The sequence below is a fragment of the Thermobia domestica genome, chromosome 15 (genome assembly GCF_964235325.1).
Source record: "Thermobia domestica chromosome 15, izTheDome1.hap1.1, whole genome shotgun sequence".
NCBI lineage: Eukaryota > Metazoa > Arthropoda > Insecta > Zygentoma > Lepismatidae > Thermobia > Thermobia domestica.
Genome location: NC_137468.1, coordinates 169,595,161 through 169,667,249, shown reverse-complemented (window position 1 = coordinate 169,667,249; position 72,089 = coordinate 169,595,161). Strand labels below are relative to the sequence as shown.

Here is a 72,089-nt window from a genome sequence, read left to right as displayed (position 1 = left end):
TTTTTTTTTTTTTGCATTATACAAAAAAATATTAGAACTAAATTAAGCATTTGTTGCAACTGAGACTTTCAGTGACTGTTTGCCATGGCGTTTTAAAGAAAATGTGGATCAAATTTAACCTTTCCGAACTTCTTAATTTTAGGTTGTGCAGTTATTTTTTGAGTTTTAGTGATATTAATGCCTATTTTTAAGGCTTTTAGTACGTAATCATCCGGTTTCTATTTTTGAAGTACAATATAACCCATTTAAGTAGATTAACCTATTTAGATATACGGCTTTGCGTCCAAACGTCTCGCTCCCAAACGTCCTGCTCCGGTATCACAGGGTGGTATAGAGGCAGAGGGCTGGTGTTATTTATCACTAGCCTTTAAGATATATATATATATATATATATATATATATATATATATATAAGTGAGCATAGTGAGAAGGACCACATATACTTCTACCTTATTAATTTATACAGTATGGCGCTAAATTCGGTGTACAAAAGCAGAGGGGTGATTCCTGAGAGTAAAAAAGGAAAAAAAGTTCCAATAAACATAGGGCGAAAACCCCATCGTTTATGTGTTATAGGCTGCTGAAATCATGAAAAAAATGAACTTTAAAGGTTCATAGCTCCAAAACTAAAAAAATGAACTTTAAAGGTTCATAGCTCCAAAACTTTGGGACCTACCTTGGTCCGGTCAAGACTTCACTTAGAACCTAGTATGTTCCCTATCCAAAAATGCGTGTTTCAGAATCCTGAGGTGCTTCCACAACAATGTTTATAGAGGGAGTTTGACTACGGGCCTATGATATAAAGTATTCTCCAACTACCTCCATAAAAATTGTTGCGTGAGTACCTTAGGATTCTAAAACATGTATTTTTGAATAGAGCACATATTAGTTCCTAAGTGAAGTCTTGACCCGACTTTGGTAGGTCCCATAGTTTTGGAGCTATGGACCTTTACAATTGATTTTTTCATGTTTTCGGCAGCCTATAACACGTGAACGATGGGCTTTTCGCCGTAAGTTTATTGGAACTTTTTTGTTTGTTTTACTCTCAGGAAACACTCCTCTGCTTTTGTACCACGAATTTAGCGCCATACTGTAGGTATCGTTAAAAAATGTAAATATTAAGCTAGGCTTAATTGCACTTTTTTAAAAAAGTTATCTCTATTACTTTATGGCAGGCATGCATATTGCGGAGTTGGGATTTGGGCGCCAGAGTCCAGCGGGCAAGCTCTGTGTCGGTTTTCTACATTATTTATTTGCAAATACTGAACAAAAATTCAGAATAAATTAAATCTTTTAAAAGTGTTTTTCTTTTTAACTCTTTTTAAAGCGAGCTTATCTTCTTTATCTTTTAAGTCGAAGCAGGAAATATAAACCACCGAACGATTTCTGTGTATGAACTGTCAAACTCGTAACCCAGCTGAGTTACTTTCCTTCCTTCGCTCAGTAATACTCATGCATCTACAATTTCCATTTTCATCCTAAATCAAGTTTATTGTGTTCTGTAATATCATTATTTTAAGTTTGGATCATAGTTTTAATTCTATATCTACACTATAACTTTATTCAGCGTACCAAATTTGAGTGATATTTATTAAGATATTTAGTACATAACTTCCAAAAGTATAGGAAACAATGTTTTAGTATTTTGGATAGCCTGAGGTAAGATAAAAAAAAACGCATAAAACGCTTTGTTTGACTTAACCTTGATTCTGAGATATCTTTCGTTTTTAAATTTTGCCACACATGCTACAAATAGTAATTTTACAATTGCTTTATTTTAGGAGTCCACTGTGTTCGGAGGCTATCAACCGAGATGATTTCAAGGTACGCCGCACACAGGTACTACATAGACGGTACCAAATTTGACCGTAAGTAAGGATGAATCCCAGAAAAAGGAAGGAAGTGTTGTGACTCACCTAGCATTTCAAAGTGTCTTCCTATGTGATGAACTATCATCAGCCTCCCATCATTAGCGCGCGGCTTGCTCAATTTGCAGATTCGACGAAAAACGTTGTATATATAGAGAGTTTGGCATAGAGACATTTAGTATAGGAAGCCCAAAATTCATAGCGTCAACATAACACCAATTTAAAAATATAGACTGAAGATCTAATTAATTCTTATTGACTGTGATTTTTTTTTATTATTGGCGTAGCTCGTTTCGTGTGATGTGTATGGTACTCATTTAAGCTAATTTGCGTGCATATTATGCTGTTTTAATTTATGGCAGTTAAATCACACTTCAGATTCTAAAGTAATGTATAATATACCTACTTCGTATCGTTAAATATATTCTTAGATGAAGGTGACAGAGAACTTTTCAAGAAATAGTTTAACTTATTTTGTGTGTGTTGAGGGGAGGGGGGACGTAAGTAAACGCATGATTCTGCTGCTTGGTTTTCGGTGATTGGTACAGTCATCTTCTGAACTACAATACTAGGGTGTGGGAAAGAGTTTGTAAGATGCAACTCTGTTCAAACTTTTCTTACAAAGTGTTTTTTTTTAATGTTAAATAAAACTTGTTAAAATTGATACACTGATGAGGTGTATATACATTTCAAACTATTATAATGTACTGTATGCAATTAGTAGACTTAAATTAATATAGACTTTTTGTTTATGTATTCACAGTAAATATATTGTGTACTACAAATGTATACTTAATGTAAAATTTAATAAATTATTACTGTAATTATTCTCAATAAATGTACAGGATTTTATTTTATGTATTGTCTTTTGAAGGTTCATTCCTTTATTTGGCTTTCGGTTTGTTATGTAATCATAAGGAATGTAGGATGGTGGAATTTAGATCATTTTAAGGATAATTTCTCTATTATATACGATAACTCAAAGAAATAATCGATTGTATATCGCATTAAATATTTACATGATATAAAATAAGTTATTTTCCCCATTTATCATGTATAAATCTTACCACCAGTGGGGTTCTGTAGTATAGACACTAGTTGCCCAAGTACTTCACAAGTTGCGGTATAGTCAATGCGGTCTGGTTGCTTGAGCACTGACTTCAGGAGTGGTAGAATGAATGACTATTCGGAAACAGTGAGTAGCCTAGTAGTTAATGCATCGATACGGTAAGTTGAAGTTACAGGTTCAAATCTTAGTCCAGTCTTGCATTTTCTTTCCTTTTGTAATTATGTACTTTAGCTTAGTAGACCTGATTTCTTTATACTCGAGTTATTCCATCATGACTTTCAACACAAGGACGACATGAACCACTCACATGTTGATAACTGGGATGTCTTCCTTGTGCTCTGTCATTTATTCTACGCACTACAATAGCTGTTTTAGTGTTGTGTAAAACATACAACGTAGAGCACAATTAAGACACCTCGACTGTGGACATCTGAGTGGTCCACGTCGTCCTTGTGTTAAGAGTCGTGGTGCAATAAAATGGTTTCATGATGATATGATCACGTTTTATAGTGATTCTTTATAAGAAAAACTCATTATATACACGTGTTTGTAAGTTTCGTATATTTTTAATACTTCTGTAAGAAACTGTACTATAGCATTTTTTTTTTAGTTCCATTAAGAATACTTTTCACAAAATGCATGTGATTTGTTCCGATTGTTATTGTTCCTCCATATTTTTAAATGAATATTGACATAGATATAGAATGTGTGTCCGAGATAATTTAGTTTTCTCCACTTGTACTGCACAGTGCCCCCTGTGGTGTCGCCTTGTAATATTAAGGGATCCCGGGTACATGACAAAATATTTAGAAAATATTTTCAGTACATGATAGAAAATATTCAGAGAATATAAGGTAGACAAATCAAAAACATTTTCAAATTACTTTTCTTGGTGTTCTGTAGCAGTAGCAAATGTTAAGAAAATATTAAACTAGTTTCAGACGAATTTGTGCTAACAAAGAAAATATTTACGATTTATTTTTCAAATAGCAATTGATATGTTTTTCATTTGTTATTGTATGTAGTTTCAGAACGTACTTAAAGTATTTTCTAACATTTTCTGGTTTTCGCAGAGAAATATTTTAAATTCTTTCTGAATATTTTTCCGTCATTACCACCATAACACCTACCGTTTGAAATACATTTCTTTCTTCAACCCATAAGTTAGAATACTAGAATTTATTTCAACAAATTTATGTGATGATAGAAGTTTCCGTGTGTTCTAAACCGGTTCCAACATACACAGACTTCTACCACCCCATCAATTTGTAAAAATGAAATCCAGATATTTTAACTTACAAGAGTTGGAAAACTGTTCAGTATGCATTTCCTTCAGTATTGAAGAAAGAAATGTATTTGAAACTGTAGGTGTTATCGTGGTAATTACGAAAAAATATTCAGAAAGAATTTAAAATACTCTATGTGAAAACCAGAATTCGTTAGAAAGTATTTTAAGTACGTTCTGAAACTACATGCAATAACAAATCAAAAACATATCAATTCCTATTGGAAAAATGAATCGTAAATATTTTCTTTCTTAGCACAAATTCATATCTGAAACTAGTTTAATATTTTCTAAACATTTTCTACTGTTACAAAACACCAAGGAAAATAATTTGAAAATGTTTTTGATATCTCTACCTTATATTCTCTGAATATTTTCTGTCATGTACAGAAAATGTTCATTAAATATTTTCTGTGATGTACGGAAAATATTCACTAAATATTTTTTGTCATGTATAGAAAATATTTTTTGGTATGAGTGGAAAATATTTTAAAATTGTTATTTTACAGAACATTAATTTTTGTTAAAAATGGATTAAAAATCTTCAGAAAACATTTCAACTAAGTACCCAATACATTGTAAAAATATTTAGAAAAAATTTATTTATTTTAGACAAATGATTTTCAGTGTTATTGGCAAATGATTTTAAAATATTCCATGCGAAACATTTTAAAAACCATTCCGTTAACATTGTATAAAACGTTTCAAATACATTTTCAGTAATGTGTGGAAATGATTCAGAAAACATTTTTCGGAAAACTTTTCTAACGGCGTATAAAATATTTCTACAACGTTTTTGAGTATATTGCGAAAATATTTTCAGTATTATTTGGAAAATGTTTTCAACAACATATGGAATATATTTCCTTAAGGGAAGTAGGATACATTTTCTGAAGGAAAATGATGGTACGTTTTAGAAACGTTTTGAAAATATTTCATTGCTGTGTGGGATGCTACTTATGTTTGAATTTTAAAAGATGTCACAAATTGTTTACGACATATAGCAGTGCTTAGTTTATTAACAAAGAATATTACTGAGTAATTTTATGTACCTACCTCATTTGGTGATTCCATTCTAGATATTTCGAGATAGTATCTATATAGGGCCTACTCCATTTCAGTCTTCATAACAAACTAGTGGTTGTAAATTACATGTCCCGCCCACGGTTTCATATTTATTGTGTTAAACAGACACAACCACACGCTCAGGTTCACTACATATACATCAAGCAGCAATTCCCTAATATCTACACAATTTACACATCGAACCGCACTAGTAAAAATACACATATAGAATTGTTCAAAGAACCATGTTAGTGCTACGCGATTGCCGACTCATCGCATCTAGGACTTCAATCGGTGACAAATTAATGTCCCGTTGCATTTACATCAGCGCAAGGCCCGTCAATCTTTCATCTTCCGTTCTGTAATGAACAAAAGACTTTACCCTCTTCAATGTAGATAAAGATCGTTCAACTGCAGCTGTCGATACAGATAAAGATGCGAGCACTTTCAACAACAAGTTAATTTTGAGATAGAATGCTATCTCACACGAAACAAATGTTTTAAGAGCTATTGTCGGTCTTAACTGTAATGGTATTGGAAACCACTTCAATTACCAAAGTTAATATTCATTTTCCAGAACTGATGAAGAAAAAAAAAATTGCAGATAGGATTCAAGATGTTTTAATATCTCTGCTATTTCTTTCACCAGTTTGCGAGACAAAATAATTTCAAAAGCAACAATCAGTTCAGCAGTTTCTTGAAATCTACTTTGTAGTTGTTTCACTAAATCATCTAAGCATGCAATAAAAATAGCTCTACGATATAATTCTTATGGAGTGCTTGTCGGGAGATACTTTCGTTTCACTTGCTGAAAGCAAATTCGTGAAATTTTAATCTCTTCATGGAAAGCTTCTTTGGTCATTATTAGAGACCGGATGTTAGGCAAAATGCCTATTCTTTAATATTAAAGATATGATCAAAAATAACGTTTTAAAGTTTATGTGGGGGGTTATAGTTTCGATTTAAGCCAATTTTATTTTGCCTATTTTGCCTATTTCGACCTTTACTGCCTAAATAATTGCTTTAGTGCCTAATGTTGCCTATTCTATGCATTTTCTTTAAAAATAAGCCTTCATTGGGAAAATGTATAATTTATACAATATAAATAATATACACGTATATACGTATAATAAATGTTTGTAATTACAAGCACGTGCTACGTTACAATGTACATACAGGGTGAACTTTAAAGATGTGCATATACTTCGGGAAGTGATTAATGACATCAAAAGAACAAAGAAAGTCCTCTTGTATTTTGTCGAATTCTGTGTCGTGTACGAGTGACAGTGGTGCCAACTTGGAATCGAAAATCGTGCACATACTTCGACAGACGATTCGTGACGTGTAAAGAAGACAAAAAGTTCTCTTGAATGTCAGGAAACACCTCCCGAAGTATGTGCACACTTTTATGTCTCGTTCCAATTCTCAGGATTCAATTTTCAATTCCAAGATGGCACCCCTGTTACTCGTACACTACGCGGAATTCCACAACATGCAGCAGGACTTTTTGTCTTCTTTTGATATGCATCATGCAACAGGTCTTCTTTTGATATCACGAATCACCTCCCGAAGTATGTGCAGATATTTTAGGTCCACCCACCATGTATGGAATGCATAACAATAAAAGAACATATTAACAAACATGTATGTTTCTATTTTCTTTGAACATTATCTATGACCTAAATTTATTTTTTAATGGTATTGAGTATTTATCTTCATTATTTCGAGTTACATTTTAGTGCCTATTTTACTGCCTATTTTTTAAATTTTTAGTGCCTATTTGCCTGCCTATTTTACAGGTTTTTAGTGCCTAAACATCCGGTCTCTAATCATTATACTAGCTTTCACAAATATTTCATGAAATTTTTGTTCCGTGTTGCTTCCCAAAATTATAAATTGAGAACTAATACCAGAAACAAAAGATATAGCAAAACTCCTCTCGGGAGGGGGCATACTTGAATATCAATTCCACTTTAAAAGATATTGTGACTATCGTACAGCACCAATTTTTACATCAAAGAGTTTTTTTTTAATTTTTCATAAATTACGCATGAGGATTCTACATTTACCCATATCATTTTGTTCAGCTTTTAAGATCTAGCAAATGATATATTTCTCATTTTTTGTCGCCACGAAATGCTAAATTGTTGAATTATTTTTGCTGAATGCATAATTACAAAACTAACATCAGAACATAAACACATGTTTCTTTTTGAGGGGGGGGGCGGGATTCCACTTCAAAAAGATGAAAGAAGACGAAAGCAATGCCGCACATGCATGAAGAAAGGAAGGCAAGAAAGCGTATCTTGACTCATAGAACAAACAGGAATAAAACTTGAGATGTGGGTAGTTTCTCTTAGTTTTTTTTTTTCTATTAATAACTCGTTTGTTGTACAGGTATTTGGTCTAGGAATTAATTCGTGCGGTTGGTATGCACACATTGAAGCTGTAGTACAAACACAAAATACATAAATACCTTAAGAAAAATATTGTCCATCGCTAGCCACCACTTTCGCCCATCTGTCAGGCAATGTACGGATTCCGTGGCGAAAGAAGTCCTCATCCTTGGAAGCGATCCAGTCAGAGACCCATGTTTCGATATCTTCTGAAGAAGTAAACCGCTGTCCAATCAAATCGTTGTTCATGCAATCGAACAAGTAGTAGTCCGAAGGAGCAACGTCTGGTGAATACGGCGGGTGGGGTAAAACTTCCCATCCGACATTTTCTAAATACGTTTTGACCGGTTTTGCGACATGTGGGCGAGCGTTATCATGTTGAACAATAAGTTTATCATGTCTGTTCTCCCATTCTGGTCGTGTTCTGGCCAGAGCTTGCTTCAAACGCATTAATTGTCGTCGATAACGTTCTCCATTCATAGTTTCACCCGGTTGCAGCCGCTCATAGTACACCACACCTTTCATATCCCACCATATGCACAGCATAACCTTTGCACAGTGAATATCTCGTTTTGGTTGTGATGGACCTGGTTCACCTGGTTTCACCCAGGCCTTTTTTCGTTTAGGGTTCTCGTAATGGATCCACTTCTCATCACCCGTAATAATTCGATGCAGAAACCCCTTTCTGCTCTGTCGTTGAAGCAGCAATTCGCAAATGGTTTTTCGTCTTTCAACGTCTCTGTCTTTCAATTCATGTGGAACCCAATGTGACATCTTTTGAATCATTCCCATGGCTTTCAAGCGTTTGGAGACTGTTGTTTGATCAACGCCTAATGCTGCTTCAAGTTGTTCCTGCGTTTGACACGAATCCTGCTCGAGCAATGCTGTCAATTCTTCGTCTTGAAATTTTTTTTGGCTGTCCAGCTCGCTCTTGGTCTGCCAAGCCGAAATCACCACTTCTAAACCGTGCAAACCACTTCTGACACGTTCGCTCAGCTAGAGCATGGTCACCATACACTTCCACCAAAATACGATGACTTTCAGTCGCACTTTTCTGCATGTTAAAGTAATCCAGCAGGACACCCCGCAAAAACACTATCAGGCACAAATTGCGCCATGTTCACTTAACTACAAACTGGTGTTGTTGACGCTTTAATCCACTGCCCTATACTACGAACGATACGCGATGACAGGGGTTTGCAACACATGTGTGGATACACGGAACTGTGGGACGCTCCGTTCGTTGCGCCATCTGTTTTCCACCCGCACGAATTAATTCCTAGACCAAATATAAATTATTGAAAGTACAGTTGAAAGGAGTGGAAAGCGAGCTCAGGGTGGTGGCCGTAGGTTACGAGAGGTAATCTTACTTGCTGCCTCGTTCGTATGGATATACATTATTTCTTTTTAATCATGGGATTAGTAGGCCCTATTTATGATTTTGAGATGGCAAAGTATCGGAACTTTGTTAATTTAAACTTATTTCAACGTCTTTGTCAAAGTAGAGATTGAAGGATCAAATTTAAGGAAACAAAAGTTGGTAAGGTGATATAAAAATACATAGGTAAAATATAATAACTTTTGTCATTACACTCATCATTAACTTAAGAAAAAATTCCTAAGATACACGTGCCACTCAAAGAACCACAAATTTTCGACAAAGAAATGCAAAATTTGATGAAAATGAATGAAAGTACGATTAAAATATGCTTTTCTGAAATAAGCTTGTGATTAATGTTAAAGTTTCATTATTTCGATTTTAGAAAAAAAAGAATTGAGATATACGAACATAATTTGTTACTTGCTAAATATTGATTTTCTACTTTTCACTGTAGAATAGCAAATTAAGTAAAATGACAGAAACAAAAAACATTCTAGATTATCAATAGAGCAACCCAAAGGCATATAAAGCATAACAGCAATTTACACATATGTTTGGTACCTAGAACATGGTTGTGGTTGTCTAAGGGTCCAGAAGCAACTAAGTTTAAAAGCACAATCAAGCATAATTTTAGAAAATAAATCAGGTAATAGTAGCCTATACATGAGAACCCCCTGATCGTTTCTTCTGTGTTCTATTACCACTTATACATGAAATAGGCCTACCATAAATTTTCTACGTAATACAATAGTAAGAAGTATCCATGTGCACAAGACATGCGATATGCGTGAATTCTCCCCTCCCCCCCCACACACACATAGTCATAGGTAAAGTACAAGGGCACTACAAATGCAGATATAAAGTACATGTACGTTCTTTTTTATTTTCATATCAGTCGATAAGTAAATAAAAGTCGCTTTGTTACCCCCTTTGTAAGTTCGTACATACTCAATGAATAATACCTAAAAGTACGAGCGTCCTGCTCCTTCGGGAACTGATGCAGCTTCATGTATACTATATCCATAAATCATAAAGAATAATTTAAAATATATGGCACTATTCTTGGAAAATTCTATTTAACTGCAAGTTTGACACTGTATTAATATTTTAAAAAACAATATTTACAATGCAAAATCTTTGACGGCATAGCAATGCGACAACGAAAAACATACAGGGTTTGTCCGGGAAGTAATAGAACTGATTTTATTCCGCCATGACTGTACTTCGGAGCGTGCGCGCACCGACTGGATCCGGTAGAGGGCGTTCCTAGCTAACGAACGAGCGGCTGGTCAGTTGTCTCCGAGCACACCGAGAGTCAGGAAAGACTTTTTCACGCGACGTGTTTCTGTGAGTGGTGCAAGCCGAAAATGCAGCGTTCGTTAGAGCAGAGGTACGCGATTAAATTCTGTGTTAAACTCGGTAAATCTGCGACAGAGACGTTTGATATCATCAAGCAGCCTTACCCACATGATGCTTTAGCAAGAAGTGGTGTGTTTCGGTGGCACAAGGCCATTTCGGAGGGCCTGGAAAAGGTCGCCGATGAAGACCGTGCTGGAAGACCTTCGACTTCGACAAACACCGACAATGTGACTCGTGTGCGCGAAGTTTTGAACTCAGACCGTCGACTAAGTATTCGTTTAATTGCCCAGATGTTAAATTTACCAAAAACTGTGGTTCATGAAATTGTGACGGAGCATTTGAACATGCGCAAGGTGTGCGCGAAGTTTGTCCCAAAAGTGCTCATTGACGACCAGAAATTGCGGCGAGTGGAATTGTGCCAAGAAAATTTGAACATGTGTGAAAGTGACCCCCAATTTTTGAATAACGTAATCACAGGTGACGAATCATGGATCTTTGAGTGTGATCCCGAGACAATGAGACTATCTTCCGAGTGGCACACGCCGGCGTCACCTCGCCCAAAAAAGGGAAGAATGAGCAAATTCAAAGTGAAAACGATGCTCATTGTCTTTTTTTAACATCAAAGGCATCGTCCACCATGAATTTGTCCCTCCTGGACAAACCGTCAACGCCAAGTTTTACGTGGAAGTGCTCAAGAGACTCAAACGAAGGGTCAATCGGGTCCGACCAGACATCGGAGCCGACTGGAAGCTGCACCACGACAACGCCCCGGCTCACACCGCCTTTCTTGTGAACAGCTACCTGACCAAGGCCGGCATCCCAACGCTTCCGCAGCCGCCCTACAGCCCAGATGTGGTTCCCCGGACTTCTTTTTGTTTCCTCGCCTGAAACGCCCGATGAAAGGCAAGCATTTTGAGACGACAGAGGGGATCCAAGCAGCTTGCACCGCGGCTCTCAAGGCTATTCCGGAGAATGACTTCCGTGACGCCTTCAATGCTTGGAAATAGCGCTGCATCGACGCAGAAGGAGCCTATTTTGAAAGTTTTTAAAGAATTGTAACGATTGGCTCAATATTTTTTTAATCGACTCAGTCCTATTACTTTCCGGACAAACCCTGTATTTTGGTTTCTGTAAATTTTTGGTGTAATCCTTTCAAATGGAGGGAAGAAAAAGGAAAAGAAGAAAAAACTTTCCGTCAACAATGAATGAACGGTAGTTTTCTTCTAACAAGGCAGGGTACCCAGGTGTAACACACCGATTGTGATAAGATTGCACAGATATAAAGAATATTGAAAAAGAAGCGACACGTATTTTTTTTATATCGGCCAACAAGCACATTGAAAGGGTCAAATAGGGGCATAAAAATGGGGTCAAAATGAGATTATGTGGAATATAGCGAGAACGAGAAGAGATATCAGAAAAGTTTGAATGTACGAAATACTACCCATGGTCGACGCAATTCAATGAGGTAGAACGCACCCATGAGAAGAGAGCAGAACATCCGGAAATGGACCAATCACGTGTACAACATTGTCACAATGTGTTACGGAAAAGAGCGAAAGGGGTGACAAGGAGCAGGAAGAAAGAAGAAACGAAAACAGAAAATACGTGTTTTTGCTTTGGGTGCATACATCACCCATATGCGAAAAAACAACAACAAAAAAAAAACACACAGATTTATCTCAATGCACGAAGATGGGATAACACGCAGAAAGGATGCAAACGCCGTTTGTATAGGCAGCCAGCGAAATAGTACCGCGCAGTGGGTTGCATTTATCGGAAAATGGGAACAAAAATTCATAGCACAGTAGAATGTAATAGCAGGTGGTCCACATACATAAGATAAACAGCAACATTAATATCAGTACCACACATGAGTATCAACATTATATCACTACGAAAATACGCGTAGAACATAACAGTAATAGTAACAATTTTGTTTTTGTGTTACTACTGCCTACATACATTTTTGTTTAGAACATCCATCTCATCGTTGTTCTCATTACGCGATATATGCAACCCACCGCGCAGTGCTGTCTCGCTGGCTGTCTATATGAACGGCGTTTGCATCCTTCCTGCGTGTTATCCCATCTTCGTGCATTGAGATAAATCTGTGTCTCTTTCGCATACGGTCAACATATGCACCCAAAGCAAAAACACGTATTTTCTGTTTTCGTTTCTTCTTTCTTCCTGCTCCTTATCACCCTTTTTGCTCATTTCCGTAACACATTGTGACAATGTTGTACACTTGATTGGTCCATTTTCGGATATTCTGCTCTCTTCTCATGGGTGCGTTCTACCTCATTGAATTGCGTCGACTATGGGTAGTATTTCGTACATTTAAACTTTTCCGATATCTCTTCTCGTTCTCGCTATATTCCACATAATCTCATTTTGACCCCATTTTTATGCCCCTATTTGACCCTTTCAATGTGTTTGTTGGCCGATATAAAAAAATACGTGTCGCTTCTTTTTCGATGTTCTTTATGTCTGTGCAATCTTATCACAATCGGGCTGTTACACCTGGGTACCCTGCCTTGTAAGTGTAACTGCGGAGTTCTGTGAGAAAAAGTTGAAGTAACGTTTAAAAATTATTTTAATAAAGTTAGGATGTGATACATCACAATACATACTACCAATTAATATTTAAAAAATAAAACGAAATGTAATTAAATGCCTTATAATTTCCTGTGTATAATAACCAACTACTTACCGGAGATGTGTTCCGTTCCGTTTGGCTGTATGTAGGCGTGCGTTGTTGTGCAGTAACAACACGCCCTCTCGGTGTGCCCTCTCCCCCCGCCGCACAGAGGTCTGAAAACGGAATTTACCCGGACAAAAATATTTGCTCTGGAACTGATGCTACAAGAGCATTGAAAATGTTACAAAAGCTTAACACTGTCGTGTAGTGGGGTTGCACTGGCCACACTAGCTGGGTTTAAAAATAGTAGTGTGTGTGTGTGTATTTTTTTTAACGTAGCCAGACACTGTCACTGGCAGTCACTTGTCAATTAATATTGGCAATTTTTAGTGATTAAATATCGAAAATAGGCATTTCTATTTGCAGCACTGTAATGCAAATGTAAAAAGCGTAAGGTAATATTTTATAATATTTATTCTGCTGCATATCTCATTAGAAGGGTTCCCTAGTCTAGTGATTGTAGTTTTGGTTTCATTTTAGCGTGGTCCTGGGTTCAATCCTCAGCCCGAACATCCCACTTTCGGCGTCTACTCAGGGTCAGGAGGCAGCAGGGGTAATGTATTCAGGGTTAGGCAAAAGTATCGGAACAGGCCAATAATTACGAGACAGCGTCGAATGCGGTGTCGTCATAATCGCCACATTATATGATACCATCCATTGATCAGAGAAATTTATTTTATGTAATCTTAATATATCTATATTACTTTGAGGAGCTGCTGAACCGATTATAGTAATATAAAAAGATTGCAAAAGTCAAAATATTTGTTTATAATTTGTGTACTTAATATTCTTGCATATTTGATAGATTTCGTATTAAATTTTCCATATATTGCTATTTTCGGTAGCATTGTTCTGTTCCATTGACCAGACTAACCCAATATAACGATTCACTGTATGGCCCAATATTTTTTTTTTTTTTTTTTTTTTTTTTTTTACGCAGGGCTCGAAATGGAAAGTTTCACGAAACAGAACGCTAGATACTTTCTGAAGTGTGCTTCAATTTGTATGAGTTTTTGTGTGGTTCATTGAATCTTCTCACGAGACGGAACGGAATGGTTCCCGCATTTCAAGAACCGAAACGCCGTCCGGTCCGCTCCGGGTCATTTCGAAAAAAAGAAAAGTGGTAATTTAACGTCCCACGTTTGTGCCAGCGATAGGGCTAAAGGGGACGATGAAGAAGAATAATGAAATGATGACGAAGAAAAAATTGGTGGAATGAGAAAGTGGGAGGAAACAGGAGAAACCCGAGAAAACCCACGAGCACGGTGTTGTTCACCGCAAGCTCACATGGCAATGCTTGGGATCGAACCTGGGACCCCGAGCATCAGAGATAGGCGCTCTACCACTGAGCCACCGTGTCCCCCGGTCCATTTCGAGCTCTGTTTTTACGTCGGTGTTTGAATTTCGTCCTTCAAATTGGCCTTAAAGTTTTCCCATCTTTATTAATTTTTGTTTGCAGATAAAGCAAATATCCATGGAGAAAAGAAGGAAACCTGTAAGCCAAGTTACAACTAGGCATAAAAGGCGGATGATTCAAAACTTAGCTGGACAGATGCTGAACAGTGCTCCGAGCGAATACGAAAAACCTAGCTGCGAGAAGGAAGAACAGGCTGCAGAAGAGCTGTCCTTCATGTCTGCAGACTTGACTGAGAAGAAATGATACCTTCGTCGGAAAGTTATTACGATAGTGCCAGTGTGTCACCGCTTTATGAATATTCAGAATGTAAGGATAAATCAATGGGCGGCGATGCGACTGTCGTTAAATCAGGTGGAAATGACCTCGCCAACCAGTTAGCTCAATGGGCTTTACGAAGAAACATATGCCACGACACTCTTGGCAATCTATTAAAAATTTTAAGAAACCATCCGTGTCATTCATATCTTCCAATGGATCCGCGAACTTTATTAAGTACGCCTTCAGTCTCTTCATTAGTTGAAATGCCACCCGGAAAATACATTCATTTTGGTTTAAGGAATGCATTGAGTTTGCTTACGTCGAATGATGAAACTTTTGTAGAACAAGCTGAAATTAACTTAGTGGTTGCCATTGATGGGCTTCCTTTGTCCAAATCTTTTCAGAGCACGTTTTGGCTTATTCTGTGTTCCACAACTACTTCAACATGTGTTGCAATAGTGGGGCTCTACCTTGGTGAAAATAAACCTTCCAACAGCAATGAATACCTAAAAGCTTTCATAACAGAAGCGAAAGACCTTATAAATAGTGGATATGAGATTAATGGCAAAACTTTGCCAGTACGATTAAGTGCCCTTACCTGTGATGCACCGGCAAAATCTTAAATTCTGTGCATAAAAGGACATACAGGGTATTCAAGCTGCACTAAATGCTTGGCGGATGGTGATTTTGTCAATGGTAGAGTGTGTTTTCTTGATAGTGATGCGCCTAAACGATGTAATAAAGATTTTAGAAAGCATACATATGAAGATTACCATACAGGGATCTCAATTATAGAAGAAATTCCAGACTTTGATATGGTAAAGTATGTGCCCTTAGATTACATGCATTTAGTATGCCTAGGTGTTATGCGCAAAATTATTTTCTTATGGTTGGATGGTCCGTTACAAGTACGATTACGTCACACTGAATGCTAGAAGTTGTCATCATATCTCATTTCTTTGGATAAGTACGTTCCAGAAGAGTTCCCTAGGAAGCCGAGATCATTGTGGTTCGTGTGCCAGTGGAAGGCCACCGAGTTTAGACAGTTCTTGCTGTATACTGGTGTTGTGTGCTTGAAAGGAGTAATTCGGGAGGATGTATATATACATTTTCTGATTCTTCATGTTGCGATGGCCATAATGGTTAGCAAAACACACGTACTTACACACTGGAAGTATGCATCCGAATTGTTACGTGCTTTTGTATTAAAAAAAAAAGTCCTGCTCTGTATGGAAGGGAACATGTGACGCATAACATACATGAACTTCTACACCTTGGTGACCATACTTTGCATTTTGGTAATTTTGATACGTTCAGTGCTTTGAAGTTCGAAAATTTTATGCAAACATTAAAGAAGTTAGTTCGCAAGGCAGATAAACCACTACAGCAAGTTCATCGAAGATACTCAGAATTATTTGCTTTAGAAAAGACGAATCAGAGCACTATAGTATGTGAAAATCGTAAAAATAACTTTTCCGCATCAAAGAAGCAATCTGCTCTTGAATCTTTTTCAGTTTTTCCATTACAATTGAAAGCAACACAACCGAATAACGTATGCATTACTCGTTCAAGTGAAATTGTGCAAGTTCATGATATACAAGTTGGTTCTTCTGTGAAAATACTTGGGAGAAAATACATCATGGATCAAAGAGATTTAAATGATGTGCCATGTAAGTCTTCCATGTTTGGGATTGTAGTTGTCACTTCGTTATCATCCGATGTAATCTCTCTCACATGTGACGATATAAAAGCAAAGTGCATCAAGATTCCAATTGACGAAAAATCTTGGGTTTTTCCATTATTACATTCTTTAACCTGCTGAAAATATAATGCCTTTTTCGTGAAATAATCAGTTCACCTTGAAGTGATTGGAGGTACTTGGGCTATCAAAACCGAGTTGCACTTCTGTGTTTGCTATGAAATATATGATTATATCTTGTAAACATTTCTTAGTTTAGGTAAGACCTGAAATGGTTTCAACTGATTCGTTAACAGTTTTCTGCGAGAAGCAAACTGAACTCATATACAAAAGTTGCTGATACGTTCAGCTGTACAGTTATGGGGAGGGGGGAGTTATCATATTTTTGCATGCTTAAACTCTTTATACATCTGTGTTATTCGTTTTTACCTGTTATAGAATTCCATACCTTCAGTGCAAAATGTCTGAAGAAAAGATTCCAGAGGCACAGTTTTATGTTGTTGAATTCTCCGACGGGATACAACTAGTGCCGGTTAATTGGTTACTAGATGGGAAAAGAAAATGCTATTGACCGAACTACAGCAGTTTTACAAAATATTGTAAGGCAGTAGAGGAGAAATTAAAACCAAAGGAAGACTGGAGTGTCCATAGGGTTTATGAAGTTATTGGTCAATCATGTGAGTGTTTTAATATTTTCTTCACCACTTTCTTAATTACATAAAGGGGGCCGCGGTGGCTCAGTGGTAGAGCGTTCACCTCTGGTGCTTGGGGTCCCGGGTTCGATCCCAGCTCGCGCCAAGTGAACTTTGTGGTGGACAAACACCGTGTGCGTGGGTTTTCTCGGGGTTCTCCCGTTTCCTCCCACTTTCTTCATTCCACCATTTCATTCATTACTCACCATCACCGTCTCCTTTAGCCTAACCGGCATAACCGTGGGACGTAAAACTCAAAGATTTCATTTCATTTTTTTAATTACATAAAGACTTCGATTTTTTCTATGGATGTTTTTAAAATTTGAATTTATTGAAACTGAAAAGAAAAAGGGAAAGAAAAAAATGTCAAACGTACAATATTTTACAATAATATCTGTCACAAACAAAAAGTGTAATATTTTTTATATTATTGTAGATATTAGTTGTATTTCATACAGCAAAATTAAACTATACTAATTTTACAGTATTTCTGTAATATCCTCAAAATCGAAAAAAAATAACTTGAAAAATGGAAATGTAGTGCAATAGGCAATATTATTGTGCATGTCATACCGTTATCACGACTCATCTATCTCATTTTGCTGTATAGTTATTAATACGAGTAGATGCGGCATGGATTTGTGAGATAAACCTATAAGCTGCAAAGGGACGGCTAAGTGATTCGTAAAAAGCTAGGTGCTAGGTGATTTGTAAAAATGCAAAATAATATTGTCTAGCGCACTGGGTTTACACTGTTCATTTTTTTTTAATCTGTTTTGAAGATATTACAGAAAAACTAAAATTAGCATAGTTTAATTTTGCTGAATGGAAGATCCTTGGTAATCGTAATAAAAATGAGACTGTAAACTAAGTTGTGTTTGCAATAATTGAGCATGCTTCGTGAGAGTAATACTAAATTCCAAGATGATATATTTGCTTTTAAAAACCTACCACTTGTGGATCAATTCCTTGCTATGACATTCTTGCATTTTTGCATTCTTACATTGAAAAACACTCATGTGATAACCTGTTAAGAAAGTTTATCCATACAGATGTAATACTTTATTTTTTTCTCACTTAGAGCGAACGCTCTGACCATAAGGCTACGGGGAAACTACCAAAATTTAACTGTAAAATTTTATTTAGAAACAATCCGGCGCCTTATAATGAAGTAAGGTAACACCAACGTAAATTACAGAAAGTAGAGACAAAGAATATTTTACTTGCAATTTGGTCTGTCCTAAATAGCAGATAGTTTCTATTAACATTGTTTAAATCTATTTATTGCTTTACTTATTCAACGGCATCAGTGATACACTGACCATTTGATATTTGTGACATCGTATACAAAACTTATTTTCTAAGAAAAAAATCAAGAACGTAATACTGATTGGTTTAAACTTTTGTTTGTCTCGCCTGGAGTTCATGATTAAAAGTATGATGCACTTCTGTTCAAGGTCCAGGAATGTGAATATTTCAATTTTTGGTTGTTTGAAGGTTACGGTTTTCATTCACGGTGTCTTAGGGTTCTTTGAATTTTCATAATAATGAGGCATTGAATGTTACCAAACGTATTTTTTTTTAATTATAGCGATGGTTACATAGTAGTCATTAAAAAAAAAAAAAAGCTTCTGACTGCTTGTTGAGCTGAAGCGGTAGTAGCTCCTACGATCGGCATCCACACACGTTTTTGTGATGATTTGGCGCGAAAACTACTGAACCAACCAATATTTTTGCTACTATGAAACTTTAAATGAAGATTAGTCAGAACTAAATGTTTCCTTTTCTGCATACACATATGTACACAAAGTGCATGTTAAAAATGGATCTGAGGGAAACATGTACAAAACCAGAATTTTGACCATAACAGATTTCAGTTTCGTAAGCAAAATTCTCGAGGGCCGCAAATGTCGGGCACAGTAGACCTAATAGGTAAAAAGTGAAACTGAAGGTAAAAATGGACAAAAATAAAAGGTTAATATGGCTTGAAAAGTGGGTTTTAATTCTGTAAAAGCGCCCCTTATCTTCCCGTCATTATGGCCCTGGAGTCAACTTGAAAACATTAGATGAAAAAAAATTGAAACCTCTATAAGAAGTACTATTTTTCGATTCTACAGCACAAATCAGTGTTACTGGAGCGAAGTTCCAAGTGGTCTAAGCGACAGTCTGGGAATAAAGCCCAACAGGTGAAAACACGCTGAGTCAGTTCAAAATGGTCTTGCATTCGCTTCTGCTCAACTCCAAGCAACTCTGACATTGTATACAATTTTACTGACGAACATGATTAGAAGCGATATTAGAACCCTCTAATTTGTTTCAATATTCATTCTAGATTTTTACGAGCGTGGGATGGAGAACTTAGAGCTCGCAAGAGACCAGACCGAAGTTGATACTGGTAATGAAGAATCTTTTGAGATACAGAAAAGAAACGTCGCATACGAGCTAGAAAACAGCAATCATCATCTCCGGACGAGGATATTGCCCTTAGTGAAGCGATTAAGCAAAGTGTTTCTACAATAAAGAAGACTTTGCCACCGGTACCGAATCTCTTTTCTAAAAAGGTCGTGACAAGCACCAATGTGGATGACCGTGGAATGGCAAAAACCCCTAAGCGGAGCCCAGTCACTTCAGATGAGAATACTGCTGTCCAAGAACACGAAGGTTAGTTTCAGTAATATATAAAATTATATCTTAAATTCCATTTCGTCTGTAAATTGCCATTTATAGTTTTTTTAATACTTAATATGCTTTTACAATAAAAATGTTTCTAACGCACGAAATATCAATAGTAACCTTTTATTTTCAATCAGTTATCAACAATTCTATGACAAGGGTCCCTCCATACGGTATATTTCCTTTTATTTGTAGTGAGTGGGGTAACATACGGACAATTAGTCAAAATATTTTCTTCCTCAGGGTAATTCTAGGAATGTGAAATGATATTAATGCTATGCTACTGATGATGATGATGTGGTGTTGTGCCCGAAGACAGATCTGACCCAAAGGTTCGTGGGTAAGTTGAACCCATATGGTGATTTGCCATTGCTTTCCATGGGATGTTGACGTCCTAAAGACAGGATTTACAGTTGAACGAGGAATCCGAACCTTTTGGTCCCAACCGGGAATTCAGCCCGGGACCCCTTGATTATAAGGCGAGCTTATCCACTGAAGACATTTGTGCTATGCTATACTTTAGAAATGCTACTAGACACTTATGCTTTACTTCAAATATAGATTTCATTAAGGAAAATATATATTAGTTTCCTTGTATTTAAGAAAAGTATTCACACTTAAGAGGCTGTTATGCTGTTCCTATGTTTTTTTCAGTTTTTGTTTTTTTGTTTTTTTTTTTTTTTTTTTTTTCAAAAAGCGACGTAAATATTACATTAGGATTTGGAACTTATGTTAAGATGAGACTAACCCAGAGTCAGTCGCGCTACTTGGAGTAATAGATTTTTCTGATGTACATTTTTTCCTTTTATATGCTTCAAGACTTCCTAATAGTAAAACGTACCTTTTCTCAACAGTTCATTAATGTTTCTTAAATATCATGTTATTGTCTTCTTGGGCTCTATATTTCGCTGTTACTGAACGACGAGGCAACAAAATATTCGGTTGATATATTTGTTTTTTAATTCCAAGTTCCATGCAAGTCGACGTGAAACTGGGTAAGGTTACTTGTTAGGGAAATTTTTCAGATTCGATGTTGTTTTCCATATGATGTATGTGTACTTCATACATTATCCTGCACTCTACCGGCTAGCTTTATTTTTTTTATTTGTAGTGTATTGCACGTAAAAGTAATTTTCATTACCAACTACCAGTGGCGGCCGGTGGTTTGTGGTTTCGGGTGTTGCAGTACGAACGATCGGAGACAGAAGATATAAAGTGGACTCATTGACTAATCAGCATAAATTTAGATGCAAATGCTATGTGACATGTTAAATTAAATAAAAATCTATTTTTAAAAAATAAAAAATGCAGAACATTTAATCCGATTAATCACCTTATTTAATTAGTAAGTTCATTCTTCTCTCTTTGATTGGAACAAATCTGCCTAATACATGCTGGTTGAACTCTAGTATTCTTATTGTGAGGTCTTTTTCGATGGAAAGCATAGCCAATAGTGATAACCTTTCTTGGGACATTCAATTTCTTGAAAGTGTCAATTCTTTTTGATGTGAAAAAAACTTTTCTTCTTTTACTGACGCCATAGGTACAGTTAATATTAATTGCAGAAGCTTTGTAGATTCACTAAATATTTTTTCCAGATTTTTGTGAACAACTCATTCTAGCAAACTCAGTCCCAGACAGTGATCTGAATTCATCTTCAGTGTAGACTGAAGAGAGTTCGTAGCAGAGATTAATGTTATAAAAAAATGTACATTGAACACGCTTTATTCACAATTTATCTAGGAAAATTTCAAATAAATTGTGGAAATGTACCTAGTGCATACAACATTACTGCCATAAGGTGTCCTGTAAACTTAAACCATTTTTTTTTTTTTAACTCTCCTGAATTGCACTTTGCTTGTTTTGTCTAAGCCTTAATTGTAAGTTTTTCCTCAGTTGAAAGGTGCGGAATTTTTTTTTTTTTTTTTTTTTTTTGTAAGTTGTTTACAGAAGTCATGATATGCAATTCATTCAGAATTTGTAGGTTATGTACAGAATTAAAGCACACACAATAAAATTAAATCTAATAACTAATAACCAAAACAGCTGATACAAAGAGATACTAGTATATGAATTGCGAATGTCACATATTCATACATAGGGCTATAAACTGGCCGGCTTTTCATTGGCCTGGCCGGAAAAATTTATGTTATTTTGATTAAAGTCGGTGACTGGTACAAACTTCTCACCAGCCCCTTTATAACCGTTTTTTTTTTCAAATTTTTATCTAGTTCGAAGTATAGATATTGAAAAGTAGCTGTCATTCTGTAAACTCAAAACTGTTACTTTCACCATGTATGAACGATTAATATTTTTGTTCACCTGTTTAGAAAATTTTAGAGATATGACTGGGACTGTATCAGGGAAAATTTGAAATTTACTTTCAAGGAATTTTATACATTTATTAAGAGTGGAAAAGGACTTCTTAAAGCAATTTCCTACAGTTGAAGTAGACTATATGTTTAAAGAGTGAATTCTATTTTCCAAATCCAAAATTGTCACGTAAAGATTATTATACTTTTGTTCATCTGTTTCGATAGTTTTAAAGGAATGGTAGTTACTAGTAAATACAATAAATTGATCTATGCCGATTGATCAATTTCAGTTTCTCATTTGAGCACGTCCGTGGCTAAGCGGTTAGCATACGCGCATTTGGCGTGGGAGACCCGGGTTCGATTCCCGCCGGGAGCTCATGTGGTTCGGATTCCACGTTAATCAATAGGTCTACGCCTCATATAGCCTAACTGCTGAAAGGGACGTTAAACTCAAAATTAACTCAACTCAACTTCTCATTTATAGCACAATGTATCTATTAAGGTTATTAGTGAATGTTCTAAGGACCGCATGTAGAAGAAACCTTCATTATCTATATAAGCTAAGAATTAACTTGTAAATGCGGATCTACTTTCATTTGATTTCTGCTCTACTATATATATTTTCTTTTTTATTTTGTAATTCTGCTATCACTTTTTTTAATTGTCATTATATTGATTTGCTTCAGTATTAGTACCGTAATGTAAAAATATGAATGCATAAAAACAAATTCCATTTGTTAACTGCTGGTGAAATAAAATTTAAAAATCTTATTTAGCGCGAAAAACTTTCTCGTTCACTGGAAACCGTGCTGTGTTGCAGAAGCACTGCAACGACCAGTCCCTTTAACTTCTGAGATAGGGGAAAGGAGACTTAACATTTGCTCCAATTCCCGCACTGAAGGAATCTGGTCGTTGCATGCTCGCTGCAACACAATATAAATTAGAGACTCTGTGACGGATTATTTTTCGCTTTTTAAAACGGATTAACGATACGGACAGTTAGAGAAGTAAAAAAATATGTTATTTAAAGTATATATGGTAGTATTAGAAAGTATTTTTTCTGTTCTTTACTACTATTGCTAATAATATTTTTTTCTCGAAATACTTGGGTCGTTGCGCAACGCTGCAACACTAACATTAGCCGCCACTGCCAACTAGTAAGAATTTACTGTATTTTTCTTTTTGCTAGGGTGCACTGGATTTCACCAGCAGATGTTGCGAACAATGCCTATTATCAAATACACCATAAACGATATGTGTCAACCTTTGGCCAGAATTGAGAACAAAATGGTGGAAAAGAAAGAGACTGTTGAATTGGAGGTACAGGAAGCCTCGATTTTGTCCAGTTACTTCCCCATAACTTCTGTTGAAGAAATGGATGCCATAGAATCCCAACTACAGGATAAAGATTACAGAATAAAGTTGGCAAGTCCTTTAAAATACTCCTTTTGTAACAGTCTCAAGAGACAGGTATATTTCTCTCTATGTAGAACGGCACAAGAACGTTTGATGGGGTGCAGTTGTAAAAAAAAAAAAAAAAAAAAGCGCTATCAAGCATCAAGCATCAGTGGTTAGGAAATGGATCGTCTGTTAGCACCTTTAGCCAAGATCCACAGCAATTACTGCAAATAAAAGAAGGCATTTTCACTTAGATATCGCGCCCACCTCTGCATCTCTGGTTGTTGAACCCCGACATTCAATTTGTAAACGAATATTAACTATTCCAGAAATTAATCTTAATGATGCAATGAGAGACCATGTTGAAAAGTATGATTGACGTGCTACTAATCCATAGAACCGCAGAAAACTCTTTTCTGCTCTTTTGGTTTTCATGCACGTTTCACTCTTCTGTACTTTTGCGTTCGTAAAAGTAATAGTATTTGAGGCAAAAGCGGAAAAAAATCACAATGGGGGAGGGCTTTCCCCATACCCCACCCCAAAATTACGAAAATTATGATGAAAACTAAAACGACATAAAATAAGAAGAAAGGAAAACATAAATAACTACGCTTTTCCGTTGGTAAAAATTACAACATAATGGGGAAGGGTGCACCCTCTCTATCAGAATTAAAAGGGACGGAGTACACAAATACATAATCAGACCCGCATCTCCCACACCAAAGGTCTCATTTGCGCCAAGCAGGTTCTTTATATTTACCTTGTGAAACAGAGAAAATCCTACAAACTATCCGCGAATATCGAACCAACCACCTTCCGAATACAAACAAGCGTAATCTGCACCGATGATGACTGTCCTGGCCAACGAACCAATATTCTTCCGAATGTAAAATTCGGACACTAATTAAATTACTTCCTACTGTCCAATTAAAAATACAAGTGCACCGTTTACAAATGTCACAAACCGCTTATTCTTTTATTTAAAAAAAAAACTTCGTTTTTATCATGTGCGGAAGGCGAATTTAGAAGACCCACTATTGCTTGCTTCCTCGCTCCAATTGTTTTAAAATACCTGTCTGTAACTGCCATATAGGATTCAAGAGCAATCTTGCGTCGAAGTACGTAAACAATTCAACAAGGACAATTACATCGAGATTTTTTGTGACGTAAATGTATGCCTAGACATCACTTCACCAGAATGCATTGATGATAGACAATACACGATCATGTTTCGTCTGAATGTAAAAGGCGAAATTTCGTTGTTTTGTGCGCAAATTTTTTCCAAACGGTGAAATTTTGATCGGTTAATGGATTTTCAGTTAGTACCTTTACCGGAATTTATTTAACTGGTCACTACACACAAGACAACTTTCGAGGGAACTGACTCTCCAGGATTGAATTCTCTTATTGATATCGTGGGGAAATCAATCTATTTATAAAACAATTCAGTCCTTTAGAGTCAGTTCCCTTGAAATTTATCCTGTGAGGGGTGGGTTGAAAAGAGAGCTAGTGTTCTAGAACCTTCCGATTGTTTCATAATTCAGTAATTTTCAGGGAATAAAAGTCTGGGAATTTTATTTGTCTGATATAGTAGACACCCTGATAAACATTGGCGTTACAGACCCTTGCGGTCCTGAGTTTTTCCAATGCCATCTTCTAGTGATCACTTGATATGCGTCCACTTGAATAACGTGCATGTGATCAGCAGTGTTTCCTCATTTTACTCATCAACAGGCTTAGCCGACAACTTTCTAGATCATCTCTTTATTTAGGCCTACTTGGCTACCCAGTTTTTGTCAAGACTCCAGAGAAATAGTGTACTTTTAGCGGGAATCGAACTTGGGACCAGTTGTACATGAATCCAACGCTTTATTACTAGTCTTTGGAGCCCTCTAAACTAATCCTAATACATAATAAAAATATATATGAGAAGTAGGTAATAAAAAAGCAGTAGTCCATTAGACTACAATTTTGTAAGAACGTCGCGTGAACTGTAGTTTAATAGTGTAGGCTTAATAAGATGTGCTGTTGGATCTAAACTCTCGATCGTTTTGTCTTCAAGTTGTTTTAAATCTTGTAAAAAGAATAGCTTCAGACATGATAAACACTTCGTGTTCACATCATTATCATGTGTTTTGGCGATAGACTTTTAAAAGGCACAGAAGTACTAGTACCATTTCTCTGCTGGTTTCTGATAGTAAATTTTTACAGTACCGGTATTATTATTTTTCCTTTTATACTAATCTATTTATTGTGTTTGTGATAGTTTCCTTCTTGGGAATATAAGGTTCGGTATATCGCGTCTAAGACATATACTGTGTTACTTACAGGTGAATGAACTTCAAAGGATTTGCGGACATAATCTCGACTCCATTGTTGTCAACTTTTTGAAGCGTACAATGGACAATGAAGTTGCATCAAGCTTCAGTTGGCTTGGAGCCAAAGGAAAGCATGTTTTTCAGAATCTAGGTTTGTGTGAAGTAATCATGAGTAAGTACAATGTATTTATGGTTCATTAATTTTGACGATACCAGCGCCTATAGAGGTTCGGTATATAGAGGTTCGGTTTAAATTCAGAAGTACTTCAGTTTCTACAATCTATATTGATGGTTCAGTTTAAGATGTCTAAAGTTTGTTACAGTGGGTGTCATAGGAATGTTAAAGTAAAAGCAGAGATTTACAAGTAAAAGTAAAATTGCTTATAAGACAGTGGGTCCTAAAACTGAGTCTGCTCATTTTGCTTATGAATGAGATGAGTAAGCTCTCATTCGTGAGCAAACTCTTGAAATAAAAACTGTCAACATTCCTGTGGTCTTGGTCCAATTAACAGAGTTTATTCATAGAGTTTGCTTCACTTCGAGCCAAGACTGACAGTTAAGAAGCCTTCAAAAAGTTTATACTTTTTAAATAATGTTATATTTACAAACAAACAAAAAATGATTTATCAATCACATTAATTGATATCATAAAAGCTGAAGTTGGCTTAAGATGAACAATGAAAGCTAAAGAAGAAATTATGGCAAGTATTGTATGAAGACAAGGCTTAAGGAAAAAATGGATAGCCAATTATCATTATATAAAATTAAAATTAGCCAATTTTCCTTGTTCTGTTGAATAAAGTCGGAAAATCAAGTGGATTAAAATAATTAAGGAAACTAGCTGAACTAAACAATTGATGTCAAAAAAAAATTGTCACTGTTATTTACGTTTAAGAAGGCAAAAAACAAATGTAAAAAAAAAACACTGAACAGTGACAAAGTAGTGCAGTTCAGTGCTTTCACGTCTTAGTCCACTTAGTTATTATGACTTTTTAAATCCGTGTGACTCTCGGACTTCATTCAACAGAAGGGAGGATTATTCCCGAAATTAATAATGTATGAATGTTTTATATCCATGCTTTGTATGTCATATATCTATATTCACGTGCACTTCAAGGATAGCAGCAATATTCCTATTTCCTGTACTCCGTTTATGGGAGTAGCATACATACTTAACAATACCTTGAAAAAAGGAAAAGTGCTCAATGGTATTGTTTCTTAAGAAAAGTTTCGTCTGATGACTACGTCCGGATCTCTTGGAAATAACCTGGATAACGAGAGTTAATGTTAAAAAGGAAGTTCAAAAATCTCAAATATTACAAGATCGACAAATGTGTTAAATTGTCATTCTTATTGTAGACAATTATTAGATTTGTACTAAGTACAAAGATGTTCAGGAAAAAGGGTTACAAAGTTTCAGGGCAGAAAGATTGCATCAAAAGAAGGAAAGAGCCTTACTAAACATGTCTTTTCCGCTTCGTTTCGGAGATAAGCTGCCGACAATGTGGAAAATCAAATTCCATAAACTATTCAACGTAGAGAGTGTGGTTTAAGCTTTCGCACTCAGTCATATCTGCTCGATTTGGAATATATATATATATATATATATATATATATATATATATATATATATATATATAATATTTCAAAACTAATGCGTGCGTAAGGAACTTCTTAAGAAAAATCTATGTCGCCTTTCGGAGTAATCCCGTCCAAACGCATTGTACAGATTTGAAACACGCATTTTCTAACTAATGTAGGTATGACTTCAAGTGTTCAGCTTTACACCACACTAATTAGCAACATAAGTTAAATAGTTTCTGAAATTCAGTTTCCCACGTTGTCGGCAGCTTTTTAACTCCGAAACGACGCGCTTCTTTACTAAAAGAACTTTTCTTTTGATCTGTCCTGAAAGTTTGTGACCCTATTCTCTGAACATCTTTTATATTATACATAATCATTTACTTAATAGTTTCTTTTTATTACTGCAGGCACTGTGCGGTATCACAAGCATTGCGAGGCATCAACAGATGCAATAAAGAAGTGACTTCGTCATGCTGAAGAGCGGGCTCTCAGGCAGAAGAACAACACTAACAATGATTAGTTATGCAAGAAAAAGTGTAAAATAAAACTAAAAACGCATTGTTTTTATGTTCAGTCACGCAGATTTAACCATCTGTGAAATCTGCAGTTAACGGTGATTTTTTTTTATTGTAGGAACAAAAGACAACAGTTTTCAAGAAATGTGTTTGAGTGATAATAATGCCCCAGTAATTTATTCTAAATTAAAGTCGGTCGTCTTCTCCTTCTTACAACTTAGTCACAAACAGATTATATTGAATTAAATGTTTTTTTTTTTCTAACATTTGTCGCTCAAGGCAAAGACATTGGGATACCCTTTTATAAGGTTACATATCCTCTTTTTTAATTTTAATGGAAGTGTAGGATTTACATGGATTAAACTTGAATTACAAGATTTTTATGAGATTCAGTGCGATGTGGTACTGTATATAACTGCTTTTTTGTAAGTTTTGAAATTCACTCAGAATTTTGCATTTTTTTCAACAACTTTGGTAATCGAGGTTTTGAATTGAAAAGGTCGAGAACCAGTCTCTTGGATTCATGTTGCATTTATTTTTATACTGAAAAACTATTTGTGATGTATGTCATATTTTGTGTTTGTATCATTTGCATATGTAAATAATACTATGTGGAAGCAATGGTTGTACACAGTAATTTAGCATTGAAATAAAGAACGAAAATCTACTGTACTTGGTTTTTAGCCTCAATGTAATTTATGAAATTGAAAACAAAATTTTAATCAATTTTTCAATTAATAAGTATTACATACTGTACAATATATATATATATATAAAATCAGATAATTGATTGTTCCGTTTCTCTTCATTAATTATCTGTAACTTCGTTGCGCAGCTGATAGTTCGTAAACTAAAAACCTGTCGACACTACACTGAAATTTAAAAAAACGTTCACTACTCTCGCTCAGCCATAGTAATGCATTGGGCGTATGGTAGACAGAGCTGCTTTTGTGTTTTTTTTTTTTTTTTTTTTTTTTTTATCTTTTGGTATATTATACAATACACCACATTTCCACGAAGCTGCTATAGTTAAGTCAGTTTTCCTAGAATTTTTTTCTCTCTCCTGAATTAGTACGTCCACTAAAATGCTACGTCGAAATTAATTACATAAGTATTACAGAAATTACATTGTTTGCACCCTCTGTCTTTTCTTTTATTAGTAAATGAAGATCTAATTACATTTCCTTTATGGTGCGGGATATGTCCTGGTTCCGAGTGACGGACTTTATATTAGGAGTCATAGTTGGATGGACATTCAACTAAGACTCTTGACGATAGAAAACCCGTCTCTCGGAAGCAGGGTATGCAAGCATCATAAAGGACATTTATTTCTTCGTTTAGTAATACAAGGAAGGGCAAAGGGTGCTCCGTCCAGCTATGCGATTTGAGATATCCATGCGACATCCACCGGACGTCCCATCGCGATGTACAAATTACGTCTCACAGACATCACACGGACGTCTCGCGGGACGTCCATGGGATATTCATGAAGCGGACATTCGGCCATCTGATCAACAGCTACAGGACGTCCTTCTGATATCGTGGGATGTCGCAAATATCCCTTTGGGACATCCCAAGGATATCGAATGCTATTAGGGAGGTTAGTAGAAATAACTGTAAAACTTGAATAACCGATAATAATAGACAAGTTACGGAGATGCTTTCGGTAAATCAGAAAGAAAGTGGTGTGAGGCACCAGATTCCAGTTTATTCGAATTACTCTTAAAACTTGTTTCTCCATCAGGTTCTTGCGTGTTTGTATGTCTTATTCTAAAATCTAAATTTGAACTCTTTGGACTATAGTATTTTATATGATCGAAATCAGCATTTCAACGTTAATAAAATATTGAAATCGTAAACGTGTGCAATTTGCTACACACACGAGTGTTTCTTGACTCTTGCTTAACAATAGAGTCTTAGTATAGTGGCTTGAGGATTCGTTTCGAAATTTGGAGGTCAGCGGTTCGATTCTCTTTAAGGGAATTAAGGAATTTTTTATCATTTACAATGTTGATATTTCTGATGTATAACATGAAAAATTTTCATTTATCTCGGCCTTACAAGAGTTAATACGACTTTCTTCACAGGAAAAATACTAACATGACGTCAGTCTACAACCTTGATTCGTATTGTCTGAGAGCTTAGCGTGTTAGCAAACAATTCATGAATACAAAAGGGTCGCCCTTAGGGCCTAGTATGAGTAATCAATGTGTCTAAAACGTTATTTTTTTTGTAGAATTGCTTCTGAGTTCTTCCACTCTAACTAGAAACATAAACACTATTTTCATTGCCATTTCCAACACGCTCCATATATCCTTTCAACCAAAATTTGTAAATAGCATCTATTTTTTTTATATCCGTATGTATATTTTGTTAAAACATCAATATAACCCATACATAATCCAAAGTTTTTTCTTTTACCCAAAGATAGGGCGTTACTATTTATAGTGATGAAGACAAATCCTACTTAGTTTCTCTTAAGGTATCCGAATGTTCAATTTTCATACTGTCCAGGAGCTGAGACCTTCTTTTTCCAAACTTTTTCCTTCTAATGTATCTTTTATATGGCAATTCATCATTATAGAGTTTCCAAAAAATTTCCTTTCCTTTTTCCTGTCAACTTCAGTATGTTTATTTGCATTGGAATAGGGCGTAATACTGAGGTCTCATATATTCAATAATAATAATAATAATACTAGTTATAATATAGTACACAAATCCCTATGAAGATAGATTGTATTAAAATCTAAAATCTCTCTAGCATTAGACAAAATTTACAAAATAATCAGGATTGGAGAGAAGTGTTCGGACTATCAGGACATAACCTCTGCATACATCAATAAAAGTAACTGTTAAACGGCAAGGTTCCAGGCGAATTTCGTGTAGAAAATAGAGCTACTGAACTCACAAGAGCCCTAAGAAAATTTGTTTTTAAGCAATGGATATGCCGGCTAATCTACAGAAGACATCGAAGATGAAAATGGAAGAAAGATTGGAATAAAGACAGTGGCAGAAAGAGGAATTGGGAGAAAACCTACAAACACGGCGTTTCTCCAGCACAATGTCCATTGGGCGGGAGCTGGATGGAAAAGGGTGAACCATTAAATTCGCAACACTGAAGCTTGTCCTAAAATTTGGCAAAAACTACTGAAAAGTCAGGATTTGGACGAAGGGGTTCCGTACCTACAAGACACACCTCTGCAACTACAAAAACTTTAAACGAAATAGTGTCACTGAAGTTTCGTGTAGGAAGATTTCTATTGTGTTATAAGGAAATGAAATGTAACAAAAATAACTAAATACCACTGAACGATAAGGGCTGAAGTGCCTAGGCCGCGGCCGCGGTTAGTGAGGAGCGCCCTCAGACTATAACACCAATTTGTAAAATAGCGTGCAATGAATATCTGAGATAAGCCATTGCATTATGCAGTTGTAAATTCGTTGTTACTTCGTAGTTTTAGCAAGCTATGATTTAATATTGGCCATTGGAAATCTGATGTCACAGTAAGTTTTAATCAAACAGTAAAGCAGGAAACTCTCGAGAGAATAAAATATTTTATTGTATTGCTATATAATAGCTGAAAAATTAAACAAACATTAGTCAATAACGTTTCACTGTGGAATGAACAGGACAGCTTACTGAAAATGGAAACACTAAACAACCAATAATATTTTAAAAACTTAAGATTCTTTTCAATTCAGATGATGAATTGGAGAGTTTTTCAATAATTTCGTCCATGGGCACTAAATTTCACATGTCACTTTCCAAATTCATTAGTAAAAATGTGTCTAAAATATACTCAGAAAAACTAGCTCTGAGATTTGTTTTCACCAACTTTAACTTTGAGAAGCACCATTCACATGCCACTTGTGTACATAGTAAACACAAAGCATATTTGTATACAATGTATAAATTATTAAAACAACAAGACTGACATAGATATTGATACAAAAGTTTCCTTGCGTAAGACAAACAATTCTTACACAAGGTGTTTGCAGCATCACTATCATTCTAACCGTGATCCATCCGTTATTAGTCTGTTCCACCTCGCATAGCAGGCATCAAATATATAATAATAGTCTACGGACTCAGGGACATCATTCTCTTCAAGATAATCAAAAAGCAGAACGTATTGTGAGTGTCATACAGGACAGAGCTGCTGAAGCTCTTAGCATATTTCCTCGTTATCTATTTAGTTTGTTTCGCAAGAACTCTGAAAGCTCCTGCAGGCACATCATTCTTCTTAATTTCCAAAAAGTATTTAGAATCCAGCATTTAAAGTTCAGACATTAGGTCTTTAAGACAGTAATCTATCACTGACACATGTAGCAGCTGTATTAAAAATTTCGTTGAGGTTTTTTATTCCGAATAAATCATATTAACTTACATTTAAGTTCTTTCCCAGTTCTTCTGCGGCAAGCTCTCCTGCATTTTCTTCTTCTTTGAGATGCTCTTACATTTCTATCTCTACACTAGATTGCTGTAAATTTACCTTCTCACAAAATATTTTTGTATTTTCATAAAGCAATAAACAGACATCTTCCTTTGCTTTTTTTTTCTTCTGAAGCTGAATGCAAAAAATCTCCAGGCCGTAAGATAGTCCAATCCATGAGATTGCAGGTATTTTGAAACAGAAAGTCTTAGCTTGAAATTTTGATTCCGCATCAAGGCTCCTGTTCTGTACATCATTGAGAAACAATAAAAATATACGACCCCTTGATGATGTTGGTGAGTTGTCCTGGTCTTGGCTTCCGGTTCCGTAGCGATACTCGGTAGTGTTAACTATTGCATTCGGTGCCTTGTTTTTGCTCCACCATCGTCATACACCAACTTTTTGAAGTTCTCGTAGTCTGTTATATCCCTCGTGGCTTGTATGAATCATTTCCCTCCAAGCGTCCATTCTTTTGTAGGATTCAGCCAGGAACACAGCACTGGTTTGCTCCACATCAGAAGATAAGTTTCAGGGATCTGCACAGTCGAATTTGTCATAATCAAATTAAGAGCATGAGGCATGCACTGGGTGTAAATGACTTCAAGATTACCCTTCTACGGGAATGTTTTATATCCTTCATAACATCCACGCAAGCTAGCAGTTTAATCAAAAGAGCAACCTACAATATCAAACATCAAAACATTGTTGACAGAAGTACTCTTTTGATTTCATTAGAAGTTCCTTGTCCTGTAATGTCACTGTTTACGACAATTGCTAATACCCTCTCAAATACTGGACCGTTTATAAAGTACTGACGAATTACTATAGAAAACCGATTGAGTACTGAAACATCTTGAGTAGAATCAAGATGTTATGTTGAAAAAGCCCGCTTCTTGACGTCTTCCACTATTTTCTTCTGTTATAACTGTTCAATAGTACGGATTAGTTTCTTTATAAAGGTTTTTGATAGAAAAGTCATTAGATCCTCTTCCCTTCCTTTTCAGATTTCCACGACTTTGCTGCAGTTCCTTGCGCTGTTTACTGACCGATATTGCTTCCTTAACATGGTCTTGCAATACAGCATCATATTCAACCACTAATAAAACTAATTCCAGGAAGTCCTTGGTTGATATTTCTGTCATCCAGTTTACAGGCAGATTCAGTGTTCCCTGTTCTTTTATAAGCTAATGTTGACTTCCAATGAACAAAATCATATCAAATAACCGTTTAGTCAGAGCTCGCTTCTCCTCTACTTGTTTTTGATGAGGATTTCTTCCATTAATATTACAAAGATAATATATTTATATATATCTTTTTTTGCTTCAGCTGTTACGGTTGCCTCCGCAGACTGAACGTGGGACAAGGAATTTTCATTGTTTTACATCTTTGTACGTTTTTCACATTCACTGTATATTCTGTGACAAACTGACTGCCTGGAGGGCAGTTTATGCTGGCGAAAAAAAATCACATCAACATTGTAATATAAGTTCCAGTGGATAATTCCAAAAACGAAACATGTTTTGTTTCTAAATAAGCTTATTTGGACTTGTCAAAAGTAAACACATTTTAAAAAATGGGCTGTTTTCCATTTTTGAGTTACCAAATGAGGCCAGCGTGTGTTAACATCCGTAAAGGACCAATGAACCTGTGGTTAAATATGGGCCTATCTACAAACCAGGTACCTACCTTCAACGATAAAAGGGCCCCAACTGCCCAACATAATGAAAGGCTGTCCGATATAAAGAAAAGGACCCAACTACTCAATATAATGAAAGAAGGCCCAACTGCCCAATGTAATGAGACTGACCAACATAATGAAAAAGGGCCCCAACCGCCAAATCTATTGGAAAAAAAGACCCTGGACCACAACTCCTGAATGTAATAAAATAAGGGCCTTAACTGCCCAATATATTAAAAGAGGGGCCCACGGAACCAAGAACAAAGTAAGTCACAGTTTCCGATAATAAAGTCACAGTTTCCGATAATAAAACAGCATAGTCAAAGATGGGCCTAGTCAGAAATCCAGTAACAAAACGGCCCTATTGAAAAAGCTCACTCTCTACTGATTGAAGGAATGAAGAAAGGTGTGTTAGCTGCATAACCAGTGATCTACCGAATTATTGAGCTTTCTCCTGTGTTACCTTTTCTATCTTTTTTCCTTCTTTATTGTTTTCATTATTTTCTTTCTAAAAGGGACTAGGTAGCGATGGCGGCCTAGCGGCCCTCGCTATGAAATACAAAGTAACGAAATAGCGTATAATATTCAAAGTACTGAGCAATTGTTACTTAAAGAATGGACATACACTATTACGAGAATCAATATAAGACGAGAAATATTTAATATATTATTCGCCTCGTCTCGATTCTCACTTCCAAAGCAAGACGATAATTTATGTTAGCTTTGTCCCATCTCGAATATAAAATGTTAATTCTCGTCCGAATTCCATTTTGTTCTACGAACGAGATGAGAAATTCTTCCCTTCGGCAACATTAAACAAAACTGAAACATTTTTGCTAGAGTTACATTTCTGCTTGTAATGGTATGACATGAGAGATAATTAGCTCCCAGCTTTTAATCTGCTACGACGTATTATTTTCCTGAAGATTCCTGAAGTACTGAAACATCCGAATATTCGTAATCTCAAAATAATAAAACTTGTGTCATCGCCCATCAATCGCCACTAAAAAAATCCTGAAAAAATGCCCACATGGATTCGATCCGAGTGCCTCCATGCTACTGATCGGGCGTTTTGACCACTGAACCACGATCATTACGCAGTAACGGATTCGTCTTTAGTTTGTTTACGGTATGCTCCTCTCCCTCCGCTTACAAAGTTTTACATTATTTTCTTCGATTTAAAACTTCTTTCGTACTTCTTTATCGTCAAATAAATCAGTGATCTTTGGCATACTTTATATTAATAACGTGAGTTTTTCTTAATTCATTGGTCTATATTTTTTTTCTCCATTTCAAATTACAGATATGACGGATTTAATTATCACACTCAGCATTTGTTTCTAACCACTTGCCATTACATGATCAAAGGCTATTCTCAGACACTGTACACCTGATGTATTATAGTCTAATTATTTTTTATAATTTTCTTGCATTACGGAAAATAGATTTTCTTTAAAAAAAGCATCGACGCAGATGGGAATCGAACTCACAACCTTACAATTTGAAATCCAACGGCATACCAAAAGCTAACATAACACTTTTCGTAACATGTTTCTAGCAGATTATGCCGGGCTCTCAATCGGAGCGTAATGTCATTCATATACAATGCTACGCCATTTCTTTGATTCTACTTTGACTTTTATTTTAGTAATCAGGCAAGAATTATGTTTTATATCTTTACATTGAGCAGTCTTTCACATATGAAAAGATTCCTTTACGTATCAAAATTTTCTTTATTTATGGACGGCTAAATAACAAGTAAACAAGTGCTGGCATCAAGAAAAGCTTTCGAAGTACTGTAGCATTAGGTGTTTCATCAATGTTTGTTTCTTTACTCTTGGTGACGTCTTGTTATATTTAAAAGAAAAACACATCTGCGAAATGTTTCCCGATTGCAGAGCTTGCCGTGAAAGCAAGAACGTGGTTTCCTTTCTTCCTAACGTAATCGAAGTTGGACAGAAAATTTTCACCTGAAACAGCAATAAATAGTGCGGCAACCCTTTCTAGACAAATGAAAAAACATGGGTTTTGAAAAAGGTGATTTTTCTACATATCGCTTCCCAGATTTAAGGTACATGTGAGACTTACACCCTTATGTAACATGTGCGAAGTTAAATCTTACATACTAGTCAATCCCTTTCTACACATCTTACATTAGAGGCTTTCACATGTGTTCACAGACATGTGTTGCAAATGCGATTTTTGACTAAGTCACTTTCTGTATATTTGGCACATGTGAGTTTTTTCATGTCAGTCGAAATGTGATTTTTTTATCAATCTTTTTCTGCACACTTTAGACGTATGCGGTTTTGCACCCGTGAGTACAAACGTCTTTTAACAAAGTTTTATTAAACGTTTCCATCACTCATAGCACGTGTAATGTTTTCAACCAGTATGTATCAACATATGCATTTCTAAGCCTGATTTGCTAGGAAATCAATTTTTACACGATTGAGACGTGCGATGCTTTTCACGTGTGCACAAACTAGTGTACTTGAAAATTTAATTTTTGACTAAATCACTACTACACACTTAGCATATGTGATGTTTTGCACGCGTGTGTAGAAACGTGCTTTGCCAAAAATGATTTTTGACTAAATTCTTTGCTGCACACATGGCACTTGTAAGGTTTTGCACCTGTGTGCACAAACATGTGTATTCGCAAATGTGATTTTTGAGTAAATACCTTTCTACACACCTGGCACATATGACGTTTCTCACCTGTGTGCAGCAACATGTGTATTGTCAAATTTGATTTTTGAACAAATGCCTTTCCACACTGATGGCACATGTGAGGTTTTTCACCTGTATGTATCAACATATGCGTTTTCAACTGTGATTTGCGAGGAAATCCCTTCATACACAAGTGGCATATGTGATGTTTTTCACCTGTGTGTACCAACATGTGTCGCGTCAAATTGGATTTTTGAACAAATTGCTGCCCACAGTCATGGCACGTGTGACTCTTTTCACCTGTATGTATCAACATATGAGTCTCCAAGCCTGATTTACGTGAGAATCCCTTTCTACACACTTGGCAAGTGTGATGTTTTTCACCTGTGTGTACAGACATGTGTATCTTCAAATTTGATTTTTCAACAAATCGCTTTCCACAGTCATAGCAAGTGTGAGGTTTCTCACTTATATGTATCAACATATGTCTTTTCAAATCTGATTTACAAGTAAATCCCTTAGTACACACTTCGCATGTGTGAGGTTTTTCAGCTGTGTGTACATACTTGTGTCTTTCTAAATTTGATTTCTTACTAAACCTCTTTTTACACACACCGCAAATGTGGGGTTTTTCAACTCTATGTACTAACATGTGTGTTTCCAAATGTGATTTTTGTAAAAATCCCTTTCTGCACTCATGGCACATGTGAGGTCTTTCACCTGTATGTAACAACATGTGTATAGCCAAACTTGATTTACGAGTAAATCCCCTCCTACAAACTTGGCATTTGAGACCTTTTTCACATGAGTGTGCAAATATATGTCTCGTCAAATTGGATTTTGAAACAAATTGCTTTCCACAGTCATGGCACGTGTGAGATTTTACACCTGTATGTACAGACTTGTGTCTTTCTAAATGTGATTTACTAATAAACCCCTTTTTACACACATCACAAATGTGAGGTTTTACAACTGTATGTACTAACATGTGTGTTTCCAAATGTGATTTTTGTAAAAATCCCTTTCTGCACTCATAGCAGATGTGAGATCTTTCACCTGTATGTAACAACATGTGTATTGCCAAACTTGATTTACGAGTAAATCCCCGTCTACATACTTGGCATATGTAATCTTTTTCACCTGAGTGTGCAAATATGTGTCTCGTCAAATTGTATTTTGAAACAAATTGCTTTCCACAGTCATGGCACGTGTGACCTATTGCACTTGTATGCATCGACATGTGCTTTGCCGAATCCGATTTACAAATAAACCCCTTTCTACACACTTGACCCGTCTGAGGTTTTTCATCTGAATTTATTAACATAAGTTTCGCAAGAGATGATTTGTCAATAAGTCGCTGTCCAGACTTCAGGTACGTGTGAGATTTTTCTCCTGCATGTAAAAACATGTCCTTTTCCAAATTTGATTTTCGAATCAGAACCTCGGGTATGAACCTGTTTCCATATCCTTGGTATGTATGAAGCTTATCACGTGCACATGTTAACTGTTTTACTGGCTGTGATTGAGTAAACTTCTTGTACAATTCCTTGCAAATGTAAGTTCTCTCTCTTGTATCTAACGTACTTACTTCTGAAACAGTAGGTATATGAAACCTGTAAAAAAAAAAAAAAAAAAAAAAAAAATCACCATATAAGAAACAGAAAATTGAAATTAATATGCAACAACAATGAAATGCAAATATATGCACCTAAATACACATCCAATGAGAAACTAATTATTTTCTATTACATTTGTTATTGTAAATGTGTAACTTTAGCAAGGCATTCATACTTTATCTTTTGATATCCTGAAGTCGGATACTATTGTGCTATTACGTGACATCGTGTAAAAATAGAGAATTAAGAACTATCAAGAGGTTTCCATCAGTGGTCGAAGTGAGACAGTATGGGGTGATATGACATACCATTTCGGGTTTTTTAGTGACCAAGAGGAAGTATGACTAGTAAGTGGATGCTAATATACCCATAACTAATCTCTTTATACACAGTGATTACCGGATAGCACTGCGCGAGAAAGATTTTATTTCTTACATAGAAACAATTTTGAAACAATGTTTTTGTTATATGTTTCCTATTTTTTTTCTTTCTAAAAAGAAAGGTGCACATTCCGTTCACTCATTGCTCCTACGGAAAAAACTGGTGTTGGTTCATTGCTTGCAGATAAGTCACATGACACAAAGGAATGAGTCATGGACTCAATCCAAACAAAAGGAGCGTATTAATGCGACTCGCTTAAACACAAATCGTAACGTATTGTCACTATTTCATATGGACATTTTCTCTTCCAACAATTATAAGTACACAGATAACCTTGGTATTTACAAGAAAAAAAAAATGAAGTTTAAGCGATAGAAAACTGTTGTTTTGCTTAAGTTACTGTGTGGTGTGGTTAGTGACGGGCCGTGCGAATATTCCCTGTCCAAGAAAAATAAAAAATTGAAATATTCCCGGGTTTTTACCCTAGCATATAAATTTGCGGGGAGAAATTAATTTCTCCTTCTTTACTTTATCTTCCAAATTATATGAACTATATAACTAATTACTTTATTTTTTTTTATTATGATTTATTTCTAGGTTTTAAATAATTTGGAGGGTAAATTTGAAATTCACTCACTGTATTTTACATTACTAATATTATGATTTTTAAAGTTCTATTTCCATTTGCACTAAAAAGTAGCGAAGTACTAATTTACAAATAACGGAAAGGAACCAGTTTGTAGTGTACAAATTATGCAAAAATAGAGATGAAGTACTCTTAATACACCACGAACCATCGTTAGCAATAGGAGTCGGTCTGTCTATTGTCTCTGACTCGAATTTCTGAACACGTACTTGGATTTCTCTTACATGTGAATTAACATGAAATTTTGAGAAATAGGTAGGAAGGTCATGTGTGGCAATGTTACGTAAAAAGTTAAAAGATACGTCAGTATTTTACAAATATTGTCAAAATACATATGTATGCGCAAATGTTGATAAAATGTTGACACATGTTTCTTCTTGCGGATACCCAATCAAATTCGTTGATAACATTTAAAAACTTAGTATGTTTATAATATTTGTAGTAGAGTCAAGTTTAGAAAATCCACTTACATATAAATTTAAAGTGTTTAGCGGTGTAAATGTATGCGGACATCCTATGCCATATTTTCCATATATTTAGTTGCATACAACATATTTTAAGTAAATATACATGTATGCGTACTACCTAAAATATAATAAAATATTAACAAAATAACGTATTACTGTTCAGAATACACATTTTAAAGAATTCTGTAGAGACAACAGTAATATACTGTGGTAAAAGAAACGAATTTAACTTGGAAACCTTAATATAGCAATACAAAGCAACTTTCTTTGATTGTAAATAAATGCCCGGAAAATTCCCATTTTGGGGAATCTTCCAGGAAATATTCCCGAAAATTATCTTCCCGGGAATTTATCCATCACTAAAGTTGATTATGTTAATGGAGCTTAGATACTTTTATTAAACCTTTTTGCGTTACTCTAATAATTGAATAACATTCTGAGTGTGTATGCCTGAGTGTATCGCTAATATTAGTGTATTCTTAACGATCTTTGTGGCAATTGCTTTCAATTCGCAATTGTTAGTTAATGGGTGTTAAATATTACCAATATCGAGTAACTTTTAGTAAAGATCAAAAAAAGGAAAGTTTACACAAAGACAGTAAGAAAAATGTGAGGATGATAAGAAAACACCTACTATACCTCCAACTCTTTTACATTCTTCAGCTATAAATTATCAATCACAACGTTAATCCACATGATCTGAATGTCGTTGCATTTCCTGTTTATCTTACTAAAGCACAAAGCTAGGCCAAATTTAAATAATATATTTGGCTGACATGCAATAATAGTGGATTCGATCGTTTTAAATGTTCAAGGGAAATTCGGTGAATTCAAATCTGCAAATTTGAGCGTAGTTGAATATAAAGATTGTCTTTTGTGGAGTGCGGTGGATTAACAGGGGTTCTTGAATATCCCTAAATCGACTGTGGGCTCGAATTGTTTTTCCGCGAGAAATTGGTTAAACATTGTTAACTTTAAACTTAGCTCTTGAGAAATTTCGTGTAAAATTCTCTACAACACAGCACAATGGGGAATGATTTATTTTCCTTAGAAAGTTGGTAGTGGGAGCAAACTTTTCCATGTCACTCCCTCGTAACTAGAAAGTAACTGTTTCATGGTTCTGAGTCATTTTGTAAAAATAAATGCGATTGTTTTCTTGTATTACCCTCACTGTATTTTAACATTAAGATAGCTGGTACGTCAGTTCAAAATCGTAATAAAACATACCATATCTGCTTCCTTTCCAGTTCGGAAACTGGTTGCAGTATCATTTTTTTGCAATAAACAAGAGACTGTACTTTCTTTAATTATCTCAAAGTACATCTACGTTTATATCTACGATATCAAAATTACATATGTTAAATTATGGCACGAACATCTCATTAATTTAAATGAGAATGGAGGAGAGATGTCATTGAAGATGTTCCTATATTGTATCATTAATTTTTGTCAGGTGAAACTTAGCAATTACCGAAACTTGCTGCAATTACCACCACCAGAAATAACAGTTACTATCATCAGAGGGAAAGAAATAAATTCTGTAACAACTTTTAAAGTTTTGCACAAAATACGTCATTCCACGCACATACTAATCTCTACTAGTGTTTTTAATATCCTCGGAATCCTCTGAGATAATAAAGTAGATATTACCTTTTTAAGTCTGTTGAATTACATATACATGATTAAATGTTATACATATCTTAAAACTTTTCCGACACAGAATATTTTGACAACCGTCTTGTTTCGAATTGCTTATAACTTTTCATCTACTCAGAAGAAATATCTTGTATTATGATTGTAGATTTGCACGGCAACGTAGTGGGTATACGGATAGCAAGCAAGACTGTTCCCCAAACTTCAGTTATTACGTAGAGGCCCCATGAATTGTGAAGATTCTCATGCTGTAACATTATGTTTCAACACTGAAAGACGTGTGGTATTTTACGTTTACACGTAATACGTCATTCTATATCAACTCACCTGCAGCAATGTGTATCAATGTCTCAGATTTTCTTCAATTTTTTTTTTCATACATAATACAGTGAAATTTTGCTAATTTTTTCCGGAATTTTGGATGAGAAATGGGCCGGAGAGAAATGTTTGCATAATGTGAATTTGGCGGGAATTTCACCCGACACTCAGCATCATGGAACTAAAATTACCAGAACTTCCTTATTTTTAAATTTATTGGGTTCTTTCCGGTGTCAAATGAAAGGTCAATTATCGCTCCTTCAGTACATTCTAAGAAACCTTGCAAAAAGTAACAGTGTCAAACATTGATGGGCATACCAAAGCAAATTTTAGGTTTTTTTCAAATTGTGCCATTGCTCAAAAGTTAGAACTAAGGAATTCTTAAAACTTTTTGTGCATTCATCTTAATACGTACATCGTACAGTTAAAAAATAAAAAAAATGAATATTTTGTTTTTTGTAATCATTATTTTTTGGTATTTTACATATACGGAAATATACACTTTTAAGTTTTGTTACAAATTGTATCATTGCTCGTAAATTACAACTATGAAATATTGTTGTAGAATCAGCTTAGCACATTCATGACATGGTGAAAACATAAAAAGGGTGCTTTTGGTAGAATTGTAATTATTATTTTTGTACGTCAGAGTACAATTTATGAATCGCTTTCGGCCTTCTATATTCTACTGGCGAAAAAAAGGAATACTTTTGTTTGGTACCTTTTGAAAATATCATCTGGGAATATCCTGTTCCATCTCTTAAAAGTCAATCAGCCCGGAATTACGCAACCGAAAGCAAAATTAAAAAAAAAAAAAAAAATAGTGACAACAACGTGCTGTGAAATATAGGACACAACATCTTGTATATAAATCTATGTAATTCTGAGAAGTATTAACGATATGTATGTTTATTCTTTTCCTGTATGTGCATTAGTCTACAATTTCTTATTTTGTTTATAAGTTCTGTAATAATCACTGAACCCCTTACATTGCACGGTCTATATTTTCCTCTCACAAAACCACAAAATTATTACAAAAAATCTTTCCTTTCCGTTATTTAATCATACCAAGAAAATGTAAACTAATGCAATAGAGAGTTCCAAAATTTGATAGTTGTAAGCAATGGTACAATTGGGAAAAACAGTCATAGTTATAGTACAAAAATTTAATATTATGGTAATACCAAAACTACAAATTACACTAGTTTTATTTTTAAGCGTATCGAATATTTACTAAGATGATTCTTTGAAAAAAATTGAAACTGTAACAGTTGTCACTTGAGACTATGGATGGTTAAAATTTTCCTAAATCGGAAACTTAACTTTCCGGATTTTGGAAAAATTCCGGATTTTTTCCGAATTCCAAATGTTTCCGCTTTTATTTTCCAGAATCCGAAAAGTAAAAGTTCCGAAATTGGCCATCACTACTTCAGAGGAAAGGCATAATCTCCTAACACAAACTGTATCTCTTTGTACAATTAAAATACAAATAATAATAATACAGGAAAGTCATCATAATCGGACCCGGACTCTTCTTTATTTTTAACCATACCATGTACGTGTTAAGATGAACGTACAGTAAAGTTTCAAAAGTTTCATAGCTGTAACTTTTGAGCAGTGTCACAATTTATAAAAACCCTAAAATTTCATTTGTATCTCCATTAATGCTTCACAGTGTAACCTTTTACAAGGTTTCTTAAGATCTACTGAAGGAGCAAACGTTAAGGTTTCATATGACAACTGGATCAGCCCAATAACTGCAGAAATAAGAAAGTTATGGTAGTTTTAGTTCATAATGCTGTGTTTCGGGTGAAATTGGCGCCAAATTCATATTATTCAAAAATTTCTCCCCGTCCAATTACTCATCTAAATATCGGCAAAAAAGTAAATTAGCATAATTTTATTGTTATTTATGTATGAAAAAAATTTGAAGAGAATCTGAGATATTGAAGCACGGTCATGTGTTCAAATTAGGTGATTTGACATGGAATGACCAAGGCCTTAAATTTCTAATAACCTGATATAATGCCATTCAAAAGAAAGAAGTTCTACACTAGGTTTACTACACTACTATCGAACAGGAAGACAAATTACGTTTTCCGGGTGTTATTTGCATAGTGAGAAACTTGAGTGTTTATTCTTTATTACTTTGAAAGTTACAAGGTGGTGTCAAGATAAATGTCCCACTCTGTATATAAAAGAAATGAAAAATATGTGTTATAAATTACATTATAAAAGCAAACCTGGTGAACTGCATGAAAAAAATTTTCTAATGTTCAGTGCTAGAAAATAGAATATATATATATATATATATATATATATATATATATATATATATATATATATATATTATATATATATAGGATTTACTAATATTTAGAAAGATAATATACCAGCTTTACAGGAAACAGACAGCTGTTATAGAAAGAGATCAAAAAGAACCAACAATAAATAAAGAAGTAAGGTAAGGATACGAACTTTTATGTTCAGCGTCTATATGGAAGAGGTAAGAAAAAATTCTTTGGCAAAAACTAGAAAGGAATAAAAGTAAATGCCAAGTTTCCAGCACAATAAGGCTCGATGATTACATATCAGTAATAGTGAAGAACGAAAAGGACGTAAAGAAAGCACTTTCAAACTTTAACGACCAACCTGACAAAAACAAGCAAAATGAAGATAAATATGAATAATCCAAAGAAATATAGTGCACAACAGCAAAAGAGGAAGGGGCACACGTATGGCTAGATAGAGAAAAAATCGAAGACCTTAAGACGTTTCCTATAAAGGAGGTCGAATATCCTCGGATGGAAGAAATGAAAAGCACGAAATTTCCAGAACAGCGCACGTTAAACAAGCATTCAATATGAATAGAGAATGCCAACATCAAGAAATGTGAAGTTTGACGTTCGTAAACGATTTATTAAGACCCTGGTATTGAGTGTGGTGCTTTGGGGATCAGACTTGGGCATGGGCTGAAATATCCAAGCCGGAAGCATTTCAAATGTGGTGTTTGCGCAGAATGCTGCGAATAGCATGGACCGAAACGAAAAGGAATGAAGACGTACCAAAGGAAGATAACAAAGGACCCAGATCATGAAGATAATAGGAGAAAGAGAAAACAGCATGCTTGGCCATCTTATTCGGCACTTTGATTGGTTCACCTTGCTGATAGTACAACGATTAACGAATAATAAATTCATTCACTTCCCAGGGTTCCGGTACCACATACAACGAATCACTGGTTCTTTTTCATATGTTAAATTTGAGCCACTAAAATAACAAACTCCGTTAATTTTTGATTCCATTTATTTACATCTTGTGATTCTGGTTGCCACTGACTAACTCGTATCCAAAGTCCTATTATTTTAATATATGAATATCTTTGTATATTAACAATATTAACATTATCAACAATCTTATTATTTCAAACATTTCTTTCTCTTTTTCTGCAGCCAGCCTAGTACATATTTCGCATAATTTATTGCCCAAAATTACAAGAAAATAATACAAGAAAATATACAAACGTACCGTTGTATATTATGGCACCCAACGGACTTTTCTTTTTATTCATTTATTTTATTTATTCAACAAAAAGAAAAAGAATTCTGGACCGTTTACTATTACATATTCATCATTTGAATTTTCGAATGCACCTCGTATAATTAAAAATTACAATTCACATATAAATATACATATATCTCATATTCAATTCTATAACAATATTAGTATCATATTCATCATCATATTTATTTTAAACTCTCATCATTTCCATTTATTTATACATTTCAACGACGATAAGGCACATTCGAAATTTGATTTACAAGTTATTTTACAAGTCCATTTTCGGGTCCACTAAATGCTGGTTAGAAGCTAATAATTATTTACTTAGGCATCATGAAGAAGGTTTTGAAAAAGATGTATGTGATATTCATATAGTGGTTCTTTGAACACAAAAATGAGTAGAGTAGAGTAGATTTTGAGTTTAACGTCCCGTTCAGCAGCGAGGCTATATGAGACGTGGACCTACTGATTAACGTGGAATCCGAACATGAGCTCCCGCCGGGAATCGAACCCGGATCTCCCACGCCAAAGGCGGGTACGCTAATCACTTAGCCACGAAGGAGCTCTCAAAATCAATTAAGTACGGTCCCCTCAGACGCCGCAAGTCCAATCTAAGTTATATGGCCAACAAGTCCATTCAAATCACATTGAAAGTCACAAATAGGAATAAGACTTTCCGCTATCTTTACTTCTATAGTTCTTAGTCCCTTGCGTTGAGAATTTTTGCCATCTAGGGGATTCTTACGAAATCTCCATCGAACGTGATTAGCTCTAATACTTACATGCTTCTTGGGTAAACGTCATCGTATTACTCTAGGATTAGGTTGAGTCACAAAATCGCATTTATTGTTACTACTAAGGTTAGGCTCCGTTGTCTTACCGGTAACATTAGATTCAGTTCTCCTTCGTTTCACTGGAAGTGAAATATCGTGTCTTCTAATGTATCTGTATTTGTCCTTTACGTGATATCTACGGTATTCTGTCCTTCTATGACTTCTGCTTCTGTAATTAGACTCGGTTACATTACCGGTACATATAGATTTAACAATTCCTGCACATTGGGATCGCACTTCAATCTCACATGGTCACTTCGAACTTGATTTCAAAGGTTATTTGATTCAAGTTAGCACTGTATTGTACCATTGCTGGATTTTCAAAACTTTGCAACGTCACACTAGAATGACGGCAACTGACGCACTGCATCACGTTCTGCTAAGACACCATCGGACCGTTCACCAACATCATTCTGGTCCTTTTGTTGAATACACAATTCGGCACCTCCAATTCAGTTGAACAATCACTACAAGCATTGATGGAAACGCACGCTTTCTTTCTGAATTTTACAAATATTGGAATCAACTTTCTTCCTGCTACGTGAACCAATATCGGGTACACATCTCCTAACGGTTCTGTTACCATTACCTCATTTCCAGCATTAATATTATATAGAATATATCGTGAACACAAACGATCAATAGCGTTCATGAGACGAAAATGATCATAACTTCTTGCACATTGACACATACCAACATCTTCATTATACACCACATCAGTAGGACAATTAAAAACATCTGAACGAAGAGAAAAGTTAGGATAATCTGATCCAACCAATACCGCAGTATGCTTTTGCGAACATTCATCTAATTTCATCCAAGCATTCAAATCAATAATATCACATTTCTTCGTCGTCGCAAATTTAGGATTTGTAGGACGTTCAGGTTCATTTGACATGTTCCTGCTGACTGCTGATGAGGTTTCTTCAGCAATTGTTTCTTTTAATTCTTGCCTCAGTACTGTTCGTTAATCCATCGTTTGTTCTAGATTTTTCAGTTGTTGGTTCATTTTTGCAAACGGTTCAGCTCGGTCCTGAGCTTGTTCTTTAATTTGTCGGGATTGATCTTTGAGTTGCCTTGATATTTCACTTAAAGCTTCCAACATAAGGTCGAATGAATTAATGGCTCAATCTTGATCGCCTTTTCACTATGCTTCGAAAAACGATACTATACTTTTCCTTTCCACTCCCAGGTTTCGGCACCATATACAACGATTAACGAATAATAAACTCATTCATTCCCAGGGTTCCGGTACCATATACAACGAATCACTGGTTCTTTTTTATATATTAAATTTGAGCCATTAAAATAACACACACTCCGTTCCTATTTGATTCCATTTATTTATATCTTGTGATTCTGGTTGCCACTGACTACCTCGTATCCAAAGTCCTATTATTTTAGCATATGAATATCTTTGTATATTAACAATATTAACATTATCGACAATCCTATTATTTCAAACATTTCTTTCTCTTCTTCTGCAGCCAGCCTAGTACATATTTCGCATAACTTATTACCCAAATTACAAGAAAATATACAAACGTACCGTTGTAATAGAGGGAAAGGCAAAAGGGACACCAGGAAGAAGAGCAGGGTAGAATATCTAAATGCAGTTACGAAGAAGATGCCTTCTTAAAGAAGAAAACAGCTCTCCCTAGAAAGATAAAGGTTTTAAAATTTCCCTGTTGCCCACCAACCTATGATTGAGATGAACAAGAAGAATATTGAATGCCTACATTCTACTGAGTTTATGTCATGTTCCTTTAATTAAAATCGCAAGATCATAAATGTAAGTTCAAATTGTCATCTCTGGAATCTCTTTCGTTAGAGATAGAAGACTTAGCACATACGCATATAATTTAAAATAAACTGTGATGTGTACCAATATTTCGAAAAAATGAAATGAAATCTTTGAGTTTTACGTCCCACGCTTATGCCGATTAGGCTAAAGGAGACGGTGATAATGAGAGATGAGTGAAATGGTGGAATGAAGAAAGTGGGAGGAAACGGGAGAACCCCGAGAAAACCCACGAGCACGGTGTTTGTCCACCACAAAGTTCACTTGGCGGGGGCTGGGATCGAACCCGGGACCCCAAGCACCAGAGGTGAACGCTCTACCACTGAGCCACCAATATTTCGAGAAACACTAAATTTAAGAGAGAGAAGAGAAATAATTGGTATATTATTTATTCCTAAGTAAACTAAAATCAAGCATGTATGTAATTAACACAGGAAAAGTGAATTTCAACTGGCACTACTGTCCTTCGTTTCTTTTATTTTCTCTCATTAGAACTATCCTATCACGAAAAAAACAGTTTATATTGTTCGCCAAAAACAAATTATCTCATGAATGTATTATTACAGACGTTCAATTTGTTATATAAACACTGAAAACCAGCGGGCAAATGTTCTACGCTGTAAGAGATAAAAGGGGGCAATTAGCGTAGTTCGCATACTATATAAAATTACCATATGATATAAAATTAATATAATGTACACACATCCATATCATCTGATGGACTTTAATGATCACACTTTTAGTAGCATACAAGAACCTTTAGTAAATCTTTTATTTTTTTGTGGAGGATATCATGAAATGATTTTTAGCTGTGAACTCAAACACAACATCTAAACTTGTTTCGATATTTTAATATGCAGAACGTATAAAACTGCATGATGTTCTGCCATAGAAGATATCTTTTCAAAAAAATAATTTATTTTCATCATTTTGCACGTATATAACGCCGTTTCCCTTCCTTACGTGTCCCTTTACTGAGGATTTCTTGAGTAAATATGTCGAAGAATCTTTTTTTTTTTTTTTTTTGTGCAACGTCTCATCCGTATTATGTGGTTAATAATCGAGTTATTACTATAGGATATTCACGGGACAAGACTGTGGAGAGCCTAGCGTTGTAATGAACATTCGACATTTATAAAACTTTGTAACACCTAAACAAAAAAAAAAAAAAAGTTTGCATTAAATACATTCCTTGATGAAACTTCTTCTTTCACCGCCCTTACCAACGCACTCTGAAAAAAGTATATATTTCATTTATATAGTCTCAGTAAAAGTTCTCTTTAGTTGAAAGATTGCGTCCCGAAAACGGTCAATGTTGCATTCCGGTAAGAAGAGCGAGAACCTTTGCACATCCTACACAGAAGGATAATACGAATCCCTTAGCCCCGGTTGTATTAACTGAATCTGTGAAATTCTGAAGTTAAGTTGTGCATAGGTTTCTGGACATTCTATTCCAGAGATTACACTCTTGTGATCACATATGTTTTTCCTTGGCTACAATCAGTTAAAATCTTACTATGCATACATTCGCGAAAATATCAATGAAGAACGAAAACAATTAAATACATGCACAAGCTTTGAACACCATTTAAAGTTTTGATAATAATTACCATTGTGTAATTTATGGTAAAGATCTTAAACACTAAAGAAAATACAATATATTATTCACCTTAAACATCAGCACACATTGGATAACATACGAAACTCATTCACCGTGTGATTAATCGAACCCAAAGCGTATAGTCTCAGAAGTAAGTAAGACAACTCTAGTGGATGTCTTCGTAGACAAAACCACCCAGTCTGGGATCCTATCACCCACATTTGTAGAATCTTGTACAATATTCCCTTATTGTTTTTTATCTACCAAACGGTCTGTATAGCTTTTCTTTAATAAGCATTTTACGAGCTCCCATGTGAATTACTGACGCAAGAGACATAGGCTATCTATCATAAACACAACGATTTCATTACTTGTATGCTCATATGTGGTCCTTTGATAGTGTTAAGATCAACCATACCTATAGAAATGTGAATTTTATTTTAGACCACCCTAACTAACTTAATAACTTTGATTTCATAATTCATCAGTCTTCTTTACTGCATGTTAATAACCAACTACATAATACGATTGTGACATATTATGTAATCCAGCTTAAGTGAAGACGAGATAGGTGGGAAAATTATCCCTTTCTTGACACGGACTGGAATTTCGCTTGTTTTCAGTTGAGGAGATATCTTGTCAACCTGGTCAACAGACAATTTCCTGTTTTTTCCTCGGTGCACGTCTTCTATTATGTGTAACGTGCATTATCAATATTTTCTCTGTAAGATTTCATTCCCTCCCCATATAAAGTGGTGGTATATGCTATTAGTTCGTACTACTGCTGACAAGGATGTGCCTTAAATGTCAAGTAATCGTTGATCGCCTGTCACATGCACGTGAAGCTGAACAGTAGTTTCTCAACAAACCTTCACTACTGCACACGAAAACTATACAAGTTCCAGTGTAATTCGGAGCCCAGGAAAACAGAGCTTCGTTCATAACCTCTTTGTTGTATAATCAAAAGTAGATTCAATTATGAAACGCAAGTGGCTTAATGCTTTAATAGAGGACATATAGAGCGGAAGATAACACGATAGGTCTCACCTGATAATTATAATAAAAGTTTAATTAGATAGAAGTAAGCGGACAACGAGAGTAAGAAAGACCTTGTCTTATAAATCAGACAGGAAGTTTGACGAGTTACGTGTGACTTTTGATCCCAAACTCTACAAAGTCATGTCATAAGATTAGGTTTGCGTAATTAGGGGCGGATGCTGTTATTGATCACTCAGTAACGAGTAATAATCAGAGGTATAGTCGAATAACACGTGCCCCTCTACCATAAAAATTGAAAAATATTTACGTCACAAGATGTATGAACCAACCCAAGTATGAAATATTGCACTGTCTTTAGTCAAAAAATATCTTCAATAAGACAAAGAAAAAAAGAGAGAATCTGAAATCAGACAGAGTTAAAAATTATACAAGAAATGGCTCTTATGATTAATCACTGAGAGGTCCCCTTCCTCCACAGTAACAGCACATTAGAATATATGATATAAGCAAAATTGAATATTGATTATAGCTAGCTTAAACATAAGAGACAAAACTGCCTCAAGTGAAGTTCTAATTACGCTAAAAATGAAGAAATCATTTCCTACACAAGTCATTCAGTGTAGCTGAAAGTGCTAAATATTTTCATTGTTCTTCGTTCTCTTTCTTATCTATAACTTATCAAAAGTCCTCTGTTTCATTTCCCACGCTAAACATAGCTCTCACGTACCCCTCTTTGTTGAAGGCTTTCCCACCAAAAAAATTCTGCAGTTAACACTTATTTACCTCTTACGATCTTGAGCTACATAGAACTGGCATTCTTCCCGCGTACAATTGAATATTATCCTTGTCTTATTCCAAACATGCTTTAATCCACATCTATCAAACAACGGTATAACTGTTTCTCAAGAAACAGATATGCAACAAACGCTCATTATTGAAGATTTTAAATTTGAGTTAATCATCATTCAAAAAATACTTAATTATTTAATGAACAGATCACATTACCCAGAATGTGTGCTTACCATTCTGAACTGCTGAACAGTGTCAGCTTTTACCACGTTAAGCATGCGTTGAAATAATTCTCATTCCATTAACAAAGTTAAAATCAATAAAAGAAAAAAATATTAAAGAAGTACTGCAATTGTTGGAAAGAAATGCTTAAATAAAACATAACTGATGAAGAAAACGCACATAATCGTACCTGAGGTCCTGAGTATTGCTATCTGCTTCTCGATCATCAGTTTCTTGTACGTTCTCTCCGTGAAGATTCTTATTTACTATAGTGCCAGATTCGTGACTGCTTGACTCTTCATGGTTGTCTGTCAAATCGGAAGATTTTGACTGGATGATACTGTGACATCGTTTGACAGAACATATCGCATTCGAAGTTAATTTCCAATCTGATATCCTTTTATCGTCAAACCTTACTGAACCAAAATTCTCTTCTTGCGTAGCACTTTCTCGTTCTTTATATTCCACATATATTGTAAGAGGATCTTTGTAATCATTAACGATACTACTACCTTGTTCATAAATACATTCTACAAATGACTTGTTTTCTGTTTTCGTTTCAACATTAAAAGGAACGTCTTCAGTTTTCATTTCAATTTTATTACAAGCAAAGTTGGAATAACGAAGAGGCATTTAGCTAACATAAAAGCTATTCACGTTGTGAATTTGAAACCTTCCGCACTTAATGTTCAACAAAATTACACAAATCTGCAAAACAAAAGAAAACTATTATACGGTGTTTAACCCTGGAACTACAGACAAATTGTTTTTATCTTTCAGTACCAACCCGGCCCAATAGACCCACGGTGATTTTTTTCTTTTTTCTTTACTTTTTCTAGCCAATAATGTATACCTTTTGAAGAAAGGAACAATTAGACAATAAATTGCTAACATCTTTTACTACCTAGAACATCAATGAAATAGACTTATGTTTGATACTTTTTCTTTTTTTTAAGGAAAATAGAGTATATTTTTACCTATGAAGGAAGAAATATTGAAATTTAGACGTCAAATATTTATTCCTACGTAACGAAAATATAATTATATAAAATTTCCCAAATAGTTTTCACAAACACGTAGTGGTTCTTTCATCTTAGGGAACAGTTGAAAGATACATGGACTCATGTTCGGTGAATAGGGTGGGTATTCACCCTATTCACATCCTCCCACCCCATCGTGCAAACAGGTTCCACACAGCAAGTGTTTTATGACAACGGGCGTTGTCATGCAAAACAATGGGCGAATCTCTTATAAAGTTGGGTAGTAGGCATAGTGAACAACGAAGAATTTCTAATCTGTGGTAATACACTGCATTTACAGTTTGGTTCGGAGGAACTGTATCCATTAATATGACACCACGTACATCGTATGCCACTATCAGCATCACCTTCATATTCCCCTCTAGGTTACATTTACTTTCTGCTGACGCAGCTTCTTGGCTCATAGAGATGATGGGTGGTAGCATTCAATGGATTGGCGTTTAGATGCTGGCTCAAAAGACCGCGCCGATGTTTCGTCAAATGCGATAATTCTCTCCCCGAACACCCGGACTTCCCATCTGTAATACGCCAAATGATCACCGGCGAGAGCGTATCTGTGACATTTATGAACCCTGTAAGGTGAAGCGGTACCCACCGAAATGCAATTTTTCGGCAACCAATAACACTGTGCAGCACATTCAGTACTGAAGTATAGGATGTTCCTACTTTGTTAGCCAATTCCCAGCCAGTCCACCTCCTGTCCACATGCAGCAAAGATTGATTCAAGTCAATGACTCTGTTTCCGACCCCATGTCGATCTCCACTTGCTTCCTGTAACACACTATCACGTCATGCACGAAATGTTGCAACCCAAAGCATCGGAGTCCGATACCACAATGCATCATTACCGCATGCTTCACGTACTTCAAAGTGACATTCTCTTTTTTTATTTTATTTATTTTTTTTTCACGGGCCACTGCGATCTCTACCCATGCACGTTGCTGTAACTTGAGGAAATTTTATAGAGCGGTGTCATTTGACAACTACAGTCACACACTCCACCTATCACTGTAACACCTACACTAGCGCCGCCACTTGCGTTGTATAGCTCCACCTTCTACATGCGTTGCAAACTGCAGCTCGAATAAAATTTCCTGCGCGCGTGTAAAAGAATGTTGCATTTACTTACTTCCAGCCCTGGTATTCATGTCTAGCTTCACCATGATAGCTAAGAGAACATTAAAATGCTAATGCTGCCATCTACAAAGCAGAATTTCAACCGAAGCTGAAGTTTAATAAATATGTTTCTTCTCAATAAAGGTCTAGGTTCAATAGACCCACTTACAGCCGTGTGCACCAACGAAGTTTAAACGAACGTTCACTTAAACGCGTTCAACATTAAACCTTCAAGTTTAAACGTGGTTCCCGGACTTTCGTTGCATCACTGAAAATCGAAGTTCAGTAAACCTCGTTTAAGTAAACTTCGGTCAATTTGTAAAATCGACTCTGATTGGTGGTCATCTTTTGTCTCTAACCTTCGTTTAACAATGTAACAAATGAAGAAAGCATACCGTGTGCCGGGATTCTCGACTCTCGAGATTGTGTGGATCTCGACTGAATACATCATCAAAGAATGGACTAATAAATTATACCTGTAATAAAATAAGCGAGTAATACTTGGTGTTGCAATATTGGTAGTAGATTTTAGATTAGATTGTAGCGTGTAATTTTACTATACGAATCCATAGTATAAGTAGTAGTAGGAAAGGGTTAGAGGTCCCGCAGGGGTTTGTTGGGTACTGTTCTCGGTGCAGTTTTACTATACGGATACACAGATTGCAAAATGTATACAGAAATATGGACAAGTCTTTAATTTTCCCATTTTATGTCGAACAGAACCCAACTAACCCCTGCGGGGCTTCTGACACGTTGATACTACTACTTATACTATGGATACGTATAGTAAAACTGCACGTTGTTCTCGACATTAAATGGACAGATTAAAGACATCTGCAATTTTTTCCATATATTTCACAATCTGTGGATACGTAGCTCCTATAGTAAAACTGCATTATAAAGATTCACTAAACTTTAAAACAAAGAACAAATATAACGTGTATCTATATGGACCAGTGGTGATTTCATGAATTGACCCGAGAACCATGAAATTCCTTCGTGACCATATAGCCTATCATCCTCAATGTGGATTCCTAGTACATTTTATCCCCAGTATATTAAAATTCGCCACCACTAGAAAATAAAAAAAAATGAAAAAAAACCTCTGGAATCCACTGATGGGGAAAATTGATTCAACAGTTATTCATATTTCATCGTGAAAACCTTAATCTAATGCCTTTTACATTCTTTTCCCTGTTTGCGTTTGCCTGCAATTCCTAGTTAGCGTAGGTAAAGTTGGGGAGCGCTACCGTTTATTCTGTCCATTTATGATCTAACGACTTCTGCATTTTTAGTTTCTCACCTGTCCACCAGCTACGCACACATTTATAATATGCTTGCAAACTTATATGTTATAAATACAATAAGTGCAAAAACCACGCACTAATCTGTGCTAAATGGCCAAAACAACCTAAGTTTGTATATACTCAAATTCGAAGCAGAGCACAATATGAGGAATCGCTCGTGATTTCGTCCGCAAATGAAATGAAAAATGAAATGAAATCTTTTAGTTTTACGTCCCACGGTTATGCCGGTTAGGCTAAAGGAGACGGTGATGATGAGTAATGAATGAAATGGTGGAATGAAGAAAGTGGGAGGAAACGGGAGAACCCCGAGAAAACCCACGCACACGGTGTTTGTCCACCACAAAGTTCAATTGGTGGGGGCTGGGATCGAACCCGGGACCCCAAGCACCAGAGGTGAACACTCTTCCACTGAGCCACCGCGGCCCCGTGATTTCGTCCGCGAAAGCAGGCACATTAGCGATGGTGGTGTATGCGTAAGGAAAGACAAGTGTGGAAAATATCAACCTCCTGATCTGCGGTGCAATTTCTCAAAAATAAAAAAAAAAAAAAAACCCTACACATGTTAGTAATCTGTGATTATAGAAACAGCGTAAAAATGTATGGTTCATAATTATGCAATTATAATACAAAACTTGCTTGTAGTGATCACCTACTACAGATTGGTACGTATTTTTTGTACTAATTTGCTGATTACTCGAGCAGACGGTTCTACCAAAATTTGACGCTTCTTTACATTTCCAGGCTAGATTAGAGCTATTTTCTTTTTTTTAGCAGAGCATGCACTAAATGAAGAGCTCCATTACTACTTGAGGATTGACTAGGATGGCTCAGTAACGTATAAATAAAGTGTGGACGTATAGCATAAAAACACAAACCAAGTTATGTAAGGTGGCCACTAAAAAGCACGAATGCTATCTAACCGAGTAGGAGCGCAGCAGAGAGGCCCGAGCGGTTGCGTCCACAGGGAGCAGGCGCGTCAGCGACGGTGTATACACATAAACGAGGACAGTGGAAGAGCACACTTACACATACAATAATTTCTTTATCACTAATAATTAACATCAATATGCTGTGATAGATGTTAATTACTTATATTTATACTTTCATTCCTTCATGAAAAATGTTTCACGTCTTTTTTTACCTATAAATTTCCTATTTGGTAGAACTGTCTGCTGGAGTGAACCAGTAAGAGGTTCAAAAATAGCTTGTAATGAGTAGCTTGTGAAGTTTGGTGCGTGGTTTTGAGACGTGTGGCTTTCACTATAGTAGCTAAGTTTCTATGTGTCTTATACAATTGTACGCAATTGTTTGATAACACTCTAGGAATAACTGGATAAGTTTTACGCTGTTTGCATCTAATTTTGACAGAAAATACTGTATTTATTAACATAACTTGTATGCCCTCCTAACGTTAACCTTCACTGGAAAATTGTTTAGAAAATTCATTGTCGAAAATGCTGAGCTGATTTTGTCAAAAAAAAAAAAAAAACGCACAGTGGTTTATTTCTAGTGGGTTCTCTATTCTAAAGCTACAGCCTCGCAGGTTTTCTAGATACATATCCTCCTTATTTCTTTTTGCTAGTCAACAGACTTTACCTAAAAATTAAAAAAGAACTGTATTACTAAAATGTCAGAACATTTATTTCATTTTATTGATATACATTGTATCTAGCAAAAAATAATGAAACCGCGAGCAGAAAATTTCTCCGATCACGAGAATTGTAATTTCATTAGCGGAAAAATAGAAAGACATTATTGAATGTAAACAGACTGACTTGGATCAACGAAGTTTAAACCCCCAAATTCGGCCGTTCAAGCTAAAACCAAGTTCATCCACCATTTGACCGACTTATCCTTGAACGTTCTTGGTGCAACAGACATTTTCATTGAACTTGGCTATGATCCTCGTTCAAGAATTGAACTTCGTTGGTGCACACGGCCGTTAGGAATTAATGCTATAAATTAGTAAACCTACCACATTACTTAAAAAAATAAAGTAACAAATAAGTAATATAAAACAAGAATGCAATGCAAGAAAAAGTGAGAGAATATCAATACCTGGAAATGCTGATCATCATTAGAATTACTGACAAAAGAATACCATTGGGTCCAATGGACCCACCTGGTAGTCGTAGGATTAAAAAATATGAGCGGGAATGCAAAAGACAACGGTAAATTTCACTTCAGCTCGAATTGAGTTTGTGAGTGGAATGGTTTGGGATCTGAAAGACACTAATACCAACGTTTTAAAATATCCGACATTTTGCTAGTGCTCATACTAAAATAATGATACACCGAAATACACAAATATTCATCAATATATTCTTTTCTCTTGATAAAGGAAAATCTAATTTATTGTTTTTTCTACAGTGCAAACAAACATATTACAGGCCTATATTATCATTCTTGTACATTAAAATCTTTTTTGCTACACATAAGTACATTTTACTGAGATAGAATTCTTGATCTTTCTTTTTTCTTTTAAATAAAGTTCCAAATTTTGGAGGTGCGATCAGTGTTGCATGACGACAGAAACGCCACAATTATGATTTCCACTGCTTCGTTGTTCGTCTTCTTAAATAAGACTTGAAAAGCAATGTTATATAAATTTTTCATTTAAAAACGGATATCAATTTCATGACGTATTGTAATATTTTAAAGACATATTTACTTGTTCCCTCCAGCCTTTTGTGTTTACTCAAATGCGCGTGGCATTAGCAATTTCTATTTAAATATCTTTTTATCGTTCTTGTTGAATGTTTACGTTTGTTCTTGCATATTTTCTTTTTTTTTTTTTCGGTTTTTCAGATTGATTAGTTATATTGGTGTTTAATGTCCATTTTAGTACCATTGTTATATGAAACATGGACCTACTGGATAATATTGAATCCTGCAAACGGGTTTCTACCAGCCCCGGTTTTTAGTACAGAATGTATATATATTTTTCCCTTTTGCTTTTACAAAAGAACAAACGTAGTACCACTGTAAGTATACGGCATATTTCACTGAACGAAAACATTTCATAAAAATATATTCACACTCATGGAAATTTGTTTTCGAATTTAAAACATTAAAATCTATATCACCAAATAATAATACCGAAAAGTTTTATCACCATATATATGCTAATGAGAAATTGCATTTAATCCTTAAAAGGAAACATCTTTTTTTACATACGCCAAAGGAAACACGGGTGAAAATTCACCCAGCAATTACGTTTACAGAGTAAACAGAAAGCAGTTAAAACAGGTTTGCACCACGATCATGAACCTACTGCCAAAGGGAGAAACTTAGCATGGAGAACAAAGTCCAACGCAGAGTTGCCAGTCTGCAGCAAAAAGAAATAACTTTCATCTGGTTGAATTTTCACCCGTTTCCTTTTAGGGGTTATAAAATATAAATTTTAAAAAGACGCGAGAGAACTATCTTACCTTTCTACTGAATCAATTTTGTAAAAATTAATTTTTTTTCCTAAAAAAAATTACTGTTCATATTAATAGGACTTTTGCGATTTAGACGGTTATCATTGTAAACCAAGCGGTAAAAAACTTCAATAAGAAACTTAATACATTAAGTAAACGTTATAGTCATGTGCACCACCTAACTGTTGAGGATTTTCATCGTAGATATTTCACAAGACATGGTATGCACTTAAGCAATACAGGTAAAAAAGAAATATGAGAGAAACTTAGTGTAATAATGGTAGAGCTTTCAGCAAAAATTAGTGTAAATAAAACACCCATAATTATTGATACAAAGGGTACAGTACGCGAAAACTTTGACATAAATTGCAAAAGTAGTAAAATTCCATGTCAAGAAAATTGTTTCATGCCATCTAATGAAGACGGTATCAGGGTAGAATCGAATATTGAAAATATGAATGTTTCAAATGGCATTGACTCTCCTCAAGAAATTACGTCATATCAGGACAATGTATATAGGAAATCAAAAAGAGAAAGAAAGCCTCCAACACACCGTCCGGATCAGGGCCGCCCATAGGGGGGATGTATGGCGCAAGCTGCGCCATTGAGAAAAATTTTGGGGGGGATTTTACTCTACTTTCGAACTAGCAATTTTACTGTCTGAATAGCATTAAAACACGATTTTGAGAAGCTAATTTTCAAAAATTTTCTGGGGTGAACCCCCGTACCCCCTGCTTCGATACTCGATGAATGAAGTACCGCGCAAGTAGCCGTATGAAAGGAAAGGTTGTTTCGTTTTAAGAGAGAAGGGCTGTCCACAGGAGGGATGAATGGCGCAAGTTGTCCCATCGAGAAAAAAATTGGGGGGAATAAAAAAATTGGGGAAGAATTTTACTCTAATGTCGAATAAGTAATTTTGCTGTAGTCAGAATAACATTGGAACACGATGCGATTTTTTTTAAATCTCGAGAATGAATCCCCATACCCCCTGCTTAGAAGCTCTATGAATGAAGTACCGCGCAAGTTGCTATATGAAAGGATGGCACCAAGTTCTGGTGAACAACAGTTACAAATACTCAAGGAATCACTTTCAAATTTAGATTTGAAACTTGCCTATGTTGTCTGTTGAAAACTATAAAGTAGTTTGACATAATTGTGAGCTAGTGGTAACCATACAGACAACAGACAAGTTTCAAATCTAAATTTGAAGTGAGCCAGTGAGTGTTTGTAACTGTTGTCCACCAGAAGAACTTGGCGCCTATTTTTGTGATTTCAATTCTTTTTAAGGCCACTCGTACTTGGCTCTTTTACAAGAATGTTTTTTGTTGGATATCACTTCTTTTTGTAGGCTAATTTCGAGGATAACATTTTCTTTTGGTATCAAACTCAATAACTTGTAACTTGCGTCTTACTTTTCATGTACAAGGGAATTATATCAATATTTTGTAAAGAAAAAAATAATACTACTAATTGTAAAAAAAAGAATACCTGTGCCATACACAGTGTGTAGAAGTTTTTATACCCTTCAATATCCTTATAGAACATATTTAGTATTGTACACTACCAAGACTACTAATAAAAGTAATGCCATTTTTATAATTACTACTGCCCCTAATACTACTACAAGCATTCTATAATACTACTACAGGAAATAAAAACAACAAAAATAACAATTACTAGTACTATAAAAACTACTGCTACACTGGACAATTGTTTTTAGAGGACTTGAGTTTTGAGCAGGGAAGAGATTATTAGTTTTGGGGGGGAGTGCGCCATCAGCTTTGGGGGGATGGGCACCCCTGGTCCGGATTATTTTTTATGGTAGGATCATCAACCCAACATAAAGACATCCGTAAAGATAATTGGAGTTCTGATAAACGTCTAATTGCCAATAAATTAAAACTAAGGTATATTGAGAGTAATGCCGTTAAAGTGCAGACATGTTATCAAAGTATACAGTCTGACAACTTAAGTTACAAACATAATAGAAATAATATAGTTATTTTCCATCAAAATGTACAAGGGTTTTCGTTATATAAAAAGAGCATGTTGGAAGAACTACTTTTTGACAAATTGTTGGGAGTAAATTTAATATGTATAACAGAACACTGGTTACAATCAGGCTGCTTAGAGTACCTAAGCATTTCTGAATTTCAGCTAACCTGTAAGACCAGGATACTACAGAAGAAATAGAGATAGAGGGAGAGTGTGTATATATGCAAAGAGGGGTCTAAAAACGAAAGAATGCATTAGGTTTAAATATTTAAATGTAGAAAAACACATTGAAAGTTGTGCATTAGAAATAGTAGATTATAACCTTGTAATTGTATGTGTATATAGAACTCCTGACAGTGATATGGAAATTTTTATAAATAGGATGGATACGATACTAAATTATTTTATGAAAATCAAGAAGACCGTCGTAATTGTTGGCGATATCAACATAGACTTTTTACAGCCTATAAAACACGAGGTAGAACTTCTTCTAGATTCATTTAATATGGACGCAATTGTTAAAGTTCCCACACGAATTAGAAAATACTCTAAAAGTGCAATTGACCAGTTCATAGTAAGCAAACATCTTAACTACAACACAGTAGACGTCTTCAACAGTGGTTTTTCAGACCACCTTGCCCAAGTACTCGACATACATGTAACTCCTAATAAAAATTTTTGTAATGCAAAAGCAAGTAGTGTAACGTACAAAAGAAAATTTAATGACGAAAATATACAATATTTTAATCACCTTCTCTAGGAAGAAAATTGGAACGAGCTTTATATACATAATCAGGTTAATGAAGCTTTCAGTTATTTCATTGACACCATAAGATTCTATTTCGATCTAGCATTCCCTGTTGTAAAATGTGTAACTTCAACAAAACAATCAAAACCCTGGGTAACGCATGGGTTCAGAATAGCAAGTAAAAAAAATGAGACTTCTTAACAAAGCTAAAACACAAGGAAATCTATCACCACGTACAGAAACATATTACAAAAGATATAAGAACATATACAAACGGGTTCTGAAAGCAGCAAAAACATTACACAATGACACAACCATTAAAAAATCAGATAATAAGTCGAAGGCGTTGTCGAAACTAGTGAAGAGCGAGTTAAGTGTAAACACTCGTAATGATGACGGTAATTTAGAGGTAATTAAAAATGGCAACATAATAAAAGACCCTCGTATATTTGCTGACCTATTTAATAACTATTACACCAACTTATCACAAACGTACAATAATGATCCAGCATTGTCCACTTCGAAAATATTCTCAAAAATTTGCAACAATACAATGTATCTACATCCAACTACTAATGCAGAAATAATAAAAGTGGTAAAGAAAATGAAAAGTAAATGGTCAGCTGGCTTAGACGGCATACTGCGAAGTATTGTAAAGAAAAGCATTAAATATATTGCTGACCCTCTGTGTTTCCTCATAAATATGTCGTTTTCAAGTGGAGAATTCCCTAGTATATTAAAAATTGCAAAAGTAAAACCAATATATAAAACAGGCGACAAATCAGCACTTGAAAATTATAGGCCTATTTCGCTTCTCTCAATTTTCTCAAAAATCTTAGAAACCACAATGGGTGTCCGGCTAGCATCCTTTTTACTTAAACATGATCTAATAACACACGAGCAACATGGCTTCCTACAAGGGAAATCAACGGAAACCGCAATATATAACTTCGTGGAAAGTGTACATAAAAATTTAGATAGTAAGGAGAAATGTATAGGTGTTTTTCTGGATCTTTCGAAAGCATTTGACTTAGTGTCACATAGAAATCTTCTCTCAAAGCTACAAGATTACGGAATAAGAGGCATTGCATCCAAATGGTTTCAATCGTATTTGAAAAATCGGCAGCAAGTTGTGGAAATTACATACAATAACAGGGATACAAACCAAGCTACACACTACATATCAGAGAAACAAGAAATAACATGTGGAGTGCCACAAGGATCCGTATTAGGGCCGCTATTATTTTTGATATATATTAACGACCTACCAAGTAATATTGCTCCAGCAGAACTATCCCTTTATGCAGATGACGCTAATATTATAGTAAAAGGTAAAACAAATGAGGTTGTTGAAGGTAGTCCAAACGAAATCCTTTGTAAAATCTCTCACTGGGTTAAAGAAAATAAGCTTAAATTAAATATTGAAAAGACACAAGCAATCAACTTTCATCACATGCGCAACAAACATGCACAGCCTAGGAACATTGTAATTCAAAATAATGAAATGGAATATGTAAACTCAACTAAGTTCTTAGGAATTTGGATAGATAAAAATCTTTCCTGGGATGTGCAAATAACTAAGCTTAGTAAAAAATTAAACCAAATATATTTCGCAATTAAAGTATTTAAAAATGTTTTAAGAGAGTCTACTTTAAAAACAATTTACTTTGGATTATTCCAATCGAATTTAACATATGGTATTATATTTTGGGGAAATACACACAAGGCCAAAGTAATCTTTACGATACAGAAACGAATAATAAGAATGATGGCAACTGCTAAACCAAAAGATCATTGCAAACCAATATTTAAAAAACTTCGTATACTTCCAGTACCCTGTTTATATATTTTAAATCTATTGATATTTGTAAAGAAACACCTACAAGGTATCCTTACGCGAGTAGAACAGCAACATGATTATGATACAAGAAACAAAGAAAACTTTTCTATTGTAGAACACAGAACAGTATTATATGAAAAAGGGTGTAAATACGCGGGTATCATGCTTTACAATAAACTTCCGAAAGAAATAAAAACTCAGGATTCTGTTGCTAAATTTAAAAAAGGAACTCCAGAAATATGTATTACAACATTGCTTTTACTCGGTAGAGGAATACATGAACTGCTAAGTGAATAGAAATGTTACATGATGTACAGTAAATCAATGTCATTACTTGCTTTTAGCATTACATATTTGTTGGGGGGTTTCTAAATACACTGCAAGTAATAATTGTTAAGTTTATTTTTAACAATGATGTCATGTAAAATGTACAGTGTAATAAGATGTAAGAAGTAAGGCTTAATTACTAACCTAGTGTATGTAATTTTCACTATTATTGTTTCTTTTACTTTTGTATTCATATATAAATGACGTGTCCGCTTCATATGCATTGTACTACAGTGCTAAATGTATGAAAAAAGGACGAAATAAATACAATACAATACAATACAATTTAGATGTAGAAAACTGTTATTTTTTCTACATTACAACTAAACAATGGCAAATTGTTTTCCTCCTCTTTTATAAATATAAGTTTCATTCAGGCGTGATTTTCGGTAATTTATATCATTGTTGTCAGACAATTTGCACATAAACCAAAAAAAAAGACATTTTTCTCCTACAACAGTGAATGCATTCTCCCGGAGCAACGAAATCCCCACGTGGGATTTTTTGCGATAGGACTCAATTAGCTTTATCAGTCTTTTCGCAATATTTCTTTAACTCTCTGGGAGAAATCTTCTGAGCCCATCACTGCTACATTTAATTACTCGAATGACATACCAACACTGTGAGGGCTAATTATGTATATATACGACGTGGCTGAACTTACCGAGACCGACGTGTAAAGACGTGTTTCAAATCAAAAATATATGTTTTCCTTTATACTTGTACACAGATAGCAATGTTGGATTATACCGTAGATTTAATAGGTCGTAATTTAGATATTAAATGATGCGCAAATGCTTAGTACTATTCTGTGGATGTTCTTATCCGATACTAAAATACATTTTATTTTACGGTAAAAATTCTGAGAAAATATGTTTGACCACACCATACCGCAAAATTTCCAAGAAAGGTTTAGTGAAATCGTCGGTAATCTTTTTTATACAGAGATATTTTACATGTTTCAATAGTTTTAACGAATTTATGCGTACTGTAAAACGAAACTGCCAGGAACAAACTATTTCCTTTGAATTTATTATTTATGAACGACTGATTGCGCAAACGAGAACACATATGCGGGAAACTTTCAAACATATGCAATTACTACAGTCATGACAGGAAAACATATTTTACACAAAATTCCACAACAAAGTTGTAATTTGTAAAGAATTCTAATTACTTCCAATTGTTTCATCTACGAAACAACTTCACATCATAAGTCGGTAGAATGTAGTGGAATGAAAATTTATTTTTACTAACTATAACAAATACAACAAATACTATTGTGCACTTTCTTTATACATGTATATCTCGTAAGCCATTCATTATTTTCTTTCTTTTGTGAATTGTATGTAGTATGTAATGCACTTTCCAATATTGCCATATTCTTCCAAGGTAAAATATGATATACCAAAATAAAGAGGAAACTTACAACTTCCCAGCGATTTATGTTACATAATTTTTCAATTTCTATGTTGACACTTAATTGTTTTAATACAGGAAACGATTTTGGTTAGCTGATGGGGGGAAAATATTTAAAATCTAATCTGACCTTATATTAAAAGAACTTATCGAAATTATAACTTTCATGCAAGCTTACTTTTGGCGTACCTTTCGAAATAATTGTTGAGAAAATATACTTCTCTCTGTAATTTACTTCTTATTGTCCCCCAAAACGGTTTGTGGTGCGCGACATCAAAATATCTCACTTGGCATAGATAAAATTTAAGGAGGTCACCAAATGTAATTTGATGAATAATTACTTTTTTTTAAGATTTGCGAATAAATACAGCTTTTGAATATAGGGCATAAAAACTACGCTGCAGAAAACGGAAACCAACCTGTGCGAGGTAATCACTAAAAAGCATAAATGCAATTTAACCAAGTCAGAGTAGCTTGTAGTTGGTGGGCCTACACGGGAGCAAAGGGCTGCGTTTGAAATAGGCAAACGCATCAGCGATGGTAGGTACACACATAAGCGAGATTACTGACAAGAATTGGGTTTTATCAATCATACAAATTTAATCAGCACTTGTCATGGTTTCACACCTGTCACGTTCCAATTGTACAGATAAAATACATATTTTCTACATTGTGCAATATTACATCGCAAGTGGAAACTAGCACCTAATAGAGTCATCTCTCATAGCACTTCTAAAGATTTTACACTAAAATCTGTGACAAACATCTTGGCATTTCAGCTAAACAAATAAAACGCAAGCTGTGACGCGACGTTGCAAAGTGGTGTCGCTATGGCTAAGCAGACAAACTACAGCGCAATCAGCTGACAGGGGATAGACGTGGGTGTGTACAAAATAAACGTGGCAATACCGCTGGTCTCTCATTTGCTACCAGCATTTCAAGGAACTTGGAGCGCCGCCTTCAAATGCCAAGATGTTTGTCACGGCATTTAGTAACTTCACACTTGTAAACTTGAAATACAGCTGTATTGCATTATATTTGTTACCTGATAAAATTTACTCTTTATAATTATGTCTTTTCTTACAAAGTATTCAATTTTATATGCAGATTTTCCAAAAGATGTTGCGCCAAAACTACTTAAGCACCATAACTTTTTTCCGATTCTACAAAATGACTGGCGTCCACCAATTAAACATCTGTTCAAGAAAGAAGGTCAGCGTTCGTAGGAATGACTCTGTCTCGCATTAACACTATTAGTTTTTACGTGTAAATGCAGAGTCGCTAATGACCCTATTCCTACAGACGCACATCGGAGCTGACGTGCGGTTCCACCAAATTCCCCTTGCACGACACGGTTACATGGTATTCGTGCTACTGTTAGCCACGTAGCGCAAGGTCGTTTTACATTGTAGCTCTTTCTAAAGAAAATATTATTGAATCCAGTATTAACGAATTTAGGACAGAATGGCAGGAGGACAAAATGGCAGGGGACATAATGGCAGGAAATAAAGGCAGGAGGACAAAATGGCAGCGGACGAAATGGCAGAAGGACAGAATGGCAGGAAGTTAATTTGGCAAAAAAATATAACTCCTAGGGCTCGTATTTTTAGGTTTTACCTATTGTGTTTGTTAGTAGGTAACGGTTCTCAATTTATTCACTTCTACCTCTAATGTCCAAAGCATATAAATACAGCTGAATTGAACCAAAAACGTAAAAGAGGGTAAATATCAGTTATCCATATCTTAACTTTTTTCTTAAATTTATTTCTTTGTAACCACCTTCCAATTGATATCTTGGTTTTATAACAATTCTAAATAGTACAACGTTTATTTATGACGAAAGAATTTTCCCGTGGACTCCCTCTCAGGGTCTAGCTATCATGTGACAAAGAATTAAATCTACTGACTGCTTTCACGCATAATATAATTTTGAAACTTGAGAGCTAGTGGTATCTTTGTGTCTGTAGTATGTAATAATGCTGATACGTTATTCTCTTGAACATCTTACTGCTATTTGTCGTTTGACTTCAGGAGACTGAGTTTAACCTGCAAGTACAAGTTGCCTATAGTTAAAACATATCAGATGTACGATCTTGTTTAATAAAACCTGCCTTTCCCCCTCCTCTATCTGAAAAGCCCTATATTGTTATTAACATATGAAATTCAAAGACAAAGGCAATCGTATTTATCCAGTCATATTTTTATTTGAAGTGTAAGTATTAAAATGTGCTACGCATGGTTGCAAGAGGCTTTTTTTGTTGTTAATACTGCACTTAGATACCTAATATTGTAACTAATTTTCTTCATGAATTGATGTAAGAAGTAGCCGCGTGGTTTTCGACCAATTATTTCATCACTGGTATCTATGAGCAATGAGAAACAACAGTGGAAGACAAACTTCGTCCTTCTCGAACTTGATACTTGAAAAAACTTATGAAAGTGGTTTCGCTATCCAAATACATATTGAATCAAATCAGTTTCAGAAGTAGCATTAATCTTATAATAACGTAATGGCTGTAAGAGTTACCCTGAAAATGTATTTTGTACGTTTTCTTTTTTTCGTAATTCAGACATTTTTCTTAATTTCACTGGAGTTATGAGGAACATTAGATTATAAGGCATTCCACTTTAATCGCCACCCTTTAACCCCCAATGCGATATTGGTTATATTTACAGCTTAGTACAGCTTAAAGGAACTATGATCGTGCATATTTGATTTCTAACTTGCTTTCTCATAGTGTTGCCCTCAAGACGAGATGAGAATTCAGGTTTTCTCGTCTCGTGTCGTAAATGTTTGTAAAAATCCTGTCTCAAACCAAAATTTTCTCGTCTCGTTTTGTAAATTTATGTACAAAATGTGTCCTGATTTCCGTCTTAATTTTAATTTATCAGAATTCTTGCAGGTTACGACGAGTCTACGAAAGATTGATATAACAACATTTAAATAATATTTTTTTATTTAAGTAAATTGTGTAATGACTTGCGTATCTTTAAACTTTGATAAATGCTCCTTGTGTTTATACTATTACCTTACCAAATTGTATATAACATATATACAATTAATCATATGGCATATATACAATTAATCATACCCTATATTTTGAAAACGGGAGATCCTATCTCTACCGAAAGTTCTAGTGTTTTTTGTGAGCACTCTACAATTTGTTTCCTCCGATGATTTTTTGCCCCGAGCTTCCCTTGAATTTATCCCTATGCATATTTTATAGACTTAAAAATACTAGAGACAGCCACCAGAAAATAATGAGTACACATCCTACATATCCTCTCGTCAAAAACTTCGGAACGAGTCGAATCGACCAATTTTAATTTCTTTTCTTTGACACAGAGAGTATCTGATCCCTTGTACAATACCGAGGTTAGTTTATTCGCAAGTTAATATGGAGGATGTATGTATTTTCCTTTTTTTCTTGCTTGTTACTTAAAATGTTTGCAAATAACTTCAATAACTTTTGAAACTGTCTTCACTTGAGCATATGCGTAAAGTGGTTCTTTACGAATAAGACAAAAAGAACTGTGATAGATTAATTACTAGGAATCCGGTTAAAAACACTGCTGCTTGCATTTTAGTTCCAAACCGACCAACCGCACACGTTCGCTGGAAAATATACTGTAGATTGAAAACAATCAATATAAAAAAAAATTTGTTCAAAGTTATCTAGTTCTTTTGTCGGTATACATACATCCAAAATCAACGTTTATACATGGCTTACTTTCTGTTTCATGGAAAGTGTTTATGATGAAAAATTAATCTTATTTGGATAACTGAAAGAATGTTAACTATTTATTCTTCAATACTAATACATATCTTCGTCATTACAATACTAATACATACGAAAAGAATGACTAATTATTTACACTGTCGTTAATTTTATATAACAAAATATACTGTAAAATAGACTACAAAAACAATTTGCAGTAATAACGGGATGATCTACCTTTTCTCGGAACAAAAATTTTTATATTGGACCTTATGGGGTGAGCATGGCTACCGAATTTCCTTAGTTTCTAAAGAACTAGGTATCTATCTCTAATGGGAAAGAAAAATTTTGCAGCATTCTACAGAAGTTTATTAACGGGTTGAAATACTTAAATTGTATATTTGTCTGCTAGTTTAGCAGAAATAAATTATTAAAAAATAAATAAATTAGTTTATTTTTATACAAATTATAATATTTCTAACTTTGGAACCAATTATGGTACAAAGATCAACTTTTTTGTTTTATTCCTTGAGAAGAAAGGACTCTAATAGTTTTAATCACAACCATATCTGATACGCCAATTAAAAAATAATATTTTAATATAAGTATTAAAGTCCACCTGTCAAAGTTTGACGAGGGTAAGTCACGCCCCACTCTAAGCCTGGCCGCGAAAAGGGCGGGGGTTGGTGAAATGGAGGGGGAAGGGGGTGGATGTCTGAATGAAACAGGTTCTCGACCAGTTTCTGAGATTACCTGTCAGCTGCCAAATACTGTTAGCTTTATAGAGTTTGTCTCCCTCAATGGTTCCATACTAAGAGACTGGACGATGTGATATGAAGTATCCTCTTTTCCCCGTTACCTCTGGAAGTTCATCAAGATGCATTCTAGAGTGCGCGGGAAGAACAGTATATATCAGAAAACGCTCTTATTTTGGGAATTTTTTTCCCTTCCGGACAAATATTATAGCATACAGTAGTGGCGAAGGGTGGGGGACAGAGGGGTGCCCCCACAGGATTCCGACAATGTAAAGTCCTGGACCCCATATATAGGTGTCCGTGAAAAAATGTCCCATAAGTTTTTTTTAAATAATGTCTTGGGAATATATTTCAAATTTGAGGTGTTTTCCTGGTAGCCGTCATTTTCCAATATGGCCGCCGCCCTATGTAAATCTCTCTCTCTCTCTCTCTCTCTCTATATATATATATATACAGAGTGAATCAAAAGTCTGGACACGGTGGAATAAATCGAGAACTTAACTTCGGATCGAAAAATCAAAAAACACGTGTTTAGTAATATTAAAAAATCTATCTGATGAGACCAAACTTGACCCTCTAGACCCACCCTGTGGGGCTTGGAGTGGGGTCAATTTTTAAATTTCTAATGGAAACCCCAATTTTTGATTGCAGATGTGGATTCTACGGCCCAAACTATGTAAAGTTTCATCAACACTTTTCCGTCCATGCATAACATGGCGCAGTAATCGGGGAAAATAAATGGCCCTTAAATACTCCCATTTCGTTCATGAGCTTGGTAGTATTTCCGACCTCTGTTCTCGTTCAGTGTCACTGCTTCGCTTCTCTGTTCCTTCTCGTCAGTGGATAGAAGCACACTACACACAGACAGAAGACACAGAGAAAGGCACACCTTCTTCATTCGGGCTTCGGGCAGTATCAGTGTTGCAAACCAGAAAATTCAAAAGCGGCGAGTACAGGACAAAAAATAAAACAATTAAAAGTAAAAGGAAAATTGAATAAAAGTATAGCTATTGAAGTATCTGCTTATTGCACTATGGTGTTATTTGACTTATGTGTCTAAGATGAAAATGTATTGATATAACTGTCTTCTAATCGCTAAAATATGACATTCATTAGGGTCGATTGTACCATTCTCTGATAAAGATAAATTATCGGAATGATCCAACCTTGTCGCGGTAGTAGATCTCATCTTACACAAAATAACACATGACGACTGCGACCAGTGTTATCTTATCTGACGATTAAAAGATATCAGAATAGTGTAGAATTGGCCCTATAACGTGCAAATGTTCCAATGGTGTGAAATTATCAAAAATAGCCTGTAACTGTCAAGCTAATTTATGTTTGAAATAACGGGTGAACCAAAAGTTTGGCCACGGTAGAGTAACTGGAGAAATACACTTATGATCATAAAAGCGCAAAAAACGTATTTAATATGTTTCAAGAAGCTATCCGATGATATCAAACACAACACTCCGCCCCCACCTTCTGGAAAGGAGTGGGGGGGGCATTGATTTTTCAAATGGGAACTCCAATGTTTTATTGAAGATTCGGAGACTGCATCCCAAATAATGTAAGGTATAATCAAAACTTTTTCGTCGATGTGTGCTATCATGCTGTAATCGGCGAAATTAGATGCTCCCCTCTTCTTTTATGAGCTTGATATTAGCTCCGACCGTCTGTACAAGGTGCAGTATTTTGAGAAATACGCGTCGGATCAACAAAGTTATTGAATGGTACCAAACACGATACCACCCTACCGCCAGGTGGGGTTAGCTGAAAGATTTGAAATGGAAGCTTTTATTTCTTATTGCAGAGTCGGATTCTGCGCACAAACCTGTATAAGATTTAGTCGAAACATCGTTGTCGCTGTGTGACGTGGCGCTGTAATGGCGAAATCAGGAGAACTTCCTATAAGAACTTTAATTAGCTTCAATGCTGTGGACGTGATGAAATAAGTATACATGTGATCAAAAAACAAAAGAAAATGTGTGACTATTGGGTTTGTTAGGGTGTTTATCGTTCCTTTTCCGCAGTGGGACGAGAGAGACGGGACCTACAGTTGAAAGTGAGATTCGAACCTTAAAACGAGATACTTTGTATCGATTCATAATTGCATATATCTCGGGCAGAAAGTGCTATTACACAAGCACCATACCTATTATAATGTTAATAAAAAAATAAAAAAAGAAGAATGTTCTAACATAATGAATATATGTTGTTGGTGTTTTGTTGGATGCTATGTCGTTGTTTGTGTGAATATACGTTAAAAGGTAATCAAAGAATAAATTACTTAATATTTATCATTGGCTTGTAATTTCATTAAAAAAGGGTGATCATCTTAGTGAATATAACATTTTAAGATATTTTAAAGTGTAAATGAGTATTGCCACTAGAGATATACTTATATTAATTGTACTAGGGTTGATGACTACCTTTGGTGAGTCGTTGTAAAATTTTTGGTTTACCTCACCCGGGATTTTGTAAATTCATATCCCGAAGTTTAAAGTAAGGGTGAATTTACCATAATAAGAAGGTTTATGAATATTAACTCAACTATTCTTAGAAGTGGCAGAGTAATCATAAGAAAAGTCATGATTGGTGATACAGTAGAGAATGAAACTGTTGACGGTGTTAACAATGAGCAGAATATAGCTCCCATTACACCTGGAATGTTGACACTAGAAGATAGAATCCTAATAGCGTTACAGCGACAGGAACAACGACTGGAACAAAGC

General features: G+C 35.2%; 1 protein-coding gene and 2 long non-coding RNA genes across 8 annotated transcripts in view; 2 read left to right on the top strand and 1 right to left on the bottom strand.

The window, feature by feature from the left end:
* The window catches only part of LOC145671952 (uncharacterized), a 13,094-nt gene extending 10,155 nt beyond the window's left edge, over nt 1–2,939 (top strand). Inside the window, exon 3 of the long non-coding RNA XR_014128599.1 lies at nt 1,782–2,939. This is a non-coding gene — a long non-coding RNA (uncharacterized LOC145671952). The remainder of the gene's footprint in view (nt 1–1,781) is intronic.
* A 16,341-nt stretch (nt 2,940–19,280) lies between these two features.
* LOC145671951 (uncharacterized) lies at nt 19,281–28,755 on the top strand. 2 transcript variants are annotated; one of them, XR_014128597.1, is made up of 3 exons: nt 19,281–19,851; nt 25,907–26,066; nt 27,886–28,755. It is a non-coding gene; the product is annotated as an uncharacterized LOC145671951 (long non-coding RNA). The 2 variants fall into 2 exon arrangements; XR_014128598.1 differs by having other exon boundaries at nt 19,286–19,851; nt 25,907–26,045; nt 27,886–28,754.
* Nucleotides 28,756–33,727: 4,972 nt separating this feature from the next.
* LOC145671351 (uncharacterized) lies at nt 33,728–58,412 on the bottom strand. 5 transcript variants are annotated; one of them, XM_081740401.1, is made up of 3 exons: nt 58,304–58,412; nt 51,854–52,371; nt 33,728–38,390 (listed from the first exon to the last, which is right to left on the bottom strand). In XM_081740401.1, the coding sequence occupies exons 2-3, from the start codon at nt 52,294–52,296 to the stop codon at nt 36,629–36,631; spliced, it is 2,205 nt and encodes a 734-aa protein (XP_081596527.1). In that variant the 5' UTR covers nt 52,297–52,371; nt 58,304–58,412; the 3' UTR covers nt 33,728–36,628. The 5 variants fall into 5 exon arrangements, with proteins under 5 accessions (XP_081596527.1, XP_081596526.1, XP_081596522.1 ...); XM_081740400.1 differs by having other exon boundaries at nt 58,226–58,406; XM_081740396.1 differs by having other exon boundaries at nt 58,242–58,406.
* Nucleotides 58,413–72,089: the final 13,677 nt, after the last annotated feature.

Coding starts and splice junctions, on each gene's coding strand:
- LOC145671351 (XM_081740401.1), bottom strand. CDS start 52,296: ATGCCTCTTCGTTATTCCAACTTTGCTTGTAATAAAATTGAAATGAAA. Junction 38,391..51,853: donor AGCAATACTCAGGACCTCAG/GTACGATTATGT, acceptor TTTTTTTTACAG/GTTTCATATACCTACTGTTT.